The sequence below is a fragment of the Lolium perenne genome, chromosome 7 (assembly GCF_019359855.2).
Source record: "Lolium perenne isolate Kyuss_39 chromosome 7, Kyuss_2.0, whole genome shotgun sequence".
In the NCBI taxonomy this organism is placed as follows: Eukaryota; Viridiplantae; Streptophyta; class Magnoliopsida; order Poales; family Poaceae; genus Lolium; species Lolium perenne.
Genome location: NC_067250.2, coordinates 96,870,491 through 96,941,993, shown reverse-complemented (window position 1 = coordinate 96,941,993; position 71,503 = coordinate 96,870,491). Strand labels below are relative to the sequence as shown.

The window sequence follows — 71,503 nt, the reverse complement described above, 5'->3', positions numbered from 1 at the left end:
AACTCAAAACTAGTGAAAGTTGCGTACATATCTGGGGAACATGCATGTAAATTGGCAGATTTTTCTGAGTTACCTACAGAGAACCCTGCCCAAATTCGTGACAGATAGAAATCTGTTTCTACGCAGAAATCCAAATCTAGTATCAACCTTCGATCAGAGACTTTACTTGGCACAACAATGCAATAAAATAAAGATAAGGAGAGGTTGCTACAGTAGTAACAACTTTAAAGACACAACAAAACAGTAGCAAAATAAAAACATGGGTTATCTCCCAAGAAGTGCTTTCTTTATAGCCATTAAGATGAGCTCAGCAATTTTAATGATGCACTCGCAAGAAATAAGAGTTGAAGCAAAAGAGAGAATCAAAAAGCAAATTCAAAACACATTTAAGTCTAACCCACTTCCTATGCATAGGAATCTTGTACACAAAATTCATGAAGAACAAAGTGACAAGCATAAGAAGATAAAACAAGAGTAACTTCAAAATTTTCAGCATATAGAGAGGTGTTTTAGTACCATGAAAATTTCTACAACCATATTTTCCTCTCTCATAATAATTTTCAGTAGCTTCATGAATAAACTCAACAATATAACCATCACATAGAGCATGTTTCTCATGATCCATAAACACATAACTTTTATCAAGCTCAAAAATAGTGGGATTAAAACTTTCAAATCCAATTTTATCAATAATATAACAAGATGATTGATCAATCTCAAGAGATATGGGACTCTTAGATAAAGTCAAGACTTCTCCAATCCCATTTTCATTAGTAGTACAATTAATATTATCAAGTAACATAGGACCATCATCTAGAGCTTTATCATAAACATTTGCCAAGCAAAACTCTTTAGTACCATGCATTTCGACATCAGGCACAAACAAAGCATTATCATAAGATTTATCAAAGTAGCATGGATTATCATAGATAACAGTAGCATAATTATTCTCACAAGTTTTACTCATTGGGAATATTTCAAGAGAATCCACAGGAACATAACATTCATCCACCTTCGGTAAGCATGGAGGACAATCAATTCTTCCTCCTTTTGTTCATGGTGTAAGAGATAATCCATTCTTAGAAGGTTGGCATGGGTAGCTAATTCATTCTTCCTCCTTTTGTTCATCCCTCTCCTCTTCTTTTTTCATCCAATGAGCTTTCAGGTTCATCAATTTCTTCTTCCACAGGTTCCTGCAAATTGTGAGTGCATTCTTGTGCATTAATGAGTCTCTCTTTATAATCAATGATATAAGGATTATCATTGTAACTTTATATGCAAAAATTAAGGATAGAAGAGACATAATCTTTAAGGTCCTTACAAACAACACAAGTTTCATAATTTTTAGACATGAAGGATTCTATCTCAGAGGCTCCCATAAATATGACAAATTGTTCTACTTCTTCGAACCCAAGATGAATATAGTTATTCCAATTGTAGTTCATAATTAAAACTTCTTCACTAAAGCCACATTGGAATTTCAGATGTTTAGTATCCTGTTGAGAGCAACAGTTTATATCATGGCGTTTAAGCAAGATTTTAGCAATTGTATTCAATTTTCTATCACAACACTTATGACTTTACCCGTTCTTGATTCTCTATAATTATTATATATTTCAATAAGCTCCAAATAAGTTGTGGGTTCTCCCATAACAACATTTTTTTATTTTTAGGTTTTTCAAATTTTTATGGATTTTTGGGTATATAAGAAAAGTAAAACAAAACAAAAAGAAACTAGACAAAAGTAAACTAAGCAAAATAATACTAGACAGAAATAAACTAAGCACAAATAAACTAGGAAAAAGTAAACAAAGCAAAACAAAATAAAATAAAATAAAAACAGAGAGAGAGGTAGAGTGTACTCCCCAGGTGAACTTATGAGTAGAGCTATGCCTCCCCGGCAACGGTGCCAGAAAATAGCCTTGATAACCCACAAGTATAGGGGATCGCAACAGTCTTCGAGGGAAGTAAAACGCAAATTTATTGATTCGACACAAGGGGAGGTAAAGAATACTTATAAGCCTTAACAACTGAGTTGTCAATTCTGCTGCACCTGGAAAAGCACTAGTAACATGGGTGATGTGAAAGCAGCAGTAATATGAGAGCAATAGTAACAAGAATGATAAAGAAAGCAGTAGCAAGAATACGCAGGCAATGGCACCAGAAAATAGTTGATACTGCTTCCAATGACATATAGAACGAGTATATGATGATGAGAGATGGACCGGGGTTCCCAGCGATCTACACTAGTGGTAACTCTCCAATAACAAGTGACAAGTGTTGGGTGAACAAATTACAGTTGGGCAATTGATAGGATTGAAAGCATTAAGAAAGAACATCAAGATTATTAATCATGTAGGCATGTTTTCCATATATAGTCATGCGTGCTCACAATGAGAAACTTGTACAACATCTTTTGTCCTACCAGCCGGTGGCAGCCAGGCCTCAAGGGAATCTACTGGCTATTAAGGTACTCCTTTTAATAGAGCACCGGAGCAAAGCATTAACACTTGGTGAAAACATGTGATCCTCATATCACAGCCTTCCCCTCCGGTTGTCCCAATTTCTGTCACTTTGGGGCCTCGGGTTCCGGACAGCAATATGTGCAAACAACTTGTAGATACAATCTAAGCAATAATTATAGAGCTTAAATCTAAGATCATGTAACTCGGGCCCTAGTGACAAGCATTAAGCATAACAAGATTGCAGCAACAATAACTTCACAAACTTTATAGATAGACTAATCATAATGTATCATCCATCGGATCCCAACAAACACAACACCGATTACATCAGATGGATCTCAATCATGTAAGGCAGCTCATGAGATCATTGTATTGAAGTACATGGGAGAGAGAGTACCAACTAACTACTGCTAGAACCCGTAGTCCATGGGGGAACTACTCACGGAGCATGATGGAGGCGGTGGCGTCGATGGAGATGGCTTCCGGGGGCACTTCCCCGTCCCGGCGGCGTGCCGGAATAGAGATTATGTCCCCCGAATTGGAGTTTCGCGATGGCGGCGGCGCCCCTGGAGTCTTTCTGGAGTTTCGTCAATTTGTCTCGTGTTTTTATGTCGAAAGGGGTCTTATAGGCGAAAAGGCAGCGCAGGGAGGTGCCTGGGGCCTCCTCACCATAGGCTGGCACGGCCAGGCCTGGGGCCGCGCCGCCTTATGGTGTGGTGGCCCTCTAGCCCGCCTCCGACTCTCCTTCGGTGTTCTGGGGTCTTCCGGGAAAAATAAGATACTGGGTCTTTGTTTTGTCGAATTCCGAGAATATTGCCCGAATAGCCTTTCTGGAACCAAAAACAACAGAAAACAGGAACTGACACTGTGGCATCTTGTTAATAGGTTAGTTCCGGAAAACGCATAAAAACATTATAAAGTGTGAGCAAAACATGTAGGTATTGTCATAAAACAAGCATGGAACATCAGAAATTATAGATACGTTGGAGACATATCACCGTCCAAATAGCCCATGTAGTCATAATCAATTTCATGAAGAAAGGCACTTTCAATTCATTTTGGAGAGTGGCAATGATATCTGAATGTCATTATGATGAGGAGGTATCCAAGAGGGGCAGAGATATTACCAACATGGCTTAGCAAAGGGGCAATGAAAAAACAGATAATTTATAGAGTCCAGCTCATCATGATCACATATAATGCAGGAGTAACTATTCATAAAAAATTCTTCCTTTGTAGCATTTCTCTGGTATTCAGGCGATTATGAACCAGTAACCAAAAGAAAACTTTATGTTTTTGCTGACAGCACCCTTGGCACATCCATTTCAAATCAGGAATTGTGCCCCCAAAATCCATCAAGGAGCTATAAACAGAGGAAACCTTTGTTGTCACCACGTTACCCAAAATTGTCGAAGTGTCAGTGTCCATAGCTGGCTCAAGGTCGAGGAGTAAAGCCTGAAAGAGGTGAAACTAGACTAATGGTTCCTCAAATAAGGGCAAAAAAAATAGATCAGAGGTCTCTGGCACAAGTAAAGCTCGCTTGATGGAAATTCCTTCATCCTTATAGAATGAATAAATATGTGGCCAAGTATCCTTCATTGATAGAGGAGATCATTTATCTTGCCATAATAAGATGGAGTTTCCTTGAAAGAAATCACATTGTGCTACCTCCTTGAATCTTTATGATGATTGAATGAGAATTGAAAGTAGTGCTGGAGAAAAGCACCACAGAAAAAGCAAAAAATCTAGGCTAAGCTAAAAAAAAGATTACATAAAGCTTACTACATATGCCTTAAGGCTCTTGTAAGATTTTCTTTTAGCCTTGTGTATGAGAAGAGCCATTTTATCCTTAAATCGGTGCCGGCAACAATATAAACTTGGATCAATCCATTTGAAGATGAAATCATTCCTCGTTGTCCAGATTGAATAAGCAATTAGCATAATTATTTCCATGAAAAAAGGCTTCATAATGCTCAACCTTTAGACTGTTAATCATGTCCTATGCATAATCATTTCCAGTCAGAAACAGGTGCATTCCATCCAGGGCATAGATATTGTCAGCAGCACATTGCAAAGGGACACAAGAAGAATAGATGATCTCCTGTTTCAAGAACTGATTGATTGCACATAATGCAATTGTAGTCAACCATATAAAAAATTCCTTTGCAATATAGCTCGGGTATTAAATTGGTTGTGGAGTAAAAGCCAAAAAAGACCTTGTGCTTATCCTGACAAAAGCTCTTCCATAACCATAAGATAGCAGGAAAAACAGACTCTTGTTGCATCAAGGTTTTATAAGCAGAGGCAACACTATACCCAGGAGCAGCATTAGTAACTATCCATTTATCCTTGTCATCCGTTAGATGCATACCCTATAGCAAATTGAGGAATTGATGATACTCATTCATAGCTTGAACTGACAGGGGCAAATGGAAGATGGAAGTTGTATCCTCAGTTGCTAAGACCTCGTGAGCAGATTGTGCTTCATCAACAAGCAGTCATTTTGCACTGACAACTTAAGCACTCCCAATCCACCCTGATCCTTTGGTCGACACACCATATCCCAAGAAGAAAGTGGTAGAGATTTGTTATCCAGGTCTTTATTCCTCCATAAACAGTGCCTTCGATATTTATTACACTCATCCAAGACCCACCGATAGAGTTTCAAAGTACTCATGCAGAAAATTGGAAGGGAGGAAAGAACTGAATTGACAAGCCTTAGTTTACTTCCATAATTCAAGTACATAGTACAGGATGGTAATCTCCTTTGGATGCACATTACAAGTGGCATAAAGTGCTCCTTCCTTGGTTTGGAAATACTGAGTGGCAGTCCAAGGTAAATGAAAGGTAAATTGTCAAGCTGACAATTGAGAGCAGAGGTATATATGCTTACTGCACTTTCTGGGATATTGATAGGAAGCAAATTTGACTTCTCATAGTTAACCTTAAGCCTAGTTGTAGCACCAAAACACTGTAGTAGTTCTTGTAAGTACATAAATTGTTGAACATCTGCTTGCATGATGACAAGAGTATCATCTGCATATTGGACTATTGGAAAATCAGAGGAACACTGAAGAGGAAGTGGTCTGTGCAAATGTCATTCCTCGTAGCTTGATTCACCGTTGATTGTAGAGTGTCAGCAGCCAGCACAAACAGCAAGGGAGAGAGTGGGTCACCTTGTCTAACCCCTCTTCTGCACTTAAAAACAGCCCCTAGGACTCCATTCAACAACACTGAAGAAGTAGCAGAGCCTAAGATTTGCTTAATCCATGAGCACCATTTAGTCCCAAAACCTTTTTGTTGCAGTACATGGAGAATGAAGGAGTGATTTAGCTTGTCAAAAGCTTTTTCAATATCCAATTTTAGCAGCACTGTCTCTTTTCTACTCTCATGACAGAGATATATGTATTCATAAGACCATGCTAAGCAATCTTGGATAGTCCTACTTTTAATGAATCCATACTGATTCTCATGGATGAGTTGCATGATAATAGTCGGCAATCTGTTGGCTAATAGTTTTGTGAGTAGCTTCAAAGTACAATTTAGTAGAGAAATGGGTCTATAATCATGGACTGCATCTTCTTTTTTAGGAACCAGTGTAATGAAACAGTTGTTGATGCTTTCTAGACAAAGATTTCCCTGATGGAATTTATTGCACAAATCGTAGAAATCCTTTTTGATTATGGGCCAACATTTCTGCAAGAATTTAGCATTAAAACCATCTGGTCTAGGAGATTAATTATGAGAAAAATATGCAACTACATCATCAATCTCGTTGGGTGTAAAAGGTTCCTCAAGAAAAGCCAAATGTTGGTGACTAGTTAGCAAAGTTGAAATGTGATCTATGCTAGTAACATTTTCAACCTGGTCCAACCTTTCTTTGTATGACTGCAGCAACATCTCTGCCTTACCACTATGCTCTGCTACTGAATTTCCGTATTAATTGTTACAATGTGATTCTTTCTTTTTTGATTGGAGGTCATAGAGTGAAAGAATCTAGAGTTCTCATCTCCAAGAGTGACCCACTTAATTTTACCTCTTTGCTTCCAATAAGCTAGTTGTTGCTTCAGAAAAGAAGCTAAATGAAATTACATTGATATTCTGAACTGCTTTTCCATATTGGTAAGATCTCTGAAATTTTCTATAGCATCCATAATAGAGATTAGAGCATTCAGATCTGCAATATCAGCATTGATCGAGGAAATAGAATTGGACCAATTTTTTAATTCCTTTCTAAGGATCTTAAACTTTGCAGTAATCCTTTTGCAACATCAGCATAGTGAATGGATTGTGTCCATACTTTCTCCACAGTAGATAGGAAGTCTATCATTTGAAGCCACCTATTTTCAAATCTGAAGATTGATGTTTTAGGAATGAAAGTTTGAATGGAGATAACATAAGGTATGTGATCAGAAGTAGTCATGGCCAAGGGCAATGCCATAATATTGGGAAGTGTGGTTGTCCAAGCTACAGAGGTGAAAAACCAGTCTAGTCTTTGCAGAAAGATATAGAACTGACTGCGACTTGGACCATTTCAGGCGATTCTGCTCAAAGATGTCTAGGAAAGCTCTATTTCATTTTTGTTTTCTCGTCTGAGCAGACCTCTAGGATCGTTGACTCCGCTACCCAAATAACACGTTTACACGTCAGCAATGAGCTTTTGGAGCCATGTGTACCGGCCTATTGTGAGAGCACAAATCTTTCGTATTGTTTTGCGTAAATGAAATTAGTACGATGGGTCAAAGTTTTGAAATTTTGACTAGTGGCAAGTCAGTTATTTGTGAACCAGAGTTAATACTCTCTTGTAGCTTAAGAGATCAGACTAATCATCATGCTTGGTGGCATTCTCAAGGAGTGATGTTTTCTGTCAGACCCTACCTAGCAAAGAGGACATGCTGTTTATTTTCTCGTCATTTATATCACGAACATGCTTCAGTCCACATGTTTGACCATTATTCTCTGGTATATGTTAGAGAAATAATTATGTGAAAACCCACTGTGATAATTCTACAAAGACACATTTTTTGGGAAAGAGATAGATATTCGATCACTCATATCGAAGCATGTTATAATCATCTGCGGCTGCGAGAAGCTCAGTGGTCCAACGAGAGGATCTCTTTGAGCCGCCAAACCGCGTACTCCACATCCTGTCTCATAACCTGAGCGAACTCCACAGTAGTATCTATCAAGGGCTAAAACTTCTTGAAAACTGCAGCAAAACAGTCCGGTGCCTTCGCTTCTTCCTCAATCTAGTCATCGACGTTTTAAAATGCTGCAACAAAGGTAAATGAACAATAGAATATTACTATGGAGCTGCAGAAACCATGATCTGCTTAATATATACGCCATCCATGATGAACTGAAATCAAATCTCTCTGCAGCTAGCTTGCTCATGAAATTGGCTAGCTAATACCTGATATGTGATACGTCTACATAAAACTCCATCACAACTTCAGAAGTATGCCAGAGATGAAAACCCAATAAAAACTGCAGAGATATTCATAAGATTAAGTCATGGTTAACTTGATGCAAGCATAACACACCAATTATATTGAGGACAAGAGAATACTGTCTGCAAATGTAATGGATTAAGAGATGCAATTTAGCCTAACATGAGCAATAAGAGCCACTCAGCCTAGCCAAGGAGACTGCCTGTGAGTGAGAGATACACCAAGGCCAAGCCTTGACGGTGCAAGAGCACACAGGCAAGTCATCCTTGGCTATCAGAGATCAAAACTCTTATCGCCGTGTAAGGCTTGCTCTCTTTGATCACTGCTAGCTACTGCTTTGTGCATGGTGTTTGCTTCCTTCTCAGGCCCATTTATAGTGCCTTGTAAAGCTAGGAATGACCTAATATGCCATATTCTCTGATGCCACCAGAGATGTCAACCAAAAAACATATCGCAAGGATCTCTCATCAGCTTTTCTTGCGTCCAGAATATATTCTTGTCAACTGGAACATGCATGCGACTCTATTTAGTTCTCATGTATTTATTTTTCCTTTTCGATAAAGTAAATGTGGAAGGACGACAGGCGTGTGCGTGCATGCATGCACCTTCCATCTTGGGGAATGGCCGACTAGGAGCATGTGGTTGACACTTGACACCTTGAAAAGGAAGATTTTCTGCTCGAATATCTTTTCCAGAAGGATGACTGAATTTAACTAATTTGTAGATCTGATAGATTAAGGCTTGGCTTGCTTTTGACCTAGCTAGTAGCTACATAGATACTCGAAGAACGTCAATGTGTAGTTATATTCTCTGAAATGCGGCCTTTGCACACCCAGAAGCGTCACGTCCGATAGAAAGTTGACCCATATAGTACCCTTTGCATTTGATTGGTGTGTCAAGTGAAAAATATATCTGCCGAAAATGCTAATTCTACCCAATTTTGTAAATACTCCCCCGCTAATTCATTCCAAGCAGAGCATAACATATCTTACTTAAATTGTGTATGTCGGTATTTTTTTCTGAAAAGGAGGTTGAAACCCCGGCATCTACATAAAACTGATGAGTATATGATGAAAACATGGGGATATATATAGTTTATTTATTATTTGCCCATCCTAATTTGTTAGTACTGATTAACACATATATAGCCAGGATCCGCAATAAAGATATTTCCTAAAGCAAATTTCCATATTAAAGGAGAAATCTTCCCGGAGCAAATCTAGAAGAGTGGTGCTATAGGGAATGTTATGTTGTGATCCAAATTCATTAAAGGGAGGCTAACTTCTGACGAGCGGAGTGAGGCCCATCGTCAGAGACTTGTTACGAATCGATGTCACCGCCTATATATACTCCTTGTAAGCCGCCGGCTAGGGTCTATCAGATTATAAGATAACGCACGGCATTTGTAAACACTCCCCGATGTAGTGAAGTTTTGCTGGCTGACGCCCGTGGTTTTTCTCCCACTGTGTTGGAGGGGTTTTCACGTTAAAATCTTGTGTCTCCGCTGCGATTTCTTTTTTCGTTTTTCATTATTTGCTTGTCGTTTTTACAACAAGTGATCACATGCCGTGTTTCAATCCAGGGTTTGCGACATGTCTTCCTTGAAGTTCGACCTACTGCAGCTGGACTACACCACACGATTTTCTCTGTGGCAAGTGAAGATGAGCACGATTCTCAATCGCCCAAACTTCTTATCTGGATGAAGCTCTCAAAGGATTCGGAAAGTTCGATGCAAAGACTTGGACCAACGAGGAAATGCGGAAGGACCGTAAGGCTTTGTCATTGATTCAACTTCATATATCCAATAATATTTTGCAGGAAGTGCTAGCTGAGAAAACTGCATCGGTGTTGTGGTTGAAACTAGAATCAATCTGCATGTCCAAATATCTAACCAGTAAAATGCACTTGAAGATGAAGTTATTCTCGCACAAGCTGCAAGAAGGTGCCTCAATAATGAATCACCTATCAATCTTTCGAGAGATTGTTTCTGATTTGTTGTCCATAGAGGTAAAGTATGAAGATGAGGATCTCGCTCTTCTACTATTAGTATAATTGGCTAATTCTTTTGCGAATTTTTCAGACACCATATTATAAAGCCGTGATGGACCAACCCTTGTCAAAGTTTATGAGGCCCTCCAGCAGAGAGAAAAGATAAAATCTATGGTGCCGGCAGAGGGATCTTCATCTACGGCGGAAACACTACAGGTTCGGGGCAGGGCCGAGCAAAGAAACAACAACTATAGTAGAGATAAGAGCAAGACCAACAGAGGTCACTCAAAGTCGAAGAGACGAGATAGTAAGTTCTTCAAGTATTTTAAGAAAATTAACCACAATATTGATGATTGTTGGAAGATGCAGAACAAGGAGAAAAGAAAAGGTACTTACCAACCGAAAAACAAATATGATGGTGATGGTAAGGTTGTTGTTGTTTCTAGTGATAATTATGATGGTGACTGCCTAGTTGTGTTTGTTGGTTGTGTTTCTGGTAGTAATGAGTGGATACTCGATTCTACATGTTCGTTTCATATTTGATGTAACAAAAACGGATTCAGCTCTTATGAGTTTGTACAGAGTGGAGATGTTGTGTGTATGGTAGATAATAACCCACAGGAGATAATGGGCATTGGCTCCGTTTAGATCAAGATGTGTGATGGTATGACACGCACACTGACAGATGTGACACACATACACTAGTGGAGAAGAGGCCTTTGGACCCAAGCAAATGACCCACTGCTGAACCAAACCGGGTCCAATGCCCCCATTGGACCCGGTTCGTTTCTGCCCAGGACGACCCCACCCGCTGTTGCCTGTCCTGTAGCGGCCTTTGGACCCGGTTTGTATGACAAACCGGGACCAAAGGTCCACCCGCAGGGCGCGCCAGGCCGTGTCAGCCTGGGGAAGCCTTTAGTCCCGGTTTGTCATACAAACCGGGTCCAAAGGCCCCCCTCTGGCTATATAACCTTGCCCCTGCCCAAGTGTGAGCCACACTTAGCCATTTTTTCACTACCTTCACAAGAGGGTGTATTGCTCTCCTCTCTTCTTCACATGCACAAGAGGTGTTTGATGAAATGCTTAAGAGGATTTGCCACTTGAGTTTACACAAATCAAGCCACACTTAACTTGCTTTTTTCTTCTTCATCGAGGTTAACAACTTTATCCTTTCCATCTGCAATTGATAAAATGCATGTGTATATATACATCGTGATGTTCTGTAATGGTTTTGATCAGCTTAATTATATCATGCAGATGAATCGGCAATGGATGTACATTGACCGACGGTTTGACGAGTTCATCATGTGGCCTGGATAATTTTATGGCGGTCGTGGCGGAGGCAAACAAACATGGTGGCTTCATGTATTGTCCATGTGTGGACCGCAAGAATACCGTAAATTACGCTCGCTCGAGTCTCATTCACAGCCACCTTCTGCGATCCGGTTTCATGCCCAAGCATTATTGTTGGACCAAGCACGGAGAAATAGGGGTTATGATGGAAGACAATGACGAAGAGGAAGAGGATGATGACGGTTATCCCAATTTCCCCGAATACGATGATACTGCAGAAGGCAATGAAGACAATGAAGTAGAAGATCAAGAGGCACCAGATGAGCTCGCTGATGATGATCTTGGCCGGGCCATTGCTGATGCAAGGAGAGAATGTGAAACTGAAAAGGAAAGGTTGGCCTTCGACAAGATGATAGAAGATCACAACAAATTGTTATACCCAACTTGCGAAGATGGCCATAAAAAGCTAGGAAGCACACTGGAATTGTTGCAATGGAAGGCGCAGGAACGGTGTCACCGACTCAGGATTTGGAAAGTTGTCGACAATAATTAAGAGGAAGCTTCCAAGGGGTAACGAATTGCCCGCCAAGATCGTACGAAGCGAAGAAGATTGTCCGCCCTCTAGGATTAGATGTGCAAAAGATACATGCATGCATTAATGACCGCATCCTCTACCGCGATGAGTACGAGAATTTGGATGCATGTCCGGTGTGCACCGCATTGCGGTATAAGATCAGACGAGATGACCCTGGTGATGTTGAGGGCGAGCGCCCAGAAGAGGGTTCCTGCCAAGGTTATGTGGTATGCTCCTATAATACCACTACCAAACGCTTGTTCGTAAATAAAGAGCATGCTAGGTTGTTGCGATGGCACAAAGAAGACCGTAAGAAAGACGTGATGTTGAGGCACCCTGCTGATGGCTCCCAATGGAGAAAAATCGATAGAGAGTTCCCAAACTTTGCACAGATGCAAGGAACTTACGGTTTGGTCTCGCACAGATGGCATGAATCCTTTTGGAGAGCAGAGCTGCAGCCATAGCACCTGGCCCGTGACTCTTTGTATATATAACCTTCCTCCTTGGTTGTGCATGAAGCGGAAGTTCATTATGATGCCGGTGCTCATACAAGGCCCGAAGCAACCCGGGAACGACATTGATGTGTACCGAAGCCATTAGTCGAAGAACTTCTACAGCTGTGGTCCCTAGCAGGTGTACGTGTGTGGGACGAGCACAAGCAGGAGGAATTTGACCTAAGAGCGATGCTTTTCGTAACCATCAATGACTGGCCTGCTCTTGGTAACATTTCAGGACAGTCAAACAAGGGATACAATGCATGCACACACTGTTTACATGAGCTCGAAGGTGATTATTTGGAAAAAGGTCGAGGAAGGTCGTGTACCGGGGCATCGTCGATTTCTTAGGCTTACCCATCCCGTAAGAAAGAAAGGCAAGCATTACAACGGTGAGGCTGATCACCGGAGGAAGCCTCCCCATCGTGATGGTGTTGATATATTTGGTATGGTCAAGGATCTAGATGTAATATTTGGAAAGGGTCCTGGCGGACGGTCTGTTCCGAATGACGATGCCGGACACGCGCCCATGTGGAAGAAGAAATCTATATTTTGGGATCTACCCTATTGGGAAGTCTTAGAGGTCCGCTCTTCAATCGATGTGATGCACGTGACGAAGAATCTTTGCGTGAACCTGCTAGGCTTTCTGGGTGTGTACGGGAAGACAAAAGATACACGAAGCACGGGAGGACCAAAGCAACGTTGGAAAGACCCCAAAAAGCTGCATGAGAGAGTTAAAGGACGTCATTTATCCAGCTACGCTCTTACAAAAGCAGAGAAGGAAATATTTTTGAATGTCTTAGCAGTATCAAGGTCCCGTCTGGCTTCTCCTCCAATATAAAGGGAATAATAAATATGGAGAAGAAAACATTCCGTAACTTGAAGTCTCATGACTGTCACGTGATAATGACACAGTTGCTTCCGATTGCATTGAGGGGGCTTCTACCGGAAAATGTTCGATCGCCCATTGTGAAGCTATGTGCATTCCTCAATTCAATTTCTCAGAAGGTAATAAATACAGAAATTCTACCGAGGTTGCGGAATGATGTGGTCCAATGTCTCGTTAGTTTTGAGCTGGTGTTCCCACCATCCTTCTTCAATATTATGACACATCTCCTCGTTCACCTGGTCGATGAGATTTCGATTCTCGGTCCTGTGTTTCTACACAATATGTTCCCCTTCGAGAGGTTCATGGGAGTCTTGAAGAAATATGTTCATAACCGTGCTAGGCCGAAGGAAGCATCTCCAAGGGCTATGGAACGAGAGGAGGTCATTGAATTCTCGTGTTGACTTTATTCCTGACCTTAAGCCGATTGGTGTTCCTGAATCGCGGCATGAAGGGAGACTAAGTGGAAAAGGCACGCTAGGAAGGAAATCAATGATATGTAGGGACGGGATTTCTTTGACTCAAGCACACTACACAGTCCTACAAAGTTCCACATTGGTGGCTCCGTATATCGGTGACCACAAGAACTTTCTACGCTCCCGAACCCGGGCAGTCGAACGATTGGATTAGACGTGGAACACATGTCGACTTTCGGCGGTTGGTTGCAAAAACATCTCCTGAATAACGAACATATTGAAGATCAGCTTGTACTTGCTGGCCCGTACACCATCTTCGATCGTAGTGACTTTCCAAGGGTACGAGATAAATGGGAATACATTTTACACGATCGCCCAAGATAAAAGAGCACCAACCAAAACAGTGGTGTCCGCTTTGATGCAATAATGAATGAAGGCCCAAATGACACATATTATGGTTACATAGAGGATATATGGGAACTTGAGTATGGACCTTCTTTTAAGGTCCCTTTGTTTAGGTGCAAATGGGTCAACAAAACAGAGGCGGGGTTCGGGTAGACAAGTTGTATGGAATGACAATGTGGATCTCAACAATCTTGGGTATAGAGACGAACCATTCGTCCTAGCCAAGGATGTGGCCCAGGTTTTCTATGTGAAGGATATGTCTACCAAACCAAGAAAAAGGAAACATAAGGAAACAAATACATCAAACGATGAGCCAAAGCGCCACATAGTTCTTTCTCGGAAAAAGAAACATCGTGGGAGTGGAGGACAAGACAGACATGTCGAAGATTATAATCAGTTTGATGAAATTCCACCCTTCGTAGTGAACATTGATCCAAGCATCAAGTTAAATGATGAAGATGCTCCATGGTTACGGCCGAAGAAGATTAATTAAATGATGAAGATGCTCCATCATCAAGTTAATTGAAGAATGTTCATGGCACAAATGAGTATGTCAACATGGCAATCAATTTCCCATTTATTTTTGTGTAATCATGTAACTGTATGTAAGATATTAAAAGTGGAGATGCGCCACGGGAGATTTCCCAACCCTTTCCCCAACAACTTTGTTAGATGAGATGTAGTCGTTCAGGGCTTGGCAAGGCGTATCGATGCTCCTTTTATAGGCACGGCACCTCTTCTACTTTGTCTTGTTCCTTCGACAGGCGTCGTGCGCTACATGCTTTATCTCATCGAGCAAGTGCGTCCACCCATGCGTTCTTATCTCGCCGACATCTTTAGTCCCGGTTGTACCCACCAGCCGGGACTAAAGGTTACCCACACGTCCTTATCCCACCGACAGCTTTGTTAGATGACACAAAAAGGATCTTTAGTCCCGGTTGTACCCACCAGCCGGGACTAAAGGTTACCCACACGTCCTTATCCCACCGACAGTTTTTGGCGCCACTGCGTTCCCGCCTATTTTTCTTCCCGCGCTTTCCATCGCTTCCCGCCTCCGTCCTCCCGCCATTTTTTCACTATATATATGTTGGCTTGGCCTCCATTTACATATCACATCTAGACTCATATCTGCAAACCTCATCACCAGGTCACATGGCTTCCATCGTATCTCTAACCCTCCGGGAGGCGGAGGCGCTTTGCGCGTCGTCGAACTACCCCTGCCCGCCGGGCTACCGCGTCCCTACCGGCTGGTTGCTGAGCTGCCGGAGGGGTACCGGTCCCTCCTGTCCCTCTAGGTGTGGCGCGCGAGATGGCCATCACGAACCACTACTACTTCGAGCTCACGCCGTAGCAGCGGAGGAATCCCCGGTGGCATCCCGACTACAGCCCGACTTGGGAGAGCTTCTTCATCAATCGGCGTGAGAGGGCGCTCGCCGTGCACGAGGAGGGCGGCCCGCCTCCTTCGAACTTCAACGAGGCCGGCCGTCGGCCGTGGTGGCGCGACCGAACTCTCCAGGGCGTCATGGCCCACCGTGGCCCCCGCCTGCGCTACCCTCGATCCCAGCCCACGCGTGCTCTCCCGCCGAGGTTTGACTACCGTGACCCCGATGCCAGCGACGATGATGACGGCGACTACGACGACTACAGTGGCGAGTACTATAGGGCTAGGCACGAGTATGACTGAATGACTCGAACAGTCGAATCTGGCCATGTATCTTAATTAATTTTCAGTTGAGCTAGGCACGAGTACTATAGGGCTAGGCACGAGTACTATCTGGCCATGTATCTTAATTAATTTTCAGTTGAGTTCTGTACTTTAATTCCACATGTAATCTGGCGGGAAACTTTTCTCATCATCAGCGTCACACAACGACTTTATTGAAAATACAATAAAATAGATAAACAACTAGTCTAGTCGATCTACTCGTCGTCGGAGGTTGTCTCGGTCCAAATGTCGTCCCACCGAGGGTCGTTGTCGGCGCTGTCGTAAGCGCGCGCCGCGCCAGCTCCGGGTGTTGTACGTGCCGAGGGTGAGCCGGAAGCCACCGCACGCATCTCGGCGTAGAACCTACCGTTCGGCCGCGCTCGGACGCCACGGAAACCGGACGAGCCGCGACGCGCGGCGGCATCCCGGCGACGAATGAACGGAGGCGACGGCGACGTGTGGTTCGCGCGCACGCGGCGCTTTATAGCACAGCGACGCGGCAAGTTTGGCGACGGTGGCGCGGGGAAGCGGCGGGCGTGGCACGTGGAAGCGGCGGCGACAGTGGCGCGGGGAAGCGGCGGGCGTGGCACGTGGAAGCGGCGGCGAGGTGGCGCGGGAAGCGGCGGGCGTGGCACGTGGAAGCGGGATCTACGTGCCGCACGGCGGTGGCGGCGGGGCGAGGCACGTGGAAGCGGCGGCGACACGTGGCACGGGGAAGGGAAACGTGTGGCGGTGGCGGTGGTGGGCAGTACACGGCGGTGGCCCGTACATGGCGGTGACGGTGGTGGCCGTGCGGTGGCGGTGGCGGTGGTGGGCGTACACGGCGGTGCCGACGGTGGCCGGTGACAGCGGTGGCGGTGGTGGCGGCAAAGTGGCAGGCGATGGCCACTACACGGCGGTGACGGTGGTGGCCGGGCGGTGGCGGTGGCGGTGGTGGGCGGTACACGGCGGTGCCGACGGTGGCCAAGACACGGCGGTGGCGGTGGTGGGCAGGCGGTGGCGGTGGCGACAGTGGCCACTACACGGCGGTGACGGTGGTGGCCAGGCGGTGGCGGTGCGCTGGCTTTTTTTAATTTGAAATAAGGCGGTTTTTAAATTTTTTAAAAAATTTGGCCTTTGGACCCGTTTTGTATTACAAACCGGGACTAAAGGCCTTTTTTGCGCGCGCAGCGAAAACGCAAAGAAAATGGTTTTAGTCCCGGTTTGTATTACAAACCGGGTCCAAAGGTTTTGGACCCGGTTTGTAAAACGCACCGGGTCCAAAGGGGGGGTATAAAACTGACACTTCGTCTCCGCGCGGAGATCAATCGCGCGGAGACGACGGAAACGACGCCGCCAGGCTGCTGCCGCCATCGCCGCCCACCGCGCCGCCGCCCGCGCTGTTGCCGCCGCTGCCGGCGCGCCGTCCGCCGTCCCGTCCGCACACCGCCGCCGCCCACCGCCACGCTTGCTTTAGCCATGTATTTGTCCGCGCGCTGTCGCCCGCGCGCTGCCCGCCGCCGTCCGCTTCGCTGGCTCGCCGCGTTCGCCCGACCGCCGCCGGCTGCTGTCCGTGCCGCCGCCACAAGGCTTTCCTCTCTCATGTGGCGCTAAGGTGAGCCGGCCACCATTTTTTTTTTAAGTTTTAAGATTTTTAGATTTTTGTTTTTATATATGTTAGATTAATTAGTTTAGTGTTAGATAGAAAATTAGTGTTAGATTAATTAGATTTTTGTTTAGTGTTAGATTTTTAGATTTTTGTTTTTATATATGTTAGATTTTTAGATTTTTAGTGTTTAGTGTTAGATTTTTTAGATTTTTGTTTTTATATATGTTAGATTAATTAGTTTAGTGTTAGATAGAAAATTAGTGTTAGATTAATTAGATTTTTGTTTAGTGTTAGATTTTTAGATTTTTGTTTTTATATATGTTAGATTTTTAGATTTTTAGTGTTTAATTAGTGTTAGATTTTTAGATTTTTGTTTTTATATATGTTAGATTAATTAGTTAGTGTTAGATAGAAAATTAGTTAGTTTGTTAGTGTTAGTGTTAGTGTTAGTTTGTTAGTGTTAGTGTTAATAGTGTTAGAAAATTAGTTAGTTTGTTAGTGTTAGTGTTAGTGAAAAAGTTAGTGTTAGTGTTAGTGAAAAAGTTAGTGTTAGAGTTAGTGTTAGTGAAAAATTAGTTATATAGTTAGTGTTAGTGTTAGTTAGTGAGTATGTAGTGCCACCGCGCCCGGCCCAAAATAAAGTATGTAGTGCCGGCGCCCCAAACGGTAGTGCCGGCGCCGACTAAGTAGTGAATTTATTTTTTAATTTATGTTAACGTTGGTACATATATATATGATTTGTTTCCGTAGCTACGATGCCGCGACAATGTACAGCCGGCGGGCCGTGGTCCGACTCTCACCGAGGAGATGGAGCAGATGGGGAGGTCCGGGACCGGGCTCCGCCGGGTGGCACCGGGAGGTCTTAGCTTCCGGGTCGCGGACCTTGGTGCGGAATCCGGGTCCCGTTGTCGACCCGGATATTCTTTGGTGGAGGTCTTATGGGCCACGGTCGTTTCAGAGGAGCCGGCCCCGCCGGAGGAGGTAGCTCAGCGCATTGAAGCGGAGGACCAGCACGTTCGCCGTTACATGTACGCGTTAGACAACATGTATAGGACCGGATGGAGCGTTATGCGGGGATCTCATGTTAGCTATGCTCCCGTTGTTGTTCCGTGGCTTTGGGGGCACACCCGCGCGGCTCAGACCCGGTCGGCGCCCTCTAGGACCCGGTCTGCGCGGTTGAGTGGTTGTAGTAGTGATTGATATGTATTAGGGTTAAATAAACATGAACCCGATCTATGTATGCATGTAATCATAGATTCTGCTTTCAGCACTATATTATCGATCCTTAGTTAAGAACTACACATATGTAACTCCATTTTCAGTTTTCTCGCATTATCCTTAATTTGATCATATGATGGTTCCTATGTATAGCTTGCAGGTCGTTGTAGAAAGCATGGAGAGAGATGAAATTCAAGAAAATTTCATGGAGGAACTCATAGCAAACGGTACTCCTGGATGATCGCGACGACGACGTTATTCCAGATGATGGCGGTGACGATGTCACCGCAACTTATTTGAATGCCTCCGGTGAGGGAGCGGAGGATATTGAGGAAGAAGATCCTAGTGGCGCCGGTGAGGAACAAGATCATCATAATGGCTCCCGAACCGTAGTTATCACCGAGGTATATAAATTAATTAAGCCGCTGTTGATCGACTAGATGCATTAACTAATGAAATTGTACCGACTATGAACTATTTCTTTTAGCCCTCCGGATCGAGCACTTCTTCTCGTAAAGTCGAGGAAGCGAGGCCCGGCCAAAAAGTTGGATGACGGTGTTAGGCACGACATCACCCACATCGAGAATGATGGTAAACCGATTGCTCCAGAGAAAGGTGCAACGGCATTTATAGCTCAATGCGGAGTGCTTGTTAGGGACCACGTCCCGATCACCGTTCGAGAATGGCACAAGCCGAAGGGACTAGTGCTGTCTGCAGAGGAAGAAGCTCAAGGTCTTTATATCGATGATGTAGCCAAAAACAGCATTATGAACAAGCTCATGGCACATTTCAACATAGTACCCGAAGAGGGGGTGACGCTGAGAAGGCCAAGATGGAGCAGGCCCTCCGCGAGTTTGGCAAGAAGAAGATGGCCGAACTATTCAAGAGCCACAAGAAAAGATTGCGCCGCCTTATCAAGTTAAAGAAGACTCGGACGGTGAGAAGGTAAAAAGTCAACTGGGACGAATTCGTGAAGTACAAAGCACGGAGTCGAAGAATTTTTGAGAAGGTCGGAAATAAATAAGGCAAAAGCTGCGTTGAAGATAGATCACCAAATTCTGGGTCCAGGTGGAAACAGGTCTAACCGTCCTAAGTGGGAGGCAGCTGATGCGGAACTGACCAGGAAAGGGATCAGATTAGGGACACACGGTTGGATCGAACGGTGCAAGGAGTGTTTCTACGGGATTGGGGGAACGTTGGATCCGAAACAGGGAAGTGCATCTATAAGAAAGCTCATCCGAAGGTTCCCATTGATGCCCTGGAAAAGGCACATAGGGACGTGGAGGCGGGGTTGTTCCAGCCCGAAAGAGAGAACGATGAGCTGACACGCGCCCTTGGGAACAAAGAACACGGCGGACGAACACGAGGCACGGCAGGCTCCGTTCCGTGGAAGTATGGCTTTCCCGCGGAAAGGAAGAGATTTCCCGATAAAAGCCATGAGAGGAGGAAGGCAAGGGAAACAGACCGCTGGCTAACTTAGAGGAGGGTATGAGCACCATGCAAGCCCAATTAACCATGGTAACCCAAGTACTTACATCTCAGATGGCTCGGGGCAGGCTGTAGATCCCGCTTGCTCAATGCCATCGCCCGCCGCAATCTCAACCACACCGGAAAAGCAGCGTGGCTTCCTCTCGCGAGTGGATAATGATGATGCGATGACCAGGTGGTCGAGCCTCCTCGCTACCCCCGTGGATGATCTCACCGAGAGCCGTCCTTGTGAGCTGCATGTTAAAGTTTTCAACCTATCCTTCAAGGCGGCGGTCGGCATCCTCTTACCTACAAGGTCTTACCATTGCCGTCCGGTCCAAGACGACTTTGCTGTTGTGATGGTGGATGAAGTGTTGAGAGAGTATGAGGGGTTGCTGCTTGAGCACCCCTGCAGTGAAGATGGGGAAATCAAAGAACTGGGAGAAGCCCGTAGAACCACCGTGCAATGGCGGAAGGAGAACATTGTGTTTCCAGTGAGAAGCCAACAAGCAAGCCACCTCCGCCTCCTCCGCCACCTCGGTCTCCTCCGCGTGATGATTCTCCTCTCGCGCGATGATGATTCCCCTATCCATGACCAGTCTCCTCCGCGTGAAAATACTCCGCCGCCTCCTCCTCCTCGTCAGAGACTCCGCCGCTTCCACCTAAGCAAAAGAGGAAGCGGTCCGCGGCACCTCCTACAGCTCAGAAGAGATCATCAACTCCAATGAGGGAACAGACTCGCAGTTGTTGCCACATGAGCAGATCGAAGAGCAAAAGGCGTTTCTTGCAACTCGCGCCGAAGAAGATGTTTATTCCACCGCAGACGGTGAAGCACTTTGCCGAGACGAGAATGAAGAGACCTGAGCCGAGAGCTGATTATGACCGCTCTCCTGCACAGTCCTCTAGAGCGATGAAAGAAGCAAAAAAAGCCGCCCACCTTGGACAAAGAGACATTCGTGCCGCACCCCACTTCATCGTGGAGCCATATCATGATCCAGAGACGGCATCGATGATCGAACGGGCGGCTAGAGCTCGGGGAGCATCGTTGAGTACGAAGATTACTATCCGACGGCTCAAATGGTAAACAAGTATAGATACGGATCTGATCTCGTCAAACTCGGCGAGCTCGCGCGTCTAGGGACTCGGATGCGAAGGTTGCATGACTGGTACCGAAAGCTTTGTCGAAGATGTGAAAGCTACATCACGGTGTATCTTAGAGATGAGCATTACTTCCGGGGAAGACGAGATAAACCTTGAGTTAGAAGAACTGTTTCAGCTTATTCAATCAAGACGCCTCGACAAAGCTGTCATCGGTTACTGCTCGTAAGTGATTTATTTGTGTAATTAAGTTTGTAGCTCATTCATTTGCACTAACAATTATCCTCATTATATTCTTTGTGTACGCTATACATTTAATTATGCAGAATGAAGAAGCTGGAATACAAAAGAGGCAAGCTCCTACCGCTGGGGTTCATAGACCCAAACACGGTTCATGAAGTTACGGTTCGACGGTACCCCAAGGACACGAGAGGACAACATCGTAATGTTTTTAGAGAAGCAAGCAGACAAAGAGGATATATTCTTTCCCTACAACTTTAAGTGAGTGTTATATATAACATACATTATGCTTGTGCACCTTCCACTTTATTCTCGTAATCATTAAGCTATGCTTGTGCAGTTTCCACTTTATTCTCCTAATCATTGATCTTCACCTTGGAGTCGTAAACGTTATGGACTCGAAACGTAAAGAATATGCGGAATGGGCGGACATGGCTGCCATCCTCCGTAGGTAGTTTCAATCAATTTCGTATTGGCATCTTCATCTGCTCTAATTCGAAGATATCATCAACTAATCAATTACTCATTTACTCATTATTTTTTATCGGGCAGGGCTTGGAAACTGTTCATCAATACATTTCCATGTGAAAGTAAACAGGAGATTACATTTAGAGATTACCCTGTAAGTAGTACTATATATATAGCTATGTCCGTGAAACTTTATATATGATATTTACTTTCAATACGATGCTTGATTATTAGTTTGATCGAACTATTTTTTCGTAAAGTGTATGAGGCAGGAAAAAGGGAATAACTTATGTGGATACTACGTCTGCACCTTCATGCGTGACATGTCCTGTCCCAAGGGTGGGGATGCCCAAATACACCACACTCGTGTACGATAACAAATTTTCACAATTAATCTTAATTAGTACCATCTATTGTATTGAGTTCCATTCATATATTGATCTCCTTTTTTAAATATAGATGACACGCCTGCGGGACACTCTCATAACAGCGGATCAAATAAAAGCAATTCAAGAGGAAATCGCGGGATTCTTTATTACCGAGGTCCTTACCCCAGGTGGAGAGCACTATCGGAAGATCGTGACGTCGGACGATATTCGTTCAGGAAAAGTTGTATTGTAAATATGCATGCATTACGTGTACTGTGTTGACTATGTCGTGTACTGTTGACGATGTCTATATATATTCATGACGATTTTTTGTGGTTTCTTGAATGATATATATATGCATTGCTGAAACTCTGCCGCGGCAAGGGAAACAGATCGCTTTCTGCCGCGGCAGAAACGCCTGGTACAAATGCATCTGTGCCGCGGCAGAGAAATAGCAATTCTCTGCCGCGGCAGAGAAACATAGGCCCGGTTCGTACCACGAACCGGGACCAAAGCCCTTCCACCGCGAGCTCCCTGGCCGCACCACGTGTCGAGGCCTTTAGGCCCGGTTTATGTTTGAACCGGGACTAAAGGGTACCCCCTTTAGTCCCGCCTTGTTGGTCCCGGTTCGGGAACCGGGTCTAAAGGCCCAAATGGACCGGGCCTATTGCCCCGTTTTCCACTAGTGATACCTGGCATGGCCAGAAATTTAATGTCTCTCAGTACCCTTGATGTTGATGGGTACAAACACTCCGGTTTTCGCGGAGTTCTGAAGGTATCAAAAGGTTCTCTTTTTCACATGATTGGTGATATGAATTCGCCGAAATTGTATATTCTTAGAGGTAACACTTTGTCTAGTATTGTTGTTGTTGTTGTTATTCCTGGTGAACCTAGTAAAATTAATATGTGGCATACACGTCTTGGACATATGAGTGAACATCGCATGGCAGAATTGCATAGGAGAGACCTGCTAGATGGCTGCAATTTGCGTAAATTTGAGTTCTGTGAGCACTACATTTTTGGTAAGCATAAAAGAGTTAAATTCAATGCTTCCATTCATACTACTAATGGGATTTAGATTATGTGCATGCTGATGTGTGGGGACGTTCCCGCAAGACTTCTCTTGGTATTGCAAATTACATGTTTACCATCATTGATGAGTACTCCAGAAAAGTGTGGCTTTTCTTTTTGAAATATAAATTTGATGTGTTTGATGCTTTTAGAAAGTGGAAAGTTATGGCAGAAAAGCAAAGAGAAAAGAAAGTTAAATCGTTTCATACTGACAATGGCATGGACTTTTGTTCTATAGTTTTTAGTGATTACTGCAACGACAAAGGCATTTTCAGGCACCGCACCATCTCATACACTCCTCAACAGAATAGTGTGGCTCAGTGAATGAACAAAACCATCACTCCATGTTGTCCAATGTTGGTATGCATAGGCATTTGTGGGTTGAAGCAACCTCCATCGCTTGTTACTTGATAAACAGGTCACACTGCATTCCGCTTGATAAGAAAACTCATGTTGATGTATGGTCTAGTTCACCTGTTGATTATTCACAGTTGAGAGTTTTCGGTTGCATTGCTTATGAACATGTTGATAATCGAAAACTAGAACCTAGGGCTGTTAAGTCTGTGTTTCTTCGTTATAGTTCAGGAGCTAAGGCATATAAGTTATGGAATCCTGAAATTAAGAACGTTTTGCATAGCATGAATGTTCTCTTTAATGAGGCTGTCATGTTTTATAAGAGTTCTTCCACAGATGTTTCTGATGCTATTGATTTATCTGATGTTTCCGATGATGAGCAATAGAGGATTACTGTGCAGGTGGAGCACGTGGAGAAGAAAGAAATGATGTTGTTGAAAATGATAACACTGTTATTCAGCACTCGTCACCTATTTTGCAGCAAACAAATAATTCCATTGTTGTTGATAGACCTAGGCGTAACAAAGTTCCACGTCCTTGTTTAATTGAAGAGTGTATCTTGTCCATTATGCTTTGAGTTGTGCTAAATGGGTGGAACATGAACATGTTACATATGCTGAGGTTGTTTCATCCGTTGACCGCGAGAAGTGAATTTTTACTATGCAATAGGAGATGCAACCGCTTGACAAGAATGGCACATGGAATTTTCTGCACTTGCCTAAACAAAAGAAGGTTGTCCGCTGTAAGTGGATATTTAAAAGAACGGAAAGTTTGTCTCCTAATGAGCCTCCAAGGTTTAAGGCAAGGTTACTAGTGAAAGGCTTCAGCAAATTCCAGGTATTGATTATAATGATATATTCTCTCCAGTTGTGAAGCATAGTTCCATTCGTGCATTCTTTGGTATTGTGGCTATGCATGACCTTGAGCTTAAGTAATTAGATGCGAGGACTATTTTTCTGCATGGAGAACTAGTGGAGGAGATATACATGGACCAACCTGAAGGTTTTGTTGTGCCTAGTAAGGAGGATTTCATTTGCAAATTAAAGAGGTCCCTTTATGGTCTGAAACGGTCCCCAAGACAGTGATACAAAAGGTTTGATTCATTTATGCTTGCACATGATTTTAAGAGATCTCATTATGATAGCTGCGTTTACATCAAGTTGTTAATGGATCACCTATATACTTGATGTTATATGTTGATTGTTGCCAAGATCAAGAAAGAGATCATTACTTTGAAAGCACGATTAAGTAGTGAATTTGAGATGAAGGATCTTGGTGCTGCTAAGAAAATATTAGGTATGAAAATTACAAGGGAAGTTATTAGGTATGAAAATTACATTAAGAAAGTCCTTCAACGTTTAAATTTGCATGATGAAAAGTCTGTTAGTACACCTATTGCTCATCACTTCTAATTGTCAGCATCGCAATGTCCTAGTATTGATGGAGATATTGAGTACATGTCACGAGTTTCATATTCTAGAGTTGTTGGTTCCTTGATGTATGACATGCTTTGTTCTCGCCCTGATTGATCATATATTATGAGTTTGGTCGGTACATACATGGCTAATCCTGGTAAAGAATATTGTAAAGTTGTTCAGTGGATTTTCAGGTACCTTCGTGGCACATCCAAAGCTTACTTGAAGTTTGGCAAGACCGGTGAGGGGCTCACAGGCTATGTGGATTCAGATTTTTCTACCAACTTGGATAAGAGAAGGCCCATCATAGGTTATGTCTTTATTGTTGGTGGATGTGCTGTGAGTTGCAAGGAAACGTTACAAGCTATTGTTGCCCAGTCTACAACCAAAGCGGAATATATGGCTATTGATGAAGCTTGCAAAGAGTCTGTTTAGTTGAAAGGTTTGTATGCTGAGTTTTATGGAGATGATACTTGCATTAACTTGTTATGTGATAGTCAAAGTGTCATATACCTTACAAAAGATCAAATGTTCCATGAGAGGACAAATCACATTGATGTCAAGTACCATTGTATGTCCGTGACATTATTGCTCAAGGTAAACTGAAGGTATGCAAGATAAGTACGAAGGGTTTTGGTGCCCAAGGGGCAATAATAAAGGAATATTTATTATCACCAATCCATGTTCATGATAATATTTATATACCATACTTATTGTATTATCTGGAAACATAATACATTTGTGGAATATGAACACAATGTGTCCCTCGTATGCCTCTTTACTAGTTCGTGAAATAAGTGTCAGTTATTGGTTTCCATAGCCATGGACATAACGTCATGTATTAGCAAGGTCATATTATTAAGGAGAATAACATGATGGACTTGACCTAATCAAATCGTAGCAATTGATCGTGTTACATAGTTCTAATTGCGAAGCTTCCCCGTTGTCATTTATACTATTCCTTTGACCATGAGATTATACAACTCCCAGATATTGGAAGAATGCATAGCTTATTGCAAGCGTCACTTCGTAATTAGGTGATTATAAAGCTATCTCCTATGTATTCCATAAGATACTTGTTGGGTTGTATGTTATCAAGAGTGGGATTTTTCCATCCCCAAGTAACGGAAAGATATTCTCTGGGCTCTCTCGGTAATACGCACTCATTCGCCGGCAAGACCGTGACTAGGTCACATGAGGGTGCGCTATTACGACGAGAAAATAGTACTTACCAGTAACAAGATAAGAACAAGGTATGAAGGTACCAACGATCAAATCTTGGGTAACTAAGATATCAAAGGACATGAGAATTATATATGAATGACATAAGTGGTTCACTCGATAAGATCATCGTTGAATATGTGAGGGTTAATATGTATGTCCAGATCCGCATACTCGCAAACCCATAGGGTCACACACTTAAGGTTTGACGCCGCTAGAGATAGAGAGATATCAAGTGCAGTGTTTTAGGTGTCCCGAATGGATTGGGGGATATCACGGATGGATTCGGAAGGGCGACAAACCTATAGGAATATATACGGGAAGTATCAGAAGGGTTCCAGAAAGTTCCGGATTTTTCGGTTGTACCGAAAGTTCCAGAAGGGGGAAGCCGGCCACCTAGCCTAGGGCCGGATGGGCCCCACCCGCACGCAAAGTGGGCCGACCGGCCGGCCCCCATGGCCGAGTGGGAGAGGGAAAGTCCCCCTCCACTCGGTTTGGAAGTGGGAGGGATGAGCTTTCCTTTTCCTATTCTGATTCACTTGGGGACTTTCTTATTTGGTTCCAATATGAGTTTGACAAGATTTGACTGAGAGTCCAATTAGGATTCAGAGATCCTACGACCTCTCGGGTCCGAGCCTTTATATACGGGAGCCCCGAGGCTGGCCACAACATCCAAGTCCACAAGTCGCCACGCGTGTCCGAGCTCCCCACGCCTAGCGCCGCCGCCAGCCACATGCCACCGCCGCCCACCACCCGTCGCCGCCCACCTCGCTATCGTCACCCATCCCCTTTAGGATCCTCCTCCGTCCCCCGCTGTTTAACTCCGTTGGTCCTCGGACCTCCGCCGGTAATCGTCGGAATCTCGCCTAAACACCAATCCGGCGAACTCCGAAAAGATAGTCTGGGCGAAGCCCTGCCGAATTTGTACCAAGTTCGTTGTACCACCATCTTGACCCTAGAGCGATCTCTCTACCTCGACTCCAACTTGCTGGAACAAGAAGGAGCCGACGTCGTCAAGCCGAACGTGTGCATCACCTTGGAGTCGCCGCACAAGCGACGGAGTTGATCGAGTTGGATCGCCAAGACAGAACGAAACATGATCGTCTACGTCGACACCACTTGTTAAGCTTCCGCACCCGATTTGCAATGGTACGCAAATCAGGTTATCGCTTTACATGATACCACATCGTTACATACATCTCCTATATTAGATCTTGGTGGTTTCTTTGTTGTTGCATAGGAATTTTTTTCTATGCTACGAATCCCTACAAAGTACTCATGATAATCCTGCAGATATGATGACAAAGCCGGTTCTGTTTCCAAGTTTGAGCTTTGCTCGAGCTTGGTTGGTATAACTATTTAGTCCAAGTGGTTATTAGCGCCAGCAAGTGTTTTCTTTGTTGTTCAGGAGATTACTGAAGTTCATGCTACAAGAAGGAATTTGTGTCAAGGTGGAGTTCGTTATGTTGTGATCCAAATTCGTTGAAGGGAGGCTAACTTCTGACGAGTGGAGCGAGACCCATCGCCGAAGGCTTGGGCCGAAGAGGAAAATGCTAATTCTACCCACATATTACCCTTTATATCTGATTGGTCTATCGAGTGAAAAATATATTTGCCGAAAATGCTAATTCTACCAAATTTTGTAAATAGTCTCCCGCTAATTCATCCAAGCAGAGCATAACCAATCTTACTTAAATTGCGGTATTGTTTTCTAACAAGGAGGTTGAAACTACGGCATCTACATCAAACTGATGAGTATATGAGGAAATCATAGGGGTATATATAGTTTATTTATTATTTGCTCATCCTAATTTGTTAACACTGACTAACACATATAGAGCCAGGATCCGCAAAAAAATATGTTTCCTAAAGCAAGTTTCCATATTAAAGGAGAAATCTTCCCCGGGCAGATCTAGAAGAGTGGTGCTATAGAGAATGTTATGTTGTGATCCAAATTTATTAAAGGGAGGCTAACCTCATACGAGCGGAGCGAAGCCGTCACCGGAGGCTTTGTACGGATCGATGCCACCGCCTATATACCTATATATACTCCTTGTAAGCTGACTACTAGGGTTTGTCAGATTATAAGATAACCTACGGTGTTTTTAAACACTTCCCGATATAGGGAAGTATTTGTGTTGGAGGGGTTTGTAAAAGATCAGGTAGAGAGGATCTACTCGGATGATCTGAGCCCTCGTGATACGTTTCATTATATAGAAGGCAACATGGAGATTACATTGAGGTGAGGGAGAGGAACCCGGACTCTATGTTCCGTGTTTAAACATAATACAATTCTATCTCTAACACCCTCCCTTAATCACAACTTTCTTAAGTTGAGATTAAATCTAAACTCCTCAAAGTTCCTTACAGGTAGCGGCTTTGTAAAACCATCAGCAACTTGATCCTTGGAAGGAATTAAACGAATCTCCAATTGCTTCTTCAAAACTCGTTCTCTGACGAAATGAATATCTATCTCAATGTGTTTGGCTCTGGCATGGAAGACTGGATTTGCTGACAAATATGTTGCTCCTAAGTTATCACACCACAAACATGGTGGTTGCTTCAACTTGACGCCAAGCTCTTGAAGTAATGACTGTACCCAAATGACTTCAGCTATAGCATTTGCTACTGACTTATACTCTGCTTCAGTGCTTGACCTGGAGACAGTGGCTTGTTTCTTGGCACTCCGGGAAATAAGATTTGGTCCAAAGAACACAACAAAACCACCAGTTGATCGACGATCATCTACACAACCAGCCCAGCCAGCATCAGAAAAAGCACTCAGTAGTGTTGAATGTGACCTGAGAAATGTCAAGCCAAAACTCATGGTATGCTTCACATATCGTAAAATTCGCTTTGCAGCCGTCCAATGAACAGTAGTAGGAGCATGCAAATACTGACACACTTTGTTGACTGCATAACAAATGTCGGGTCTTGTGAGAGTAAGATACTGCAATGCACCTGCCATACTTCTGTATTTTGTACTGTCTTCGGGACCTAGCATATCTCCCTCCCTTGCAGTGATCTTCTCAGAAGACGAGAGAGGGGTAGGCGAGCCAGAACAATGAGTCATGCCAACACGGGCCAGAATATCCTGATCATACTTGGCTTGATTAAGAACAATGCCATCATGTAATTTGTGCACTTCAAGACCCAAGAAATAATGAAGGTCACCAAGTTCTTTGAGAGCAAATGCTTTACCAAGAACCTTAAGCAAGGCATCAGTGGCAGCTGGTGACGAACTGGCCACTATAATATCATCAACATATATAAGCATGAACATGGTAACCTTGTTGTGGCGATATATGAACAAGGAGGTGTCTGACTTTGAGGCAACCAACCCATATTTGACCAACTGAGAGCTCAAGCGAGAGTACCATGCACGAGGAGCCTGTTTCAACCCATAAAGTGCCTTGTCTAATTTACACACATAATTTTTGTACCTTGGATCTTCATAGCCAGGTGGCTATCGCATATAAACTTCCTCTTCCAGAACACCATGAAGAAACGCATTCTTGACATCTAACTGTCGCAAACTCCATCCTCTGGAAACCGAGATAGCCAAGACAAGGCGTACTGTTGCTATCTTCACCACTGGACTGAATGTATCTTCATAATCAATACCATAACGCTGTTTGAAGCCTTTAGCCACAAGACGTGCTTTGTAGCGATCAACAGAACCATCGGCTTTGCACTTGACTTTATATATCCAACGGCAATCAACAATATTTTTACCTCGATGTGCAGGAACAAGATGCCAAGTTTTATTTTTTGCTAGAGCACCAATCTCCTCATCCATGGCAGCTTTCCAGTGTGTATCTTGCAGGGCTAGTTGCAAACTTGCTGGTTCATCAGATACTGCAGAAAGACCCCAACGTACAGTACCATCGGTGTATGTTTTTGGTTTGCGAATACCACGGGAGGCATGCGTAACAGGAGGCGAAGGAGGCACAGGCTGGGGCTCAGATTGACCGGACACAGCAGATCCGGACAAACTCGGCGCACTGGATCCTGTAGGCGCAGGTGTGTTCGCAACAGAGGGCGCTGTGTGGCCGGGAGAGGGCGCAGACGATCCGGTCGCGCCAGGGGACCGGGCAGGCGTATGCGCTGCCGCAGCAGGCGGCGTCAGATCGCCAGGTGAGTGCGCAGACCGCGCACGGTTGGTGGCCACGCGATCCGAGGCGGATCGAGCTGATCCCGAGGAGGATCCCAGCGATTCTGAGGTGGATGTTGGCAGCGAATCCACCTCGTGTCCAGTGCTGCTGTCTTCTTCCTCCATTATTTCATGTGAGCCGTTTAGGCTGATTTGAACACCATTTTGTGCAAGATTTTGTCCAGCGAGTTGCTCATGAGCTGGAGAAGCCTGGGGAACAACAAAAGGAGTACTCACAGCAGGGTCAGTAGCATGAATATTATCAGCATGATGATCACTATTCTGGTCGTCCCCTGACACAAAAGTATGAAGAGACGGATCAAGTAACAGAATTTCTTTGCGAAGTAAAGCACCAGCATTAGGATGCAGATTTTTCAAGGGAAAAACATCTTCATCAAAGACAACATCTCGAGAAATATAGACACGGCCAGTGGATACTTCAAGACACTTAACCCCTCTGTGGCGAGGACTATAACCCAGAAAGACGCATTGAGTGGAACGAAAAGCAAGTTTGCGTTTATTGTATGGGCGAAGGTTGGGCCAACATGCACAACCAAAAACACGAAGAGAAGTGTATGATGGTTTGGTTCCTAAGAGACGATGCACAGGAGTATCATTATTAATGACTTTGCTAGGAAGCATGTTGATGAGATAAGTGGCAGTTAGGAAGGCCTCATCCCAAAATTTTAAGGGTATGTGAGCATGAGCAAGAAGAGCTAGACCAACTTCTACAATGTGTCGATGTTTTCTTTCGGCAGCCCCATTTTGTTGATGGGCATGGGGACAGGAAACATGATGAGATATACCCTGTGACTGGAAAAGTGAGTTTAATTTCTCATAGTCACCTCCCCAATCTGACTGAACAGTAAGGATCTTAGCATCAAGTTGACGCTCAACAAGTTTTTGGAAGTTAATAAAGGCAGAATAAGCATCAGACTTTCTTTTGAGCAAATAGATCCAAGTAAACTTGCTGTAATCATCAATAAAGCTTACATAGTAATCATGACGACCTACAGAAGTAGGAGCAGGACCCCATACATCAGAATAGATTAACTGAAGAGGGGCAGTAGAAACACTAGTGGATACAGGGTATGGAAGCTGATGACTTTTAGCTCGCTGACATGAATCACACACTGACTCTAAGCTAGAATCTCTTAAGGAGAGAAGTTTATTTTTGCTAATGATTTGTCTAACAATGATGGAAGACGGATGACCTAGATGACTATGCCACCTTGCTTGAGAGGGCTTGGCGGCAACACATGCATGCTTGGGAGACTGTGATGAAGACACCAATGAAGATATGAGTGGATAAAGCCCCCCAACGCATCTCCCTCTATGAATTACTCTCCTCGTGACCTGGTCCTTGATCAAAAAGAATAACGGATGAAACTCAATGAAAACACGATTGTCATATGTGAATTTGTGTATAGAGAGAAGATTTTTAGATGCATGTGGAACATGGAGAACATCACTAAGATGAAAATTGTGTGCAGGGATACGAACAGTAGAATGACCAACATGTGAAATAATCATACCATGACCTCCTGCTGTGTTGACCCTGTCGTTGCCGCGGTACTTGTCACGGACAGTCATGTTGTTCAGCTCCCCGGTGATGTGATGAGTAGCACCGCTGTCCTGGTACCAATTGGTGTCAACACCGTATGAGGCAACATGGGCCTCCTTGTCATCAGAGTCGTCGTCATCCTCTTGGAAGCGCCACCAACAATCTCTAGCCGGGTGGCCCTCCTTGCCGCAGATCCGGGAGGTTACGTCAGCCCAGGGCGTCGTGCGACGCCGGCCACGTCCACGGCCACGACCCCCACTAGCAGGGGCGCGCCCTCCTCCACGTCCTTGGCGAGGCGGGCGATCCTCACGTCGATCCTCACGGTGGGTGTCGCACCGATCAGTGTAGTCGCCGCGATCACCGCGGTGACCGCGGTCACCGCGTGCACGGTCATACAAGCGTCCACGGCCTTGGCGCTGGGCGCTGTTTGCAGATGTTTCGAAGTCCATCGCGGGGCAGCCTCCCAGGATCTCCTGGCGATGATCGTACGCATGAAGCTGGGCGTAGAGAGAGGCTAGGGTGGGAGGCGTCGGCACAGCACCGAGAGCGGCGACGAGGGCGTTGTAGGGCGAGCCAAGGCCAGCAAGGATGCAGGAGACATGCTCCCGCACCAGAATCATCTCGCCGGCCGCAGCAAGTTCGTCAACGATACTTTGCATCTTCGTGAGATAGGCAGAGGTGGACATCTGCAGCTTCTTCGTATTTGCCAGTTGGATTCTCAGGTTCGTGACCTTGGTCTGGCATTGCGAGGCGAACATCTCCTCAACTGCTTGCCAGACGCCGGCAGCAGTCTCGATGCGTTGGACATGAGGAAGGACCTCAGGTCCGATTGACTTAAGGAGATAGCCCAAAACGATCTGATCGCGGGAGATCCACGAGTCGTAGGCTGGGTTTGGCGCAGTAGTCGGGGTTTGATCTTTTTCTTTGTCAGCAGGTTGCACCTCAATCTTCTCCGGCGGGGCCACGTCGGTGCCATCAAGAAGTCCAAACAAGCGCGCGCCACGGATCGGAGGGAGAACTTGGGCACGCCACCCTGTGTAGTTTGCCCGATTCAATTTGTCGGACGGAGGCTGGCCAAGGTTGATCGGCATCGCAGAAGAGGATGCCATGGCCATATTGGAAGGTGGCGGCGGCGGTGGGGAAGGAGATTTCGGCGATCAGTTTCGTCGGCGGAAGAGCCGGCCTGATACCATGTAAAAGATCAGGTAGAGAGGATCTACTCGGATGATTCGAGCCCTCGTGATACGTTTCGTTATATAGAAGGCAACAGGGAGATTACATTGAGGTGAGGGAGAGGAACCCGGACTCTATGTTCCGTGTTTAAACATAATACAATTCTATCTCTAACAGGGTTTTCCACATTAAAATCTTGTGTCTCCGATGCGATTTTTTTTCCGTTCTTCATTATTTGCTTGTCGTTTTTATAATAGGGAAGATCCCATGAAGCTTGATGGTTGATTTACACTTTCTTGTTTTAATTGTTGAGACCCTGGTGTCGAGGGTTTGATGGAGTTATTGTGTTGGGATAGTTTTGTCGGTCCGAATTTGTTGATGTGGGATAGTTTTGCTATCCAGGTTTAGTTGTGATTGATCTGACGTTGTAACTCTTTTAGCCCAGTTTTCTACTAATTGATCAGGCAATTCTTTTCTTCTTAATTATTAGATGAGACAATTATTTTACCTCCGGTTCAAATAAAACTGAGTTGCAAAATGATAATTATTTCCAGCTTTATCATATAGAGAAATAGAGAGAGTAGCTCTGTGCTTTGCGGCTCATGTATCATGTATGTTGACCTGGCCTACTTTGTTTGGCTTAGGGCATCTCCAGCGGCGCGACGTAAACGGACGCTCAGCGACCGTTCTCGTCCGCCGTGACCGGAAATGCGTCTGGCACCACCTTCAGCGGGGCGACGCAAAGTGACCGGGCCGTCCACGGAGACGCAAACCTGTCCCAAATAAGCGCCTCGGATGCGTCTCTGCGGACGTCCGGAAACATCCGCTCGCGTCTGGAGGACGTTTCGTCGGGCCCGCCTCGCAGCAACCCTGCGTCGATGCGTCTTCTCAAACGCGCCAGCGGTGCGTCGCTTCGGCACTCTGCGCCACGTTAATGGCGATGCCTCGGCTGCCGAGCGGCAGCCCACCTCCGCCAACCATGTTAATGGCGACGCCACGTGTCCCGCGGCCACCGCATGCTGCCGGCCTATATAAAGGGGGCGCGCGTTCTTCTTCCTCATCCACTCCTCCAAAGAAACCCTAGCCGCCACAAAGCTCGACCGTAGCGCCGCCTAGGTGTTCCTGTGACGCAGCCAAGCCCGCGAGGAAGTCCATGGCCGGTCCTGGTGGCCGGCGAGGCGGTCGAGGCCGCGGCCATGGGCGCCCCCGTGGTCGGGGCAGGGGCCACCATGGTGGAGCAGCTACGGCCCCACGCTCGCCGTCGCCTGCGCCCTCCTCGTCCTCGCAGGAGGAGCGCTGCTTTGAGTTCCTCCTCCACATCGACGATGACCCACTCGCCATCAAGCGGCTACCGGACAAGTTCGCCGAGTTCGTCGACGGCGTCGAGCCAGCGCAGTTGCAGCTACGGGAGGCCAGCTGCAACTTCTGTCGCTGGACCGTGGAGGTCATGTTCGACGGGCAGGGCAAGATGTACCTGCACACGGGGTGGGACAAGTTCGCCCGTGACCTCGCGCTCGAGCCCGGCTGCCAGCTCACCTTCCTCTACGAGGGGGACGGCGAGATGATCGTCAAGGTGTTCGACGACACAGCCTGCCGCAGGCACTACTACACCGACGAATCCGGCTCGGACACCGATAGTTAGAACTTAGAGTATTCTTTCTTTGCAGCGAATCTGGCTACGGGCCAGACGAAGCCAGTAGTCGAGGTTTCTGGATGTTCGCCTCATCAGTAGAACCAACAAGGGCACCATCTCCTCCCGCTGGATTTTCCAGTTTGGGTGATTGGGTGTGCCCTCGAATGTTCTTTCTTGGCAGTGAACATACGGAAATCAACACAACTGGCTTCTTTAAAAAAAAATTATATTTGTGTTGACCATGGTTCAAACTATGTGTTAGTTTGTGTAAACCATGTTCCAAACTATGTGTTAGTTTGTGTAAAATCATATTTCAAAATGTAATATTTGAAACTATGTTTAAATGGAGAAGAGGGAAAAAAATGAAAAAAAATGTGTCGCCCCGCTGGAGCGGACCTCAGACGCAAACGGACGCGCGGATAAAAACGTCATTTTAGCGTCCGCAGCACGACGCAAACGGACGGTCGCGGACATTAAAATGCGGCGCGCCCGCTGGAGATGCCCTCATGCAAGGGAATACTTATCTTCTTTGTCTGCAGTTATAGACATGCATGATGTAATCCTCCCTTTGTCCGTATTTCTCTTTTGGAATTTGGATAAGGATGGCCAGGAAACTATACAATGTTTCTAGACCAGTGTGTAATATATCCCAGAAATTATATTTTCGGAATGAATATCCAAACTATTTTTGTATCAATAATGTCATGGATGTGTATATCAACCGATGCAGAGAGGCTGGGTTTTTTTTCTTTTTGGAATAAAATGTCACCACTAAGACTTATGTCGCAAATTGTAATACAAATATAATTTTATGTATGCATGTCATCATTGGACTAAATATGAACCTATACATTTTCAGCCAAAAATTATATTCACGTCGATCCGAAGATCCAGGAGAGAGGGTCTAAAATTGCATCTTCCGTAAATGTATCAAAACTATTTTGATAACACCAAATTGGAAATAGTTGCTCTCATTTTCCCCTTTCTCCTTCTCTCTCCACCGTCCGTTGAGAGTCTCCTTGCTGCTCCCGGCACCTCTTCCCTCTCTCCTCGCCGGCGCTGCTGGTTGTGGTAGGGAGTGGAGATGGTGGCCAGTCCTCCTGTACATACTAGTAGTTTTAAGTTGGTGTTGTATGCTACGGCGGTATGGTGTTATGCCGTTTAGGAGTGTTGTCCCGCTGGTGCGCAGCGCGGGATGGAGGCTGGGCTTCTCTGCCGGCGAGCTCCCGAGGTGGGAGCGGTGGCTGGTGGGCGGATCTGGCGAAGCTCCTCAGAATAAGCGCAGCGGAGCCAAAGTTCGAGCAGATCTGGAGGTGTGGTGTTCCTCTCCTTGGCGTCATGGTGGCGGGGAGAAGAGGGACGTCCATGTCATTTTGGTGAAGGCTGGTTCTACGGCTTCGAGGGAAACTCGAGCTCATGGCCTCCCATGGGCTCTGTATGCTGCTGGCCATTGCGGAGTAAATCAACGAAGGCTATGTTTGCCAACGTTATCCATGGCCGCTCCGCGCTCGGCTGCCAGGATAGCTCGAGCTTGTTCTTCCTCCAGTCGGAGGATCTTGGTCCTCGGAGCGAGGATCCCATCCAGCGTCACATGTGTTATAGTCCCCAGATGTGTCGTTGGGCCTTGTGCTCTGAGGTCGTCATCAATCGGTGGTGAAGAAGAAGGATGGGATTGCTTTTCTGTATGTCTAATTAGGATCCTTCTTGCCATCTGTCGGGACCGAGTTGTAATTTTCTCTTTCCTATTGGTCCTCTTTGTAGTCATATACTCACCGCTTGGACAATGGCAGTCTCCAGGCCCTTCCCGGCCTTTCCCTGTTCAAAAAAAAATTTGGAAATAGTTTTCTTCAAAATTTACGGCAGCACACCCTAAACTATTTTTGTATAATTTTGCAGGATGATTTTTCTAGCAGCTCTAGCCCTACGGCTATGGTGTGCCATATTAAGTTCCTTTCCATGGAAATATGGGGTGACCTGTTACCGTCATATGCCAATAAGATGCCATTCGACATTCTTCATGGTAAAATCATTATTGTTTAAAAAATATTAGAATGAAACCATGAAACTGCACATAAAAATATTTTTTGTCGACATCATGCAGATCTTATCACCTGGGTCAACAAATTCGTTTCCAAAGATTGCAAATTTACAGCAAGGTCCTTGTCAGCTAGATCTACATGTGTATCAATGCACAAAAAGGAGAATCTAAGGCGAATATGCTGAACGGAACCTGGCAACGCGCGAGGATGATATCGCGCCCGTTGCTTTGTTCAAGATTAGCGATGTATTAGCAGGTAATCGTGTATTCCGCATTTCCCCACTCAGTTCGATAACTGGTATTTGATGTATTAAATCAGTAGCAGGCCGCAATAACTCTGGCCGGAGGGAGACGCGTTAACCCGCGCCAACGGTCACCTGTACCAGGACGAGCGTCCCTCTCCTTCATAGCCACCCACCCTCTCCCTCACCACCTCTCACAACAGGAAGCAGCTCAGCACAACACCCCGGCGCCGTCACTACTGCATCTGTTGTTCTCTGAGCGAAACCAGTGAAAGCAGTCTCCAGCGCCGTCACTCTTTCACCGCTGGTAGCCCGGTGGTCAGGGATCTGCCCTCTGCGCTTCCTACGGAAGCATATCCAACAGAGAAAATAGTAAGAAAAATACTTCCCGTGCTGACAGATCATTTGCTTACTAACTACTGTACAACTCATAAAACCAGCCAGCCAAGGGGGATAAAAGGTTTACCTACGGATCCACCCAGTCTCATCTGCAGATTTTGCAACGCCGTTTGGAAGCCTCTCTTTTGGATACCATTCGGCTTCTGGTACTTCAGATGCGTAGCGTTGTTCAGTTGGAGGACTACCATGAGACGAATCGCCCTCGTTCTCCTCCTGTACTGTCTCGAGCCTCCCAGTGTCTACCCCGAAAACAACCGAATCAGGGTATGATTGGCTGGGATCTTGGATCGTTGGATCTAAACTGCTGGAGAAGAACGAAAGGTAGTTGAGAATTTGCATCTTGTTTACAGAATCAGCTATTGGATTTCAGATAATGATCCAAGTTGGGCGCTGGGTGCTCACCTCAAAACAGTTGAAGGGGCGGCCATGCCTTTGCCTGTTCTGATTTAAGCTCAAGGAAGAGGATTTGCCCTCGGAGCTGAAGGTAGAGGAAGATCTACAGTACATTGATGGTGTCTCGTGGAGATCTTATGGCCAGGGGAGAGGATACCATGTTGGCGACCGACGATGGCAATTAAGTGACCTCGTACAGCTTACGCCAAGCTACCATGCACGGAGCTAGTAAATGTGGTTAAATGCGATGTCGGTATAGCTACGCGGTGTCCTGGTATACAGCAGGGTATGGCAGCTTCGGATATGAATATCTAACGCGTATTGGTCTGTGCCTATATTATCTACGAATCTCGCGGCGGAAGCAAAGGGCGACGATATCATCCTCCCGCGTTGCCAGGTCCCAATCGGCCGGGTCGGAATCTAAGGCCCATAAATTTATATCCCAGATGAACAACGCCATCTTGTTCCAACTTCTGACATGCGATTATCAGCTCTCATGTTCTGGACTTCTGGTTGGACAGCTTTCCTCTGTCCTCTCCATACTTGCTGAGTAATAAGCTAGCACCTGCATGTTTAAGGTGTAGGGATATGAGCATAAAGCAAGATGAGCATGTAATAATATATTCGTTTCTGTTCTAGAAACAAAAACTAGTTCTTTTCACTTCTATAAATACATGCAACAAATCAAGAGAAGCAATTTCAGCCTAGCATGAGCAGCAAGAGCCACTCGGTCTAGCCAAGGTGACTGCCCATGAAACCCCACACCTCCAAGGCTAATTAGGCCTCTGTGGGAGGAAGAAGACATAGGCAAGTCATCCTTGGCTACCAGAGGTAAGGCACTTGCAGCCATGTAAGGCTTTGCTCTCTGCTCTTCTTCTCCTCCTTGCTGATATCATTTTTGTGGATGTATGGCTGGCTATTTATAGGCTGGTGCATGGCCATATCGTTCACATCAGACTAGAACCTTTCGGCATTATCTTCTTTTGCATAGAACATATTCTGGTTCCAGATAATGTCAACCCGTATGGATATGGACAGCTAGCTCATTCTCGAAAAAATAAATATGGACTGCTAACTTTCTATCTCATCCCTAATGGCACAACAGACATTTTGTTTCTTCAGAAAAACTAAGGCTTGCCCATTGTATTATGAGACCACACACAATGACACAAAGAGTAACAATGCATATGATTGATCAGACGTTCAGCACAACAGAGCAAATATAACACGGGCATCAATGGAGACATCTCGCTCTGCAACGTAACTATAAGAGCAAACTATGAAATGGAACAAGATTTTGGATAGATATAAGTGGAAGATTTGGTTATTCGACTTTACCTTGTTGGAATTCAGCAGCCTAACCGAGTTCAAATTTAAGACACAGTGTGGGCCGAAAAAAGTATGCGGAGCATCCTTATATGTGTCTCCCACTATTAGGTCTGACCGTCTGAGTTCTATCTAATGGGCCCTTCGAAAGATGAGCTTCTGTGATAGGGTGTCGCGGCCAGGCCCATACATGCTTCATCTGCAGACGGATATTGTCTAGAAGTCATTTTTTGCGGGCTATTTTGGAGGAAATCATTAACTCTATGATAATGAAGAACCTGTGCACGTATAGTGCTATTCTGGAGGAAATCAAAGCTACGTTCTAGTAGCTTCGAGGTAGTTAAGTTTAATACGAAAGTAGGAATTCAAATAGTGATGCTCATCTAGTGGCTAGAAATGCAATTGCACAACCTTTTGGTCGCCGTCTGTGGCTGACCAATCCTCCAGATTTTGTATCTGATGTTGCTAATTATGAATAAAAGTCTCTACTTTACCTTTAAAAAAACATGCCAGAGAAACCCAAAAGAAACTGTCTACATGAAAACTATACAAACAAAAGAAACTAAGTATCCAAATGACCAAAAACTCGACAAAAGGGAGCCTGTTAATATAAAGAAGATATCAAATACACATGGTATCTGCAACAATATAATGGCAAGATCTAGTCGAGACATCAAAGATGCACACAATAAATAAAGGAAAAGTGGATGAAAGAAAAAAGGGGGCATGATCCTGCAAAACGAGTAGCAAAAAGAAACAAACACCACCATATATTGGTAATATTTATATTCAAACTTTGAAAAAGGACCTCCAACCGCGATGCATTTAGGAACAGAACAGGGCACAAGCATTGTCATCGCCTTATCTGGCCATGAAAGATCGAACAATGTATTTCCACCCCGGGAGGGGGTCTGATCTTCATAAAAATCCTTTAACAGGGGAATGTCTATGAGTCCACCATTGTCAAGTACAACCAATGAAGGTTAGACCCTGGATTTCACCCCGGAGATCGCAACTCGGTACTCGAAGAACACCACCAAAAAAGAAGTCACCATGTGTTGCCACCTCCACTTGCCAAGAACACTTGTGCAATGTAGGGATCCCCAGGCTCACATTCGTCATGCAACTAGTTTTAACATGGACATCGTCGCACAAACGAAATTGCATTCGTCTTCTCCCCATCCATATTTCATACATACTCAGAGAGAGGCGGACACACGCAAAGGTTCTAAACCGTGGCCGTGCAAGGCGAATTGGCGGGCTATCATCGTCGTTTTCCCACTTCCACCAACATTGAGAGTTCTCAAGCTCGATATGAGCATTGAGATGGTTCTTTCAGCTCTGGGGCCTTGTCGATACATTCGAACACACGAAGCTGACATTCACCGCCTCCACCAGCACATTAGTAGTCGCGACATTTTTCTTGTCATGGTCGTCATGCCCAACGGTATCGACGAAAAAATGGTGCGCCGTGCGGATGGTGATCTCCATAGACCTTGCCTACGTCCATCGGCAACGACGATTTAGATCCTAAGGCCGCATCAGGGTGTGGTTAGAGATTGGCGAGAGCATGATTGGGAAAGCGAGAAGTTGGTTGGAGACACCGTGGAGCACCGTGACGGCGGCAATTTCCTACGACACCATGTGGAGGGAAGTTCACCATCGACCGCACCACTAGGAAGTGATCGTTGCTCGCTGTCCGGAGCAGGTCGGTATGAAGGTGGTTGATGACAATGTCGGGCTGTTGACAGGATGATTGATAGCTGAATCGTAGGGGCTAGAGGATGAGGACTAGAATGGGGGTAGGAAGACGAGGACGAGACGCCCCACCATTGTCGAACAATGCCATTGACGACGACAAGGGGGAGGGATGGCCAGAGGCCGGAGGCGTTTGCTAGTGGAACTTTATCGTCCGACGTGCGGCTCGGGAGGTGCCGGTTTGTGCGAACACCAGTTCAGCAATATTTTCTTATAGTATTTGAATCCATCTAATTTTCTAAATGTTTCTTCAAAATCAGAAGCTCAAAATCACTTTGTGCAAGGGAGCATCAAGCTGCCCCGGCAACAGTGGCATTCGACACTCACGCGAGTGGGAAGTATACGGCAAGACAACTTTATTTCCGGTAAGATTGGATTCGTTGGCCAATAATAACTCAGTAGCATACATTGTATACAACTCGAATCCGTCGACCAAACAGACGCTTCTGGACTGCGCGGCAATTAACTAAACCAGATTGTTTGTTAACAAATAATAATGCAGTCGCAGTCGCACGTACCAGGGCTAAAAGGAGGAGCCAACATGGCTCAGGCAGGCTGCTAATAGAATACTCGCTAATCATGGCCTTCCACTAGCGCTCTAACCCGCCTTAGTTTAATCCTTCACTTGCCAAATCGAGCTACATATTTGTATAGATACTTCGTCCAAGATTTCGAGGGGGATTTGTTTTTCGCCGTGGCGTCATTGCTGACCTCAATTCCAACAGCTGCTGGCTAGTTGCAGCAGCAAGCAAGTGCTAGTACAGGTACAGGTACAGCATATTCTTTATGCTGCTATTTGTACTGAATCTCAGTTAGCAGCGTGATCTGGGAGTAGTTTAGACGTGCGTGACCGTATTAGCATATGTTAAGACTGTTTGGTGGATTTTCAGGGCATGAATGACGGCGAGGGAAGGATGCAACGGGGGCGAAGGTGCCACACCTTCCAGGATATAAAAGTGAACTCATAGGTGCATAAGTTTTGGCTCTAGGTGCATATAAAAGTATTATGAAAAATGCATAAACACAAAATTTAAAATCTCCAAAAAAATTTGAAATTTGGGGTGTATATCCAGCAGCTGTGTAGAGTTGGAATTGGACGCCGGCCTTCTCTCTAGGCGCCCCCACTCGCCCTACTATGGGTTGGAAGTGTGATGTGAACGCCGGCAGCTAAAACGCCTTCTGCCAACCTAAAAAGAAGTTTGAGGTGCTCGACTAAAAGCAAAAAGATCACCAGCACCTCCCATAGATGTTTGAGGGGCTCTGGAGACCGACTGAAGATGCTCTAACCCATCCGGTAATCCCGTGTAGACGAGCGCGCACGTCCATGTGCGGATCCTGTTACGAGATGAACCCCCCATGCGAGCCCTAGCAAGCTCTAGGGATTGCTAATTAGCGGGCATTTGTTTAGTGGAGTTAACTAATGGCGAACATCTCAATCTTTAGGGAGATTTGGCGGCAGTATTGTATCGCCAAAAGTCTGTCGCTTTGTCTAAAGAGGGATGAAGCTAGTAGCAAATGAGTATAGTAATGGCGTGAGATTAGATTAAGGGGTGCCGTACGGAAGAGCATGGATGCTTCTGGTTGCTGTCTGTGCCAGCTCGCCGTGGTCCACGTTGTATTTTTGTACTGGACCGAGAGAAGATCTAGACATCCGATCTGCATTTTCGGAAAGCTGTGCGTACGTACGGTTCAGGCAAGTTCTATTTCTGGGGTCGTTCCTGTAGATTTGTTTGCAATTTTGCATGCACTTGCCGTTGCTTGCTGCGGCAGCTCCGGGTCATTTTGGTCTTTAGGCTGCTCGTCGATCTCACCGCAGCCTCGTTGACTCTAAGGTTTCCGCACGCGCGGGTGATTTGATCGTAATCTCTGAAGGGCAAATATCGTGCTCCATATGTAAGTAGCTGGCACGTACGTATCGTTTTTGCACGTCAAAACAGGTGCTGTACGTACGTTTTGTTTGCCACAATTTATTTTGAGAGAGAGAGAGGACCATCGCTGCCTAGCTAGCTATGGCATATATCTCGTGCAATAATAAGGGGATGCAGCGCCATGCCGCGATTGGTTCGAGCGTCGACAACGAAAGCGTCCTATCTCCAACCCCACAGACTTTGACATGCCATCCGCGAGAAACAATGCACCACGTGTTCAATCTAGCTAGCTAGCCACACTCGGATGGATTCAGCCCGTTACCATTTGTAAGTGACACAAAGTCACTGACTTTGTGGGCTGATAAAGTCACCGAAGCACAATCCCACTCGGATATCCACCGGAGAGGCTGGCTGAGAGCATCTCCAGTTGAGTCCCCAAACCGTTCCCCAAACCCCGCGCCGGATTGAGCGTTTGGGGGACGTGTTTCGTTCGTGTCGCGTTTGGGGGATGTCGCTCCCCAGTCGCGTCCCCCAAACGCCGCCCCCAATCAGGAATTCAAATTGTTGCATTCAAAAGAGATTGTTCCCGCCGAATCGTCGCGATCAGAGTAGCGGCGATCAAAGTACTAGGCGCTCGATCATATTACAGAACATAGTGCATGCTAAATTAGAAGAAGGCCGGTCGTCGGCGACGTATCCTGAGTCGACGTAGGCCCGTCGATCACGATGACCTCGTCACGATCTGCTAGGTGCTGTGCATGCTCCGTCTGCTTCGCCGCCGTCGCATAGGCCGACGATGGTGTAGCAGTCGAAGACGCGTCAGCCGGCTCTTGCTCCGCGGTTGCTGCCGCTACCGCCTACCGCTGCCGCTTCCTGGGCCGCCGCGTCGGCCGCAGCGTCGGCCGCCGCCATTTTGGCTTCGATGTCGTCGAGGATCTGGCCTTTGAAGAAGTTGTGCGCCACCCGCGTCCGGGGAGACATTCCCTCTGTCGACGCTCTCAGCAGGGACATGTCGTCCCTGCGTTTCTTCAGCTCCAACTTCTCCTCTTGCCTCTTGAGCAGCTCCGCCCACCTTTCGTCGGTCTTTTTGTCGCGGGAGAGAAAGGTCGAGGAGAGGTCCGCGAGGCATTTCGTGATCGACGCCTGCGTCTTCTCAGACGACGCGGCGTCGGCCAAGGCGGCCTTGGCAGCCTTGTTGCCAGTAGGACGCCCTGCCGACGTTGCCAGCGGCGCGTCCAGATCAATGGCGTCCTTCCCCTTGGACAGCGACAGGCGCGTCAACCGCCATTTCTCGTTCCCTTTGAGCTTGGTATAGCAATGCATCAGCGCGAACGACTTATGCCCATCCGAGTTCCTCGCGTAAACCTCCATGGCCCTATCAAACTAGCCAAAGGAAGCGGAATCATTTCATCGAACACAATGTAGGCGCTACAGAGTATGGAAGAAAGAGTCGTACCATTTGGGAGAGGTCGGTGCCGCTCTCGGCTCTGGTCACTAAGTCGTGATGGTATCCATGGAAGGAGTTCAGCGACGCCTGGATGATGGCCCATCGCGTCGACATTGCCTTTTGGCTCCTCTTCATTGTCACTTTCTTGTAGTCGCTGTTGATGAGCTTGCGCTCATCGAACTCGGCCTTGATCCTCGCCCAATACTTCTCGTATTTTTGGTTGGCGCCGATAATGGAGTCATGGCTCACCGTCGCCCACGACTCGCACAGACAAAGATCCTCCAAAACCGTCCACTTGGGGCCTCGTGTGCCCGACGCCTTCTTCTTCTTTTTCTTCTTCACGCCGTCCGCGTCTACCTCCATGAGATCATCGTCGCCGGCACCCTCCTCGTCGTCCACGTCCTCCTCTTCATCGTCCTCCTCGTCCTCCACCTCCTCCTCTTCATCGTCCTCCTCGTCCTCACTCCCGCCCTCTTCCTCAGCACCCTCCGCACCGGCGCCCTCGAATTCGAGCGGCCCCCTGCGGCCACTGAAAGGGTCGCCGTCCGCACCGGGTCCTGGCTCGCGCTGCTCGTACGCCGGGGAGTAGAGGTTGTTGGGGTTGAAGCCGCCATGCGGCAGCGCATCCTGGTAGTGGGGCGACAAGTTAGGCGTCACGCACCCGGGAGTGCCGGAGGGGCCGTCGTTGTAGAAGGCGGAGGACGACGGAGAGAACACTCCCGGAACATACACCGGCATGTTCGTACTATATGGGCTCGCGTTGGTGGCGCTGGTGCTGGTGCTGGCGCGCCGCCACAGCCTTCTTCTCCTACTCCGCCGCCCTCCGTCCTTTCCGCTCCGCCGTCGATAGCTTCCGGCGCAGACAGTCTTGCTGGCATTGATCGTCGGTCCATCCTTCCGGCTTATTCTTCGGAGCCGGCGCCTTCCGCGGCTTCGCGAACGGCGCTTTCGCCCCATTCGTCGCATGGCCCGGCGGTTTCTTGGACGCTTTCTTGGCCATCTTTTTGGGGGCTATCGGCGGCGCCATGGAATGGGGAGAGGGTAGCGGCGGCGGGTGAACGACGGGAGAGGGTTGCGGCGGCGAGTGGACGGCGGGAGGGAGAAACAAATCGGCGGGATAGGAGAAATGAATCGGCGGCGGGATATGTGTTGGGAGGCCAGAAATACGCGGCGGGATAGGCGCGATATGGCGGGAGGGGCGGGATTTGGCGGGAATGGGAGACGATTTTTCACTGAGCCGCTGACGCGTCGGGCCCGCGTCGGCTCGCCTCGCTTTTCGGTGTGTCCGGCGTCCCCGGTGCGTCCCCTGTGGGACGGGGACGGGCTCGGGGCGCCGGACACTGTATCGGGCCGCGCCGGACAAAAATGGGCTATGGGGGACGCGGCTGGAACGCATTTTCTGTCCGGCGCGCCCCAAGTCCCTTTGGGGGACGGTTTGGGGGACGCGACTGGAGATGCTCTTAGGGTTTCCGCCGCCTCCCTCCAGGCACTCCCTTTCCCCACCCAATCCTCAATGTTGCCAACGCGCGTCGTCGGGCAAAGCCTGCCCGTTATCCTTGGCGGGGGGCTCCCACGCCTTATAATTCCGACAGTTGGCGGCGCAGGACGTGACGGCCAGCGGTTATGCGGCGCTCAGTAAGGCGCGGCGGCATGGTTCCGTTGGAGATGACGTGGGCACGCGTCTTCTCCATCGATGGCGCGATGGTGGTTGCATAGTTAGTGTGCTCGTGCTTTGGGTGGCCTCTTGGCGCATACTACGGGCGGTATGGGTCGTCTTCTCCTCTGCTGATTGCTGCCTCCTACGGTGCGGGCGAGGAAGATTAGGGTGGCCGGACCCGTTGGGTGGCGGATGGCGGCGTGGGGGCCTGGTTGTCCGCATCGAAGAATAAAGGTGCCTTGGGCGGCACCAAGTTGTCAATCCGCTTCATGTCGACCTCCTCGATCTGGACGCCGACAAGTTCCGGTCTTCCTCTTGGATATTTCCGCACTTTGACGCATGGCGCCACTAGATATCTAGATCGTAATTGATCCGATCGTGCGCACCATTATCTTCAGCCAGTGTGGCTTCATGAGAGTGTGGCACGCAGTTTCGCTTTCTCGTCGGTGCCATGGGACATGTCTAAACATAGATTGAAAGTCCAAGGTACAAGGCCTGACTTTCATTGGTTGTACCTGGCGGTGGCTTTGCTGTTGTTCTGTAAAATCGGTTTATCTATGGGGTGAAAACCCAAGAACTTCGATCGGCGACGGCAATGCTTGTGCATGATTTCTTTCTTGTAGGCTTTGCTTATGGATATTCTCTTTTGTACTGTATGTGTTGTCTGGTTATTAGAGTGTTTTTGTTGCGAGTGTTTCATCAACGCGGCAGGTTTTTGTTTTCTAATTTTTATCCTTTTCTTATCTATGCATCCCTAATATTTTAAATGTGTAATTGATGCAAACCTAGATATAATTAATATCTTCGTGAAATTAGTATATTATTTTTACTAAAATAGCTAGCTACTCGGAAAGCATTCTCCGGACTCCGTGTAGATCGCTGCGGGCAGAATCTCGCCCGTTACAAGGAGCCAATATCAGTGAACTGCCACTTACGTAAGTACCTTCGGCGTGCAAGGGAGTCACAGTTAAATCTGTTCACGTCACTAACTTGTTTTAAAAATATGTACCTTATTACCAGCGGAAACAATTAGCCGGACTTAGCGGGTACTAGGACGATGTAGATGGCGTCGTCGACAGTGATGGAAGTGGCAACATCACGCCCCCATGACCTGCCTGTCGGCAATTCGGCAAATTGCACTATCGGTTTTCACAACCTTAGTTGTTTTCATCGACGAAGTCAACTCGTCGCTCGTAGGTAACTCCGGTAGGGGGTGGTGCTTCAACGTCGCAATTAACGTGAAAAGTTAAGCTTTCCTGTTCATCGTCGCTTGCTTTGTACTGGATCATGTGCTAGCTCATACATAATCATGTCCCTTTTCTCATGGCATATCTTATCTCTCTGAGATCCTCTGCAGTTTTCTAATATATCGAGCACTTGGACTGTCACTTCTATGTCAGGAGCAGTCGGTGTTGAGTCATGTCAAAATGAACCGCACATCTTTTGTAGCAACTCCTGCTACGCCGATCTCTCTCTCAAAAAAAAAAAACTCCTTTTAGACAGTGGAATTGTGTTAATGAAGACAGAAACACAATCGTTCCGCGGTGCAGGATGATCAATATCAATGTACACATGCACCCTAATTATAGGCTAATCTTCTATATACTATTCGAAACCAGCTCTTACAGGAACATCTTTATAAGAGCGTGCGGCAAGCGCAATCAACCACTTATAAACCTTGATGGTATGAAGCATGCATGTAGTGAAAAACATCCTTAAAACAATAAAATTAAAACACAAGCCATCAAAGAAATTAGCACCACCTTCCTCTACGCCGCGGCTTGCGTTGAGCAAAAGCTCGATACCGTCTCTGGATCTCTGGCCTAACAAAGCCTGTCTCAGAGAAAGCTTGAAAAGGCTTAGGTATGCGATTCCACATCTTTTTTTAATAAGCTTTTTTTCCCTTTCGACTCCATCTTCAATCAATTTCGATTGTATCCATAAAATGACGAGGGACAACAACTAAACATGTTTATTGCCATATGTTTCAAATTACTTGTCGAGGATTTGTCTAGATGCACATTTATCTAGACATGTTTTATAGTTTAGATACATGCGAATCTATATAAATCTGTGGTGTCTAATTTGAAGTATGAACTTTGACGGCCTACGGATACCTTTGGAGCTCGTTGGACTCGCGTTTTTCGGGGATGGGATCGAGGAATTCATTAGTGACTCCGAGAATAAGCTTATTTGGCTACCACCGAATTTGTTATGGAATTCAGTTGAGGGTTCCATGTATTCCCAACCTTACTTTATGATGGTACCCTGTCATTTCTGTAAATTTGCCGAACGATATCGTTTCGTTTCGATTTCCGCCAACCGAAAACGAAACGATGGTGCTTCTCTATGCAGGATAGGAAATCAAACACATGTTTCATAAAAAATCTCAGCGGTACATGCTTCTCTATGAAGTCTACTAAATGCGGGGTTGTACTGTTTTGAGTTTTCTAAACTGATTCTATTTTTTTTTTTTGAACAGAGGAGTGCCCTAGAAGGGCCTCGAACCTTTCATTAAAATAACAGAGGAGGTACAAATATGTTACAAAGGACCCCATAAAATGAGAAAAACACACATAGGTCCCTAGCTTTTGTAGGAAGGACCTTGCTAAAAGATCTGAGATTACTATCTAGTCCCTCCTCTTCTCCACTGCGGAGCAGCAAACGCAGCTCGCTGCAGCCATCGACGACGGCGGGGACAGAACCACTAGCCGTCGGCCTGGCAAAGCTCCCAGCGACTGCGCCGATGAAGGGCCTCCAAAAGGAGGTTGAAGACTTGCCGGAGCACACCGGCGTTGATGAGATGAGCGCCCAGATCATGAACGCTGCAGAAAAGCTCCATGAAGAAAAGGATCTTGGACCCCAAAGCTGCTTCAGATAATCACTTGGAACACGGCACCACGACGGCAGGGAAGCCAGCCAACCATCAGACCCAAGATTACTGCCACGAATCTGGGTAGGTAAGCAGAGATGATATCGATGGCGATGGATCTGAGCACTTGCTGGAGCAACTTCAAGAGCCTCCACTTTATTACAGCAAGAAGAAGTGGGGATGGAAGGAGCAAGATCCGCCGAGGCAGAATCCCGCCATGGATACGGCATCAAGGTGGTAGCATGAGATCCACCGATGCTCTTCTCCGTTCCAGGAACAGATCGAAGAACAAGAGGAGAAACATCACCAGATCTGGATCTGACCGCCTTTTTATTTGCCAGGGGAAAGCTACAAACTACGGAGGCTAAATCTAGAAGAAGCCAGACCTCTCTCCCACCCACCGTCGGCCACCGTGGCCGCCGGCGGCGAGGGGGAGAGAGGCCGGCGGAGGAAGCAGAGAGAGGAAGGCTCAAGCAGAGCAATTCTCCACAGGGGGTACTGTAGTTTAACGAGAGCTACGAGGGGAGCAAATAGCATCGACAAACTGATTCCATTGAATTTTCGGTAAAAAAACGAGAGGGAGCATGCATGGGAGTCACGCAAACGACTAAACTTGTGCTTTATGCGCCGCACATGCAGGCCTGACTGTCATTTTTGTCAGCTGCGCACGAGCCCGAGTTCTTTCCACCGCACCTGGGCCCCGCCACCCACGCCCCCACGATGTCAGACCCGGGAGGCCCCCTCCTGCCCAGCCCGCCACCTCAGAGATATTTTCGGCCGACCCAACGCCCACTGACACCCTGGGCCCACCGCGCCGGCCCCGCCACCTCAGCAGCACAGTCGCGCGGCACGTGGAAAGAGAGAGAAGCGCGCGCGCGCGTGCGTGTTGGGCGCCCGCTTTCTTTCTCCCACGCGAGCGAGCTGCCTCGCCGATGATAAGCTAAAAAGCGCCGCCCGCGCGGCGATAAGAATCGGCACACCCCTCTCGCTCTCCCGCCCGCCGTTTGACCCGCCTCCTCCTCCTCCGCCGCCGCCTCTCCTCCTCAGCATCCGCTCTCGTGGCCTCGTGGGGTTCTTTCTTGTGGTGAAGTGCTTTGACGTGCCGTGCCGGTGCGCTGGAGATGAAGGACGGCGGCGGGAGGCAGCAGTGGCCGTGCGACTACTGCGGGGACGCGGCGGCGGCGCTGCACTGCCGGGCGGACGCGGCGCGGCTCTGCTTGGCCTGCGACCGCCACGTGCACGCCGCCAACGCGCTCTCGCGGAAGCACGTGCGCGCGCCGCTCTGCGCCGGCTGCGCCGCGCGCCCGGCCGCCGCGCGCGTCGCCACCGCCGACGCCGAGCCGGCCTTCCTCTGCGCGGACTGCGACGCCGGGTGCGACAGCGCGGCGCGGGTCCCCGTGGAGGGCTTCTCCGGCTGCCCCGCCGCCCACGAGCTCGCCGCCTCCTGGGGCCTCGACCTCCTCCTCCCCGCCACCGCCGGATGCGGGTTCGGCACCGGCCACGACGACGAGGACGCCTTCTTCTTCTCCAACCTCGACTACTCCATGCTGGTGGACCCCGAGATGCGGGACCTCTACGTGCCCTGCAACCCGCCGGAGGCGGCGGCCGCCGCGGGGGCCGGCGGGCGGCCCCTCAAGGGGGAGGCTTTGTGCCAGCAGCTCGCGGAGATGGCGCGGCGGGAGACCGATGCGTCGCCGCAGCCGCAGGGGTACTCGGATCTGAGCCCCCGCACGCCTCGCCGCTCCTCCACCGGCCGCTTGCCGGACAAGCAGCCGCTGCCTCCTGCTCCCGAGGCGCCGTCGCCCTACACGTCCCTGCTCATGATGCCGCCCGCCAACTGCGCCGAGCTCATCGGCAAGGATGACGACGAACCGCTACAGTGGGAGTTCACCGCGCCCTCACCGGTGCCACCCACCCAGGTAAAAACACATGAGAAAAAAAAAATGTTTACTTGTTACATGCATTGCCTTAAGTAGCGCATAACGAAAAACACGCATTCACATCACAATTTTTTGGGAAAAGCATTAACATCACATGGTCATGAGAAATGTTAGGAGGATCTTAATTTTCAACAATAGATGGTCAAACAAGTCTGCTCAAGGCTCACCACTTCGTGCACTTCACGCTTGTTCCATTCCATTGGTCAGTCAGATCGTTAAACGCAATCATGACCTCTTGTAGGTGAAAGGGATGGGTAGAAACTAGTAGGAGTAGTGTTTTGAGTTGAATTAAGATGCCAGTTCCAAAACCATCAGAGTTGTAGCTTCCAGTTCCTTTGTAGACTACTCATAGTGGGAGTAACTTCACTAGTAACTAAGTGTCCAACTCAGCAAATTTGCTTATGTGGCAGTGAGTTAATGAGGAGAGAGGAGGATGGAGTAACATAGCTAGTTACTGTAACATCACACTTCTCAAGATAAAATGAGTCTATAAGCTAATTAATGAAGACATACTACCTCTGTCTATAAATAGATGACAAAAGTTTGTCTAAATCTGAATGTATCTAGACACGATTTAGTGTATAGATAAATCCAAATTTAAATAAATCTTTGGCATCTATTTATGGACGGAGGGAGTATATGATACTACTTTGATGTTACTAACCACTATGAAGGTAGTAACATAGAGTAGTAACATGTGCATGTTACTACTCTATGTTACTTCCCACTATGACTAGTCGTATGTGACCTGGTGGTCTGCTGTGATTCTCATGGACTATCCAGCACTAGTTCTTCCTAGGTTTTGTCAGCCAGAAGAAAAGATTGGTTTTGAGTAGAGATCAATTTACTACCCTTCTTCCACTCACCATTTATGGCACGGGCTTTCAGCTTGAAAGCGGAGTAGATTGTAGTTGCCATGAGGGTTCATTGATCAGGCTGTTTTTTTTTTTTTTTTTTTTTGGAGATGTTGAATGCACAAGTTGGCCGATAATGAAAGGTGTCTCCTCCTTTACCAATAATGCAAATTAAACTAGAATTTCTGAGATGGTGTTGCTATCACAATATGCAACCGTTCCTTGTATGATTTTGCATGTTGCTGAATTCTCTGGAGTATTTGACTTTTTGAACATGGGATGGATCCTCAGATCTGCGCAAATTGGATCAAAGATCTTGATAAACTGATTGCAATAATATTTGTTGAATATCGTTATTTGTACAATGATTTACCTTATAAATAGTATAACTGGTAGGCCTATGCATGCTTGTAGTCTTGTAGAGTTGACATTCATGTAAGGATAATTTTTACTGAATCATATTTTTGTAATTGGATATGCTTCGACATCTTATAATTTATTCTTCAATATTAGTCTGTAATAAGCTTCTTGTGAAAGAAAACACTGACAGTTCACTACTTTTATCTACACGACAGATATGGGATTTCAACTTAGGAAGATCAAGGAACCACAATGAGAACTCTGCACTCGAAATTGGATTTGGTTCAAACAGTGGAGGCTTTATGATCAAAAGTTACAATGACATGCTCAAGGAAATTTCTTCAGGGACAACGAAAGACCTAGAAGATATTTACGACTCAGGATACTGTGCAGCTGCTGAAGATATCATGTCAACAAATATCTGCCAGCTGCCATCGAAAAATGTAAGTCGTTTTCCCTGCTGTTTTAACTTTTGCAGACACTCCATGTGCTTATCTAGTGCATTCGGTGCCTAATCAAAAAGTGTTAACTGTTAAGCATGCTAGTATCACCCGTGCAAGAAAAAAATAAGTGTTATTAGGCCAAACATGTGATGACAATATCTGACATGCAGTGCTATAATAGTATAACCTCATACCTTGGCGGAGAGTCAAAACTTGACTGCTCTGATAAATTATTTACAGATAAATTGAGTCCTCTACTTTACTGTCAGGGGCTTATTTGTTTTAATTCCTCAGTAAACAACACAGATACAATCCATATGCATCGGATAATCCCGATACCAGGCAACTGGTTAAGGTAATTTTAGGAATAGGTGATTAAAATTCAATGTTGACAAGATACAGAAACGAACCTAAACGGCTAATCAAGATTGAAATGTGCATATTCATGGGGATACTGACATCTATGCAGTCATTCATCTAGCTATTAACTTCGCAGTTGACCACACAACAGATCTATCACTGATGTTGATGTGCCACTTCCTCTTCAATGGGTTCAGGCTGCCGTGTTCCTAATTTTATCTTATCTCTAAAATGGCTGCTCTTGTGAAAGTATGCTTCATGGTCCCATTTAGTGTGAACACTTTTAGCTGTCTTCGATCCCAGGGATAGTTATGGGCCACCATACAGATCTTTGTTCCATCATCTTTGGTCCACCAATTCATGGGTCCTCTTGTTTGTTTATGAAGCATTAAGGAGCAATTTTGTCAGCGCTAATAATTCACTATGTTGAAAAGGCCCACCATGTGTTATTTGTTTTGCATAATTCCAGAAAAGGCCCATCAATGATTTTTTTTGTCTACTGTTTTTTTTTTCCATGAAGAGAGTTGTTATTCACCTGTCTGCTCATGCAGTTGTGATACCTTTACTGATATAGCTCTTTCCCTCTCTTTGTTTTCTCTTTGCAGACGAGCACAGCAAGCAACAAGCGATTGAAGGTTAGCTCATGCACCTCGACGAATGACGGACCAACAACCTCAGGGAGCCACGTGCCTACATCAGGACCCTTGGTGAGCTCTTCCCATGACAAAGGAGCAGCTCCCAGTAGGGAGATCTCCTTTGGTGATCAAACCATCGTCCCAATTGGAGCTGAGAGGTCTGCCACAAGGATGGACAGTGAGACGCTCGCGCTAAACAGGGATAACGCGATGCAGCGGTACAAAGAAAAGAGGAAGAATCGCAGGCATGGACCGATGAGTTGCCCCTTAATTACCTAACCTGTCTTCTCCATTACTCAGACATTGTCCTAATTCTATCAGCCTGCATTTCTGGTGTTCCCTGCAGGTATGAGAAGCACATCCGGTACGAGTCCCGGAAGCTTAGGGCGGACACACGGAAGCGGGTGAAAGGTCGTTTTGTCAAGTCGAATGAAGCGCTCAATGCCAGCAGTAATGGTGGATGACCCCCTCCTTCCTCGCCCTCTGAGAGGCAGCTGTATGTAGCTGGGGTTTTCCATGTAGCAGATCGGCCTGTAGCATCCTGCGATGCACCTAAGCATGATGCCGTACATTGCTCAGCTATTTATTTTTGTCTTTGTCTTCAGCACCGTGATCGTCAGTTTACAGCAGAGGGTCGTATTCACGGTGTTTTTCTTGTAACAGATCTCCCTCTTTCTCTCTCAGAATTCAGAAATAGCCAACTTAATTGTACACTGATATGAGGTATTGAGGTGCATATGTGATATGTTTGTCTTATCTGTCATGCTCCAACTATGAGGTGCATAAAGGTGCATAAATTTTAGGGCTGAATTATACATCTATGTTCCCGAATGACTACTCCCTTTGTTCACAAATATAAAACGTTTTAGACATTAACAAGTGAACAAGATACACATCATAATGAGTGAGTCTACACATTAAGAGTAGACTAGGTGCATATATACCAAAATAGATCTTTATCGAAAAAAATACCAAAATAGATTAATCCACTAACTGCTAAAACATCTTATATTAGTGAACGGAGGAGTAGAAGACTGAAAACTTTACAAGATCGATAAAGAACTTAGACTAATCAAGGTGCTGTTCTTATACAAAGAACAAATGGATTTCCTGACGAATTCAGTGTCTGGCCGGCGTCCTGGGGTAGCGGGAGAGTGTGCAGGCGGCACCGAGGCAGAGGAAGGCGGCCAAGGAGAGCGCCAGCGCGACGGCGCCGACATTGCAGTACGTCCGGTAGAGGCGGCACACCGCGTACCACCCGCTGGCGTCGTTACCCCACATGGCCACCGACCCGATTGCCCCTGCGCCCGCCGTCGCCGCCGTCTGCAGGTTCACCACCAGCTGCACGCAACAGAAGCAAAGCGGCGATGCCGTACGTCAGTCGAGATCGATGAGCCCAATGGGGATACACGCGAACAGGTGAAAAGTTCATGGATCAGTTTAGATGGATATAGTTTTGTTTCTTGCAGTACGCGCATACCTGATCCACGGGGTGCAGCCAGCCCTTGTCGATGAGCTTCTTGACGAAGACCGCCGTGAGCAGCGAGTAGGCGGTGCAGAAGAAGTTGGTCGCCACGAACGCCCTGCTCAACCGCCAAGACAAGAACGAACGATCAAACACACCGGCCACCACCATAGACCAATCTGCTAAGTGCAGGGGATATCGATCGATCTAGCTGACGAATGGACAAAGGAAGAAAGCAAGCATTGCATGGCGAGAGATTAATGGCGGTAACGTACACCCAGACGTCGAACATGGTGAAGTTGACCTCGATGCCCCAGCGTTGCTGTCGGTTGGTCACCACGAGGACGGCGGCGGCGAGCGACGTGGCGGCGGCCCCGACACGCAGCGCGACGGTGGCCGTGACGTGTTTCGCGGAGGCCACCTTCATGGTCGTCGCCGCCTCCTGCGACTCCAGCTCCACCATCGTGACGGAGGCGCGACGGGTCATGTGCGGCGGCGTTAGTCAGGCGGGCCACGCGCGCCGGAGGAAACAAAGCGATCGGAGAGAGAAAGAGAGAACTAGGGCGAATTGCGGTTGAATCTATATATATATATGGACAGAGGATGCTTGTTTGCGAATGTATGAAGAGACCTGCCCGTAAATTAAACCAGATGAGTCCACCGGACATACGACTCCAGTTCTATCTGCGATCCTCCAACTTGATTCAGGACAGAATGCTTTCGAATTTGAAAATGTGAAGATAGAAAAAAACCATGCACAAAGCCACGCTTTTAGGAAATGTGCATTTGCCAATCTTCCGTCGCCTAGCTCCCGATGGTGAGGAGCAGCTGCCGGTGAAAGCCGGCCCGGACTTCGGTGATGGCGGATGATGGTGACGCGTTTCGTCGTTACCTTGTTGAAGGCATTGTCTCTGCAGTATGCGTTCTTCGCCTGGGCTGCTCTAGGGGAAACCCTTGACCCGGATCTCCCGGATCGGACGATAGCGGCGCACAACGCCGTAGCGGATGGCGGTGGTGCTGAGGTGGAGCGGTGTGCTTTTGCTGTGTCGGCGTCGTCGAGTCGCCGCAGCATGGTGCAGTGGTGTCTCGGGACGGATGCAGTGTGATGGACATGCGCAGGATGGTGGAGTCGTCTGGCGCCGTTGAAAGAGCAAAGTCTAAACCCCGTGTTTTGTCTGTTTGATGACAACACTTGAATGTATCTCACCGTGTACAAAGATTGCCCTTGATAGATTTGCAAGTGCACGGTGACCTCGCTGGACACGTCATGATCGGAGGACTGAAGCGTAGCTTATAGGTTTTCTGGTTTTGTGTGTGTATCGCGAGTTGACAAGGTTGGAGAGGAAGATAGGAAAAGCTGTTTCTGCCAAAGCGGTACTACCGGTACCAGTAGCGGTAGTACCGCTACCCTACTGGTACCGCCCCTCAGTACCGCTCTGGAGTTCTGCACAGAAAAAGCCCCACAATGAGCTTGACGGTACCTCTACGGTACCTTGAGGCTTGAGTCGTAGTACCGCTTGAGAGCGGTAGTACCGCCTATGGTACCGCTTAGGTACCGTAACGGAAGTTACGGCACCACCGATGTGGTACCGCTCTGGTACCACACGTGATCCAGTAACTCCCAGAGGCCATTGCGGTACCTCAAGCGGTACCGCAGGCGGTAGTACCACTGTGTGTCCACATAGATAGATCTATGGGGGATTTCGAACCCAGAGCGGTACCACTGCTTGCCAAAGCGGTAGTACCACTTAGGCGAAAACAACACATAACGGTTGGATTTTGGGGCCCCTATAAAAAGGCTCCTTCTTCCCCAACTCGTTTTTATCTCTTCTCTCTCTCTTCTCCATTGTTGCTGAGCTTAAACCTTGAGGATCTCCCCAACCATCCAACCAATCTTGCCCACATTTTGAGGAGTGGTGGAGGAGGCCCTGATCTATAGTTCTACCAAGAGAGATTTCACCAATTCGTGCTAGTCCTTTGTGGATCTTGGAGATAGGGTTCATATGGTGGGATCTTGGAGGAAGTGCTCCTATGGAGGCTAGCTTGGAGTTGTGCTAGCCCCATAGGGTGTTGGGAGCCTCCTAGTGTTGTGGAGCTCGCCCCAACCTTGTGAAGGAACCACCGCCTCGATCGGTGCCTTAGTGGAGAAGGGGGAGCCCCTTTGTGGAGCTCTCTCGAGGAAGAAGGTGAGGTCTTCCTTCGTGGTGTGGCCGCCTAGCCTCTTGTGTGAGGCTAGCACCTCCTCAACGCAGACGTACTCCCTTCTGTGGGAGGAACTGCGGGAAACAAACCTCGCCTCATCTCCGCGCCATCCGGTTGTCCCGCTCCTTACTCTTGTTATCATGCTTGGTTCATTTACTTGTTGCACTTTCCTAGGATCATACTAGGAACATCTCCACCACTAAAGCTATCACCTTTACCTTCAGCATCGCCTAAAATTGAAAAAGACATAAAATTTGTGTAGCGTCCATTCACCCCCCCTCTTGTTCGCTACGATCCGTTTAATTGGTATCAGAGCAAGGTTTTCTTGCTCGGACTTAACCGCCTAAGAAATTGCCGAACAAGAGAAGGTTGCGAATGGGTCACCTTCCCTTGAGCCACCCGCTCCATCATCTACCATTGATAGCACAACGACTACGTTGGATGACCTCAAGAAATTGGAGTCATCCATCGTTAGCCAAATGAAGGCAATGATGATGGAGTTGGTGGGTCCAAAACCAACCCCTACCGTAGATCCTAAGGCAAGTGCTGCGGATCCCCCACCAAAAGCTAATCAATTTCCTCTTGTTGATTTTGTCGCTCAATCGACAAAAGATCCACAAAAGGAAGGGCTTGGGGAGACCGGCACTTCAACAAAGGTGAAGGATGAGACACCGGTTGCGGAGCGCTTAGGGGGTAATCATGCGGTGCCACCACCAAGTGATTACACCATAAACGTTCCAATTCCTATGCCACATATCTTGTCGCATGGTTCACCACCATTACTTGAATCCAATAGCTTTGAAAATTGGCAATTCTTAATGCGTTCTCATGTGCGCAACGCTTCTACCGAGCTTTGGCGCATCATCGAGGAGGGTTATTCACCACGAGACCCCAAGCACTTGACAAGAAGAGAAGTGGTGGATGACCAACTCAACGCCGCCGCCATCAACATGGTCCACATGGCCGTCACGCCCAAGGACCGCGCTCATATTCGCTCGCTCAAGACCGCCAAGGAAGCATGGGATAAACTCGACAAGCTCTTCCTCGGAAATGAGAGCATTCAAAGCTCTCCTTTCAATGAAGTGAACAACATGGCCGACAACTTCGTCATGAATGAAGGAGAGTCCCCCAAAGAGATGTATCGGCGCCTCATCGCTCTCGCCGTACAAATGCAAGATCTTGGAGCAACGTAGTGGATGACCATTGGATCAAGCAAAAGTTCTACAACGCTCTCCTCCCTTATGAGGAAGTGAAGTTGACGGCCATCTGCCAAAACGCCTCCTTCCGCGCTATGACATCCGATGAAGTCCTTAGCGAAGTCATCGCTTTGGACATCTCCAAGAAGAATGCGGAGGATCTTGTTGCTCACGCCCAAAACACCCGCAAGCCCAACCTCGCATTGAAGATGAAGGTGCATGAAGCTAGTGAAAGCGATGAGGATCCCATTGAGTGGGGTCCGGATGATCTCAAGACCAACTATCATGGGCACATGGCCCTCGCCGCCAAGAGATTTTGGGAGGGAAACAAGTCCAAAAGCACAAGACCAAGTATACCACGTAATTCTCCAAGAAACTTCTCCAAGAGTCCAAGGGAGGGGCAAAGGGGGAGAACATGCTACAATTGCAGCGACAAAAGTCATTTTGTTGCGGATTGTATCTATGAGAGAAGAGAAGATAATGGTGGAAGGCTTGTCCGCAAGGAAAAGTTCAAGTCCCTCTCCAGAGGATTCTCCAAGTTCTCCTCCAAGCCCGATGACGACAAGGTCTCCTTCACCAAGAAGTCAAGAGCCTTTATCATCCGTGAAGAGTACTCCTCCGATGAGGATGAGGAGCATGAGGACAAGAGCTCCAACAAGGAAGAAGAGGGAGTGGCCGCCATCGCCATTACCACTCCCTCCATCTCCCTCTTCGACTCTCCAAATGAGAACCTCGTCACCAACAACGCCCGTTGCCTCATGGCAAAGGTATCTTCGGAGGTAGAATCCCCTACCAAACTCACATCTCCATCTAATGCTTTATCTATTGATGATGCCACACTAGTCTCACCATTAAGCGTGATATTGTGGGTTTGGATTCTTTTCTCACTAACATGCAAGGGGATACCAAGACCCATGTTGGGGCCCTCTTGTCCCAACTTGGTGCGGCTCAAGACCTCATTGAAGAGAAAGAGAGGCTTGAGAGGGAGGCGGCAAATGAGATTGCCTCTCTCAGTCAAGCACTTGAGGAGGAGCAAAACTTGCGCATGTCTCTTGAAGCTAGTGTCATCACCCTCGAAGACTCCAACAACGCCATCATCTCCCAACTCACCAAGGACCGAGATCATGCTCTTGAATTGGTGGGTGAGCTCAAGAAGAAGAAGCTTTCTCTCGAGGAAGCCAACAAGGAGAAAGATGATGAAGGCGCAAACTCATGTCATGACGAGCTTGTTGCTCAAGTTGCTTCTTTGAAGAGGCACAGTGCTCTACTCTTGGAGATCAATGCTCTTCAAGAAGAAGCCTTGGATGAGTATTACCGCTTGTGCAAGGAGAAGACCTCATGTTGCAATCATGAAGAAGAAATTTCCACTCTTGAGAGCACCAAGGCCAAGCTATTGAGTTTGAGTGGCATGCAAGAAGAGTCCTTGATGGAGTGCCTCCGCATGAGAAAAGAGAATGTTACTTGTTGTGATCATGAGGAAGAAATAGCCTCCTTGAATAGGAGCGAAGCTAAGCTCATGGAGGTCAAATCCATGCAAGAAGAAGCCTTGAAGGAGTACTTTCCCTTGAGCAAGGACCGTGGGTGTTGCAACCATGAAGGTGTGTTATCACCAGAATTTGACCGAGTCAGAGGTGGGCCGCGATCAAGATGGATTTAAAGAATATACATAGAAGAATTACGTGAATCGGCCTGTTATGCAAAGTTTGGGCTAGTTTGCCCTTGTATCTGTAACATAGTAGATTACGTGTCGGTTAGTTAGAGTTTGCCTCGTGCACGGTGGGGATTATTCCCACGTTAGAAAGTCCCTTGGACTATAAATATGTATCTAGGGTTTATGGAATAAACAACAACCAACGTTCAACCAACAAATCAATCTCGGCGCATCGCCAACTCCTTCGTCTCGAGGGTTTCTACCGGTAAGCATCATGCTGCCTAGATCGCATCTTGCGATCTAGGCAGCAGAAGCTTTATGTTGTTCACGCGTTGCTCGTACTGAAGCCTTTTTGATGGCGAGCAACGTAGTTATCTTAGATATGTTAGGGTTAGCATTGTTCTTCATATTACATGCTATCGTAGTGCAGCCCTTGCATATCTAGCCGCCCTCACACCTACCTTAGGTGTGGGGGCGGCACCCCGCTTGATCATTATTTAGTAGATCCGATCCGTTACGGTTGCTCCTTGTTCTTCAAGGATTAGTTTAATATCTGCAATAGTTAGGCCTTACAAAGGGTTGGAGGATCCAGCGGCACGTAGGGTGTCGTTTGCTAGTCCTAGACAGGATGTTCCGGGGATCAACCTCGTGTTGGTTTTTAGGCCTTGTCTAGGATGGAAACTACCGATCACCGTGCGTGGCCGCGAGGCCCAATCGTGAGTAGGATGATCCGATTATGCGGTGAAAACCCTAAATCGTTGTAGATCGCTTTGGCTTTATCTTGATCAAGCAGGACCACCATATATTCGTGCACCTCGTACGAATCATGGGTGGATCGGCTCCTTGAGCCGATTCACAGGATAACCTGAGAGCCGATCGAGGCTCGTATTTAATGTTTACGTGTATGCCATGCAGGAAACTAAGCGAGGCATCTCCATCACCTTCCTGACCAGGTATAGGTCAGGTGGCACGCCCCTGCATCAGCATCGGACGTGTGTACCAGAGGCTTTGCGGGCCGTCGCTCGGAGGGACCAGGGCCAGCCGTAGCCCTAAGTTATTCCCGGCTCTACTGTGTTGCCCGTCGCTGCCCGCCGGTGGGTTTTGACCGCAACACATTCTGGCACGCCCGGTGGGACAAGCTTCGTCATCAACCACATCGCCATCTACATCTGAGATGGCGAACGGCACTCCAGTCACGTACGAGGATCTGACCGACGAGCTCAAGAAGAAGTATGACGAGGTCAAAGCCATCCTCGAAGCCGACCTCATCGGCTCTTTTCACAGAACCCGTTCACATGGCATCAGGTGGAAGGGGTTCACGCCTGATGGTGCACTCGATGGGATAGACCTCTCTGCCCCGTCAGAAGAACGCACCAGGTCCCTACGTCAGGAGATCAACTACTTGGTGGCTCACTCGCTACACCGCCACTCTGAGAACCTGGTAAACACGTTGGAGCGTGTCGCTCTTTGCGTGATCCAGGAGATCATGAGACACCAGTACTCGCCGTCAGGACCAGCTCTCGGGACACACCAAGGAGAGATGCCACTCCAGTCCCGTCCACCGCTGCCATTTGCGTTGGCAGCACCAGAAGTGCCGAATTCACCGGCATTCGTCGTCTACAAGATCGGTGGTGACCCTAGTGACTGCCAATTCTTGCATGAGGCGCCTAAGGAGATCCCTCACGGGTACATGTGCACGTATGTGCCAGATTGCGGTAACTGGGCGCTCACAAACCAGGCCACAACATCAGGGACTTCTGGGAAAACAGGAGGAACGTCAGCAACAGATCTTGAGAAGCAGACGTGGCTAACTAAATATGCCACCCCGACGAACCTCCAGAGCTCAGCTCCTGCAGTTGGCTCAGAGCTGGAAAAGCAAGCATGGCTGGCTAAGTACGCCACCCCGGTGAATCTTCAGAGTTCAACTCCTGCAGCTAGCACAGCGGATCAGATCAGTGCTATACTGAGAGACTAGTTCGGCATGGTGCCGAAAAGGAGGGCAATCGGCTATTCCAAGCCGTACCCCGACGAGTACGAATTGATCCCGCTGCCACCTAAATATCGGCTCCCTGATTTCTCCAAATTCAGTGGATCGGATGGTTCCAGCTCCATCGAGCATGTGAGCCGATATTTGGCACAACTAGGAACGGCCTCAGTGTCGGATCCACTACGCGTGAGGTTCTTCTCACAGTCCCTCACGGGATCGGCTTTCGGGTGGTACACCTCGTTGCCACCAGACTCGATCCGGACTTGGAAGCAGTTGGAAGAACAGTTCCATACGCAGTACCACTCAGAGGCTTCCGAGTCTGGCCTTGCCGATCTAGCACAAATACGTCAGAAGCGTGGAGAAACTGTGACAGAATACATCCAGCGCTTCAGGAATCTTAGGAACCGATGTTATTCGGTTCGTGTGACTGAAAAGGAAGCAGTCGAGTTGGCAGTGGCAGGCCTTGCAGCGCCGCTCAAGGACATGGCCTCCCAAGCAGACTACCCCTCACTGGCGCACATGGTTCAGAAACTGTCGGCATATGAACAGCGCCACCCGGACTTGTACCAGGACAAATTCAAGCGTGCAGTAGTCCTGGTCGAGGCAGAGGAAGACGAAGTTTCTGCGGGAGATCAAGAGGTAGCAGTGGCTGAATGGACTCGGGGGGCAACCCCCGTGTCCTGCAAATGGGTTAAGCCACCAGGTCCGCCCAGGGGTTTTGATTTTGATGTGACCAAAACTGAGCAAATCTTCGACCTCCTGCTCAAGGAGAAGCAGTTGAAGATACCCGAAGGTCTCAAATTCCCCACGGTACAGGAGCTGAACGGAAAGCCATACTGCAAATGGCATAACTCGCTCTCCCATGCCACCAACGACTGCAGGGTGTGGCGTCAGCAGATCCAAATGGCGATAGAACAAGGACGTCTGATATTCAACCAGTACGCCATGAAGGTCGACACCCAACCCTTCCCCACCGTTAACATGGTGGAATGCACTTACCCTGAAGGTTGCCAGCCAGGATCCTCGTTCAGCATCAACGTGGTAGGACTTGGACACCACGCTGGCAAGGATGGAGACGAGGGCAGCTGCTCTCGTAGCAAGGACACAGAGGAGGCCGCTCCACGCGATCGGCTCCGTCATGATGGCAAGCGCTACGTCACAGAGGGAGAAGTGAAGAACATAAGATATCAGCGACCCCTCTCTGATCACCTCCTCAACAAGTATGTGAGTCAGTACGGCCAACGCCGACGATCCAGCGATGATGATGAAAGAGATCGTCTGGCTAGAGACGCCAGAAGACATCGTCGGCATGATCGCGATGAGGAGGAGCACGAGCGCCGTGCCAAAGGAAAATCAAGGGAGCAGGACGACAACGATAGGCACTGGGACTGCCCCTTCTTCAGACACTGCTGGGATTCAGGAATGAGCCGATTGCCCACAATCGGCAATTGCCCAGAATGCAACCAGAAGAAGAAGGAGGCAGCCAACGTGTCCGTGTTCAAACGCCTAGGGCCTCTCCCACCACAAAGCAAACGCGCTGAGTCCCCTCGGTTGGAAGATCTCGAGGATTCAGAAGACGAGGGACAAGAAGAAGAAGAAGACAGGTACCACCGGCCAAGGTGGTGCCCTGACGGACTCAGCCGTTCACAAAAGCGCAGGGTTCAGCGATTGCGCGGCCTGGAGGAAGCCGAAAGGTTATACTTGCATACGCTAAGGAAGGCACGACCTGATCTGGCTGCGAAAGTTCAGCGAACCCTGGACGAAGAGGGTCGTCCACGGAAAATGGAGTGGCGCCCCAAGCAAAGGAAAGCCGATGATGAAACATCGGCTGGCACAAACATGGTGTTCATCCTTCCTTCGGAGTTCAGTGCTCCAGGATTAGACGAGGCACCTGTGGCACAACTTGACTGTGGCCCACGGCCGGTTATCTTTGAGAAGCCACGAGAAAGAAGCTACAGACATCTGAAGGCCCTATACTTGCGAGGTTACATCGATGGGAGGCCTGTCAATAAGATGCTGGTGGACACCAGAGCGGCAGTCAACATTATGCCATACTCTATGCTACGTCGGTTGGGACGCTCTAGCTCGGATCTGATCAAGACCAACGTGACATTGAGCGATTTCAACGGCCAAGCATCTGACGCACAAGGTGTCCTGAATGTGGATCTGACCGTAGGAAGGAAAACTATCCCTACGACGTTTTTCATTGTCGATAGCAAGAGCACCTATGCCGTTCTGCTAGGAAGAGATTGGATCCACGCCAACTGTTGCATTCCCTCCACGATGCACCAATGCATAATACAGTGGGATGGAGATGAGGTAGAGGTCGTCCAGGCCGATGATTCGGCCGAAATTTCAACGGCTGGCATGAACGCTTGGGAAGCAGCAGGCCAAGAGCCACTCTCAGGTATCAATTTAGACGACTGCGAACGCATCGACGTGACGAAGGGAAGGGTTAAGCTGGTTTTATCCACTGGCCTGACCATGTAGCAAGAGCAGAACAATGAGCAAACATGGCGAGGCCGATCCTTGGGATCGGCTCCAAAGAGTTATGGAGGAACATTACAAGACCTTCATTGAGCGTTTCAATCAGTATGGAGGCCGATTCCAGCAATCGGCCAAAATTATCTTCACCACATGTTCTGTTTGTGTTCAACATCGATCTATTGGGCAGCGGCCACGTCGGTGGATGAAAGTCAACACGGATCCTAGCAGAGCCGACGTGCAAGTGGAGTGCCTTGGCTAACCACAAAGCCGATATCTGCAGTCACCTGGCAGATTCGGCTCGGGGGGCACCTAAACCAGATGAACATGCAGAGGAGAACATTTGTGCAGTAAAATATTGGGGCTGAGAGGAAAAATCGGCCAGTAAAAATTTTTTTTTTACAGCCGATGCAAAGGCATCGACTTTAGAACTAAGAAACGAAGCCGATGCGCAGCCATCGACTCTCCACCAAGTCCAGTTCAGCTGTGGGGCCCTCTGCTGCCTTGTGCCGATTCGGGTTCCTGAACCTTCTTGTCGAGGACTTTCAGCCCTTGATGCTAGTTCTGCAGTATTGACAGAAGAGGTATATCGGCTTTCGAAGGAAGAAAGGTGATCGGCTTTGGTGCATCCTCTCTGACATTCTCGCCTCGAGTAAGGCTCGGGGGGCAGCAGGACTGGTGGATGCTCTGTTCAGGAGCCGATTGGGGGACCATCGGCTGATCTTTCGTCGCAACCTTCTTCACAAAATGATGAGTGTTTGAAGAAGACCATTAGGTTTGGTTGGAAGAATTCAAAGGCTTTCCTGAAGACTCTACATTGTCTACCAGATCTCAAAAAATCATCAGTTGAAGAGTTGAAGGGTGAATTTTAAAGAACCGATGCATGGTTATCGGCTCATTACGCATTGGCTAAGGGGACAAATCGGCAGGATCAGTACGAGAGGAAATCGGCTAAATTAAGCTCAAAGGAAATCGGCAAAATCAAATTGGGAGAAGTTCTTCATTGATAGACGAGATTTCTTACATAAAGAGCTGATTGCTCTCAAAAGGAAGTACTAGGGGGTACATTGCCCCATCTACTACTACTGGTCCTATACTAAAGGTCCTATCTATGGGCCGTCGCTGCCCTCGTCGTCGCCGTCGTCGCCACTGTCGGCGCTACTCCCGGCGGGCTCGTCATCACTGCTCCAATGGCCGCCGACCGGGCCCTCATTGTCCTCGTCCTCCTCGACAGCGTCGTCGTCGTCGCTGTCGAAGTCGCTGAGGTTCCCCGGCCAGGGGCAGAACCGTTTGGCCGGCGGCTCGTCGGAGGAGGGGTCGTCCTCCTCCTCCTCCTCCTCTTCCTGCTCCTCCTCCTCCTCCTCGGAAGAGGTGAAGTCGCAGGAGAAGCGATCATCATCGCTCTCCTCCTCCATTTCCCCGTCGGCGAGGAAGCGGAGGTCGCTTTCCCCGTCTGTCAAGGACTTATCGTCCTCAGACCAGACGGAGAAGTCATGGCTGGACTCCTCCCCGGCTTCGATGGCGCGGCGAGTGTTCGCCGCGTGGACCTCCTCCTGGTTCGGCTCCGGCGTCGGCTCGCGGGAAGAGGAGGACTGGCTGGAAAGATCCGATGGCGCAGAGGAGGAAGAAGACATGGTGGCGCAGGAGGGCTTTTGGGAGTGCTAATGCGAAGGGGATGCGGAAATAAACTATTCGGAGCGGTTAAATAAAAGGGGATATAGTGAAAATTCAATGCCACAGCAGTTTCCGAGGAAGTGGTGCCTAAAAAAAAAACTGCCAGGTCACGCGGAGAAGTTGAGAAGGCAAGGCATCATGATGAAGGATACTGCAACGGTTCTGCCACGACATGACCCAACGAAAGAAAGGGCAGAGTGATTTTGGAATTATCAATTCCAAAACCAGGGGGGCATGTGTTATCACCAGAATTTGACCGAGTCAGAGGTGGGCCGCGATCAAGATGAATTTAAAGAATATACATAGAAGAATTACGTGAATCGGCCTGTTATGCAAAGTTTGGGCTAGTTTGCCCTTGTATCTGTAACATAGTAGATTACGTGTCGGTTAGTTAGAGTTTGCCTCGTGCACGGTGGGGATTATTCCCACGTTAGAAAGTCCCTTGGACTATAAATATGTATCTAGGGTTTATGGAATAAACAACAACCAACGTTCAACCAACAAATCAATCTCGGCGCATCGCCAACTCCTTCGTCTCGAGGGTTTCTACCGGTAAGCATCATGCTGCCTAGATCGCATCTTGCGATCTAGGCAGCAGAAGCTTTATGTTGTTCACGCGTTGCTCGTACTGAAGCCTTTTTGATGGCGAGCAACGTAGTTATCTTAGATATGTTAGGGTTAGCATTGTTCTTCATATTACATGCTATCGTAGTGCAGCCCTTGCATATCTAGCCGCCCTCACACCTACCTTAGGTGTGGGGGCGGCACCCCGCTTGATCATTATTTAGTAGATCCGATCCGTTACGGTTGCTCCTTGTTCTTCAAGGATTAGTTTAATATCTGCAATAGTTAGGCCTTACAAAGGGTTGGAGGATCCAGCGGCACGTAGGGTGTCATTTGCTAGTCCTAGACAGGATGTTCCGGGGATCAACCTCGTGTTGGTTTTTAGGCCTTGTCTAGGATCGGCTTACAATCACCGTGCGTGGCCGCGAGGCCCAATCGTGAGTAGGATGATCCGATTATGCGGTGAAAACCCTAAATCGTCGTAGATCGCTTTGGCTTTATCTTGATCAAGCAGGACCACCATATATTCGTGCACCTCGTACGAATCATGGGTGGATCGGCTCCTTGAGCCGATTCACAGGATAACCTGAGAGCCGATCGAGGCTCGTATTTAATGTTTACGTGTATGCCATGCAGGAAACTAAGCGAGGCATCTCCATCACCTTCCTGACCAGGTATAGGTCAGGTGGCACGCCCCTGCATCAGCATCGGACGTGTGTACCAGAGGCTTTGCGGGCCGTCGCTCGGAGGGACCAGGGCCAGCCGCAGCCCTAAGTTGTACATTGCCAAGATGGAGAGTGACAAGCGTCTACTCATGAAGATGAACTCTCTCCAAGAAGAAGCTTTGATGGAACATTTCCGGGTGAACAAGGAAAAGGAGGTCCAAGTGTTTGATATCACTCACCCTCACCCGGAGCATGAAGATGAAGTCAATCGATTGAGGGCCAAGATTGATAGACTCCAAATCCAAGCCAAGTACTTGGAAGGAGTCATTGCAGCCAAAGATGGAGCCAATGAGGGCTCGTGCAATGAAGGAGGAGTGGCTACCAAGCTAAAGAAGAAGACAAGTAGGATGACCAAGAAGAAGAAGAACAAGGAGAACATGGAGATCAACCATGAGGGAAGCGACCCTAACTCAAGGAGGGATGGAGTTCCCGACCCCACCACGAAGGGCTTCGCCGGCTCTAACAACCCTTCTCATGTTCTTTTTGTTGATTACTGTGGACATATTCGTGCTCGCATTATTGGTCCTCAAGAGGACAATGTTGATTGGACTATTTGGGTTCCCAAACCCCTTGTGACTAACATGATAGGACCCATTGAAAAATGGGTACCTAAATCCAAGACTTGATTCCTTGTAGGACTATGCCTTCCGGTGGCGCTAAATGGGTGGTTGATAGTGGAGCCACAAGTCATATGACCGGAAGCAAGGAAATTTTTGTCGACCTCGAGCCATCTCACTCTACCGTTTCATATGGCGACAACACGAGCTCAAAGCTTTTCCTCTCTTCCTCTCCAACCATGTCTAGGGGGAGCTCCGTCGAGCTTTTGCAAATCTAAAACCTCATCATAATATCTTATGCCATTGCAAATTCTTGTGTTGTCATCAAACACCAAAAAGGGGGAGATTGAAAGAGCAAAGTCTAAACCCCGTGTTTTGTGTGTTTGATGACAACACTTGAATGTATCTCACCGTGTACAAAGATTGTCCTTGATAGATTTGCAAGTGCACGGTGACCTCGCTGGACACGTCATGATCGGAGGACTAAAGTGTAGCTTATAGGTTTTCTGGTTTTGTGTGTGTATCGCGAGGTGACATGGTTGGAGAGGAAGAGAGGAAAAGCTGTTTCTGCCAAAACTTTACTACCGGTACCAGTGGCGGTAGTACCGCTACCCTACTGGTACCGCCCCTCGGTACCGCTATGGAGTTCTGCACAGAAAAAGCCCCACAATGAGCTTTACGGTACCTCTACGGTACCATGAGCGGTAGTACCACCTATGGTACCGCTTAGGTAACGTAACGGAAGTTACGGCACCACCGATGTGGTACCGCTCTGGTACCGCACGTGATCCAGTAACTCCCAGAGGCCATTGCGGTACCTCAAGCGGTACCGCATGCGGTAGTACCGCTGTGTGTCCACGTGGACAGATCTATGGGGAATTTCGAACCCAGAGCGGTACCACCGCTTGCCAAAGAGGTAGTAATGCTTAGGCGAAAACAACACATAACAGTTGGATTTTGGGGCCCCTATAAAAAGGCCCCTTCTTCCCCAACTCGTTTTTATCTCTTCTCTCTCTCCTACATTGTTGTTGAGCTTAAACCTTGAGGATCTCCCCAACCATCCAACCAATCTTGCCCACATTTTGAGCAGTGGTGGAGGAGGCCCCGATCTATAGTTCTACCAAGAGAGATTTCACCAATTCGTGCTAGTCCTTTGTGGATCTTGGAGATAGGGTTCCTATGGTGGGATCTTAGAGGAAGTGCTCCTATGGAGGCTAGCTTGGAGTTGTGCTAGCCCCATATGGTGTTGGGAGCCTCCTAGTGTTGTGGAGCTTGCCCCAACCTTGTGAAGGAACCACCGCCTCGACCGGTGCCTTAGTGGAGAAGGGGGAGCCCCTTTGTGGAGCTCTCTCGAGGAAGAAGTTGAGGCCTTCCTTCGTGGTGTGGCCGCCTAGCCTCTTGTGTGAGGCTAGCACCTCCTCAACGCATACGTACTCCCTTTTGTGAGAGGAACTGCGGGAAATAAAGCTCGCCTCGTCTCCGCTCCATCTGGTTGTCCCGCTCCTTACTCTTGTTATCATGCTTGGTACCTTTACTTGTTGCACTTGCCTAGGATCATACTAGGAACATCACCACTAAAGCTATCACATTTACCTTCCGCATCGCCTAAAATTGAAAAAGACATAAAATTTGTGTAGCGTCCATTCACCCCCCCTCTTGTTCGTTACGATCCGTTCAGCCGTGGCGGCATCGATGGCAGGTCTGACATGGTCAATGTGATGATCTCTTTTGAAGATGGAGTCGAGAAAGACGGTGGTATCAACTTCTTTGGTGTGTGCGTTGGCGTATGCTGAGAGTCTGTTTGACTGGATGTGCTTCTGATTGGCTATTGGGTGGCCTGAGAAGGTATTTGGTTTTTGGATGATATGAGTTGGTGAATTGTGACCCCCTTCATCCCTCTTTAGGTTTAGCGAGGTGGCTTTAAGTTTGATATTTTGTATTGCTCTTGTAAGGTGTTGTGAATAATCTAATAAAAAAAAGTCGTGTGCATTCTTTGGATGCAGAAGCTGGGGCGATATTTCTCCCATTTCAAAAAAAAAGGTCTTAATTCTAAGATCGTTGATCCGAGCCTTTGTACAAACATTCCACTATCATCAACCCAACCTCATTTTATTTGTAACCGACTATATGAAGGAACTACTCCCTCCGGCTCATATAATGAACTCAATTTTATCTAGATACACATGCATCTAGTCTAAAAACTTAAATAGATACATACGAATCTAGAAAAAGTAAAGTCAATTAATATGAATCGGAGTGAGTACTATTTTTTGTAAGGTTGTGATTATTTCTCAATCATTTTTTTCAACCAAGCGACGGCATCCCATGATTTTGTACTAGGTAAACTATTTTTTCTCAGTTGCAACCCACTTGCACCTGAAAAGGTGCAACTCACCTGTAGCACGAATAATGACACAAGTCCAAGTGATAAAGATATGACTGGACTCTAGAATTAGCAAAACCGTATCTTAATCTCCCAACCCTTTTTAAAATTTAAGTATATTGTTCCCACAAAACAAAAAATAATTAGTTACCTAAAGTCCTATTTCACAAATCTTGTCCTGGATATTTTTTTTGCCCATTGAAAATAACTGTAACTCTTGGGCTCGTAAATTCTTTATTCTCTATCGAACACAGTTGGGGATTGCCATGTGGTAGTGGTCTAACCCGATAGTTGTCATCTACCATTGATAAAGAAATCCATCCAATAGCTGATAACTCAACCCATGTGTTAAAATACAAACATTTGCTCAATCTAGGTTTCCTTAATAGATCTCCGGAATTTTTCTAGGTTCTAGTATATATCACTTATTTGATTCTTTGGATCATCATTCAACTATCGTCAACCCAACCTCAATTCATTTATCTCGTGGGAGTACGGTTTTCACTCTCTACCGGCATGCATGTTGTGGCCATGGTCAATTAACGCCTCGGGGGTGTCATCACAGAGATGAATGGGGGCTCTCTGCTTCTTGTCGCTGACGTTTGGCTCGGTCCCATTCTCCTTGCCAGAACAAGCTTCATGATGTGAACGCCGATTCCACCCACCACCTTGATAAGGTTGTCGCTCTTTATACACCAAAGAGGAACGATGCACGTGCGAGTTAAACAGTTTACCTTAGCTTTTTTATCACCATGTCTTCTCGATGCTCCACTTCTCATACAGACTTGTTTATCATTAGATATCTCTTATTTTACCTTCTACCTCACAAACTCAAATCATCATTGTCTTCAACTTTATAGTTACATGTATGTCGGGGGGCACTATTAACTTTCCTACCAAAAATAACTTAGTTGGATTCTTGTGAAGATGTTCGCAAGTGGGTCCAACGAGTAAAATTTGAACATAACATAAACATGGACTTAAATCGAGAAACTTTTTAAGGTGGGACAAGTGGGAATAGAGAAGCCTTTTCTTTCATACGGGTCAAACCGGATAGGCCAGCGTACAATACTAATCCTCTTCTAATCGTGGTTTCCCTACACCACTTCAACATTCCGAGCGATCAAATAAAATTATAGTGAAACCCTGTCAGAAATTTTGAGGATTAAGAGTTTGGGGTTTGTATTGGGTCCTTTATGTTAGACTTCTCTCATTTGCAAAATGGGCCACAAAGTTTCTTAAGTGTGATCACACGACGGCTTCAAGAATCTCGCTGGCGGCCCCGAAAACCTCCCTCATGCCTTGAAGTACTTCC

At 47.3% G+C, this 71,503-nt stretch overlaps 3 protein-coding genes and 1 long non-coding RNA gene across 4 annotated transcripts; 2 read left to right on the top strand and 2 right to left on the bottom strand.

Moving 5' to 3' along the window:
• The first annotated feature begins 35,645 nt into the window (after positions 1-35,645).
• On the top strand, positions 35,646-38,337 carry LOC139833170 (uncharacterized). The gene is made up of 3 exons (XR_011748397.1): positions 35,646-36,728; positions 36,810-36,918; positions 38,206-38,337. It is a non-coding gene; the product is annotated as an uncharacterized lncRNA (long non-coding RNA).
• Positions 36,921-38,011, bottom strand: LOC127316567 (uncharacterized). Its single transcript, XM_051347000.1, has 3 exons — positions 37,790-38,011; positions 37,455-37,688; positions 36,921-37,331 (listed from the first exon to the last, which is right to left on the bottom strand). The coding sequence occupies exons 1-3, from the start codon at positions 37,813-37,815 to the stop codon at positions 37,151-37,153; spliced, it is 441 nt and encodes a 146-aa protein (XP_051202960.1). The 5' UTR covers positions 37,816-38,011; the 3' UTR covers positions 36,921-37,150.
• An 11,262-nt stretch (positions 38,338-49,599) lies between the features above and the next one.
• On the top strand, positions 49,600-54,056 carry LOC127316568 (zinc finger protein CONSTANS-LIKE 14). Its single transcript, XM_051347001.2, has 4 exons — positions 49,600-50,627; positions 52,078-52,305; positions 53,271-53,545; positions 53,647-54,056. The coding sequence occupies exons 1-4, from the start codon at positions 49,830-49,832 to the stop codon at positions 53,762-53,764; spliced, it is 1,419 nt and encodes a 472-aa protein (XP_051202961.1). The 5' UTR covers positions 49,600-49,829; the 3' UTR covers positions 53,765-54,056.
• A 238-nt stretch (positions 54,057-54,294) lies between these two features.
• LOC127316569 (CASP-like protein UU1) lies at positions 54,295-55,293 on the bottom strand. Its single transcript, XM_071823980.1, has 3 exons — positions 55,043-55,293; positions 54,781-54,972; positions 54,295-54,641 (listed from the first exon to the last, which is right to left on the bottom strand). The coding sequence occupies exons 1-3, from the start codon at positions 55,250-55,252 to the stop codon at positions 54,420-54,422; spliced, it is 624 nt and encodes a 207-aa protein (XP_071680081.1). The 5' UTR covers positions 55,253-55,293; the 3' UTR covers positions 54,295-54,419.
• Positions 55,294-71,503: the final 16,210 nt, after the last annotated feature.

Coding starts and splice junctions, on each gene's coding strand:
- LOC127316568 (XM_051347001.2), top strand. CDS start 49,830: ATGAAGGACGGCGGCGGGAGGCAGCAGTGGCCGTGCGACTACTGCGGG. Junction 52,306..53,270: donor GCCAGCTGCCATCGAAAAAT/GTAAGTCGTTTT, acceptor TTCTCTTTGCAG/ACGAGCACAGCAAGCAACAA. Junction 53,546..53,646: donor GAAAAGAGGAAGAATCGCAG/GCATGGACCGAT, acceptor TGTTCCCTGCAG/GTATGAGAAGCACATCCGGT.
- LOC127316567 (XM_051347000.1), bottom strand. CDS start 37,815: ATGGCCGCCCCTTCAACTGTTTTGAG. Junction 37,689..37,789: donor GCCCCTTCAACTGTTTTGAG/GTGAGCACCCAG, acceptor CTTCTCCAGCAG/TTTAGATCCAACGATCCAAG. Junction 37,332..37,454: donor GAGACTGGGTGGATCCGTAG/GTAAACCTTTTA, acceptor ATGCTTCCGTAG/GAAGCGCAGAGGGCAGATCC.
- LOC127316569 (XM_071823980.1), bottom strand. CDS start 55,252: ATGACCCGTCGCGCCTCCGTCACGATGGTGGAGCTGGAGTCGCAGGAG. Junction 54,973..55,042: donor TCACCATGTTCGACGTCTGG/GTGTACGTTACC, acceptor TTCGTCAGCTAG/ATCGATCGATATCCCCTGCA. Junction 54,642..54,780: donor GGCTGCACCCCGTGGATCAG/GTATGCGCGTAC, acceptor TGTTGCGTGCAG/CTGGTGGTGAACCTGCAGAC.